The sequence below is a fragment of the Peromyscus leucopus genome, chromosome 5, assembly GCF_004664715.2.
Source record: "Peromyscus leucopus breed LL Stock chromosome 5, UCI_PerLeu_2.1, whole genome shotgun sequence".
NCBI lineage: Eukaryota > Metazoa > Chordata > Mammalia > Rodentia > Cricetidae > Peromyscus > Peromyscus leucopus.
Window position 1 is genome coordinate 35976105 of NC_051067.1, and position 70414 is coordinate 36046518.

Below are 70414 nucleotides of genomic sequence, written 5' to 3' on the forward strand. Positions count from 1 at the left end.
ACTCTTTGTCTTGTTATTTTTGCCCTTCCTGAAAATTATTTTGGAAAGAAAGCTACACAATTACTAGCACTCTAAAACATTAAAGGTTTTACATGTCTTGTTTATGAGGTTAGCTGAATAACATAGACTAGTATATTAGTTAGGGATTCTATTGCTGTGAAGAGACACGATGACCATGGCAACTCTCATAAGAGAAAAATATTTAATTGGTGTGGCTTACATTTCCCAAGGTTTAGTCCATTATCATCATAGTGGGGAGCATGGTGGCGGGGAGTATGGCGATGTGCAGGCAGGCATGATGTTGGCTATGTCTTGACTTGCAGGTAACAGGAAGTAATAAGTCTCAGTGGTGGTGGTTTGAGCAAATATGAGACCTCAAAGCCTACCTTCATAGTGACACACCATCTCCAATAAGGCCACGTCTCCTAATAGTACCACTTCCTTTCGGGGCTATGTTCTTTCAAACTGCCACTGTGGTGATATTTTATTTGTGCTGAAATGTGGTGATAATTTATTTTTATGTTAGTAAATAAAGTTTGCCTGGAGATGAGAGGACACAACCAGCCATAAACAAAAGTCAGGCAGTGGTAGCACATGCCCTTAATCTGATCACATGGCAAGCAAAGTCTCTGTGTGTTCAAGGGCACACTAGGGAACAGCCAAGTGTGGTGACACAGGCCTTTAATCCCAGTACCAACAATTGAGACCTGGAGATCTGTACAGACAAGCAGTGACAAGGAACTGAGGTAGCTTGGCTAAGAGCCAATGAGAAGGCAGAACAGTATGGCAATAATGGCGCAGGTTAGATAGGAAGAAGCTCACTTGGGCAGCTACAGTGGCATGGTGAGCTAAGGTTAGCTGGTGGCTCTCACTATTTCTCTGATCTCTACGGCTTTCACCCCTGTATTTGGCTCTGTGTTTCTTATTTAATAAGGCTGTTTAGAAATTTTTCTACACTGCCACAACTCTTGTATCTGTATTTATTAATCTATTATTTACTGTTGGTCTAAGATGGTATGTTTGTTCTAAGTATGTGCTGTGAAATTATACCTCTTTCTCAATTACCACTGAATCGTTATGTCTGGACAATACCAAGTTCATGATAAATTTACAAGGTAATTTTATTGATGGTGTCAAAATTAATTAAGAAAATTAGAGAACAACACAAATGGGTGACAGAAAGATTATAAGAGCCAGGAAAATGAGAAGTTTGCAGAGACTGTGTCTCTTAGAAAGGACAAGGAAGTTATACACATGCTACTAAAACAATATGGCTGCCTCACTAAAATCTGAGCAGTAATAACACCAATAGACATACTAGAACTGAAGGGGGAATCTCAGGGGCTCCCACCCCTAGACAAGGAACTCCTGGCAACTAAAGATGACTGATAGAAGGGTGGACTTCCCTAGGGATGAACCCCTGAACCCTCTACTTAGTTATATCACATCAAGTGGCTGAAATCATGTACATATAAGCAATGCAGCATTAAATGTACTCAGGAGACTATGCGTGTGTGTTATAATATATATCTATATATGTATATAAAATAAAACAATGACCATAGCTGTAGAAGCTGTTAATTTGAGAGGGATTAAAGGGAACAAACATGGGAAGGGTAAAAAGGAGGAAAATGAAACAATTTTAACTAAAATAAAACTATCTAGGCATGTTTTAAAGAAAACATATCAAAGAATGAGTGAAGATTAAAAGTATTATCTAATGTTTATATATGATCAATTGAAGATTTTGTTTAAGGTGTTTATTAAAGCAGAATATTTTCTACTAGCAATCATTGAATTTGTAAAATCAAAGATACAGGAAGTCATCTATCTCTCAAACTATATGTTGAGGAAATGTAATCATTACCTGCATTTTCACAGTGGAAAAGTCTTATTCCCCACTGAAGCTATACAGAACCAAATAATCTACCTGAAAAGTCAGGGGTTCCCAGACGGTTTAACGCTTGTGACCTCATTTGAAGGAATCCTATCTATGTGACTCGCTTTTTATAGGAGAGATATTGTGAAGTTAAAAGATTGTATATGAAGAATACATGATGAAAAAAACCCTAGCAAGTGAAAGGACAATGGGAATGCATATTCCTTATAAATCTATAGACATATTCTCCAAATTCCCAATTGTATATTGAAGTCATCTTTGTTTTCCCCACATTGATTGATTCTGAAAAGACCCTGTATCTCCAGTAGAAAGAGAATACATTTCTTTCCTAAACTAGTACTCCCTATGTCTTTAAAAATGTGTCCCTGGAAATCTATAGACACCATTCTCAGCACTTGAGGCTAACTAAACAGCTTTTTGTTGTTTCTTCTTTACATGGCTTCAGATTAGTTCATTTCTTTTCCCTCCACACAATTCTCTGCAATGCACTTCTCTTATGCTCCACATCTGTGAAGTGAAGAAAGACCATAGAGACTGGACCCTACATACAAGACCAGAAAAACAGAGTTCTTCTCTGACCTCACTTTTAGGACTCAATGTCATAAATTAGAGTTGAGAGACAGCCACTATTTGAAAAAAAAAAAAAAAAACTAAAGAAAATATCTATTTAATTAATTATTTAAAATCATTGTGATCTTTACAAGTCTCTGAGATTTCATCACATTTCCCATTCTTCCTGTACCATTTCTCAATATCTGATACATTTTTTTAATCCTATGAAGGCATATTATCTGAAATTTTGTTCATGTTTTTTTTTCTGGTTTAATCTGTAGAATTTTTGAAGAGTCCGTTAGAGAAGAAACCAGAGGAAATTAGGTACTTACAAACTCCTCAGACATTTAAATGGTGAGGTTAGAGGTGTATTGAGCAATGACAATTGCACGGTCAAAGAGTTCTTGAAGGAATAACTTCTTGTTTCCTTCCATGTCAAGGCACATGGGTCTGGAGACCACACATTCCCATAGGAGAAGGTTTGACACTAGCAGAAGCTGAATCATTCCTGCTACAAAGAGAGAAATTACACCCAGATGATTCTTTCAAATGCAGTTATGTGTTAAAATGTCTAGCAAGCTATGTTTGTTCTTGGGTTCCTAGGCTGCATGATTTGCTTCTGAATAACTGCAGTGGGGCATAAGCTTTTTTCACTGTGAGAACATAAGTAATATTTTCCCAATGCATAGTTTGAGAGTTGGATCACTTCCCACATCTTTGACTTCCTCTTGAAGTATTTTCCAACTTTGCAAACATTTGGAGCTTACATTGATACCGATCCACAATATTTAGTCCTCCAAATATTTTAATTGCTTGTGAGCTCATTTTAATTTATAACATCCTCCAGGAATTTTAAAACTGAATTTCTAATGCCAGCATTTTGTAAACTGATAATACAAGGAGCACAATTCTGTTTGCTTTATCTTCATGCCTGATGAGAATAGACACATGACCTATGAATTACTGACAATAAGGCTGAAGAGAGTCCTGTCATAAAAATGATGTCACAGCCTGGAATTTTCAGCTCACGATGATTATCTTGTGCATTTGCCATTTTACCAAACCATTTGATGTTTTTCCTTAGAACTTGATCTGTGAATATACTGGATATTTGTAATTTTCATCAAACTCTGTTGGCTTTATAAGGTCGGCATGGGCAAGTCCTATTATAACTGCTGAGAGAGTCAGTACAGCAGTACCACAGACTTGTCACTTTACCTTTTCACATAGTGGACACCTATGGCCTTTCACTATGCATCTGTGTGGCAGGGACTTCCATGAACCCGTCTCCCTGCCACTCAACATCACTCTCACTAATTACAAGGAAAAATATTTTGCCTTTGTCTTTGATTACATAATTACAGACAATCTAGAAGACTTCACATTATCTATTTTCCTATTCTATAAAACACTTACCTTTAAAATATTTGAAAATGATCAATGATGATTTCATCAATCTGTCAGTTCAGGTGTGGTCAGAGACAGAACTCCAAAATATTAATATTTAAAATCTCAAGAGGATGGAAACATATAAGTATCATGTTAAATTCTCCCCTCTTTCTTTTTTACTATATACTATATGTTATAATTAATATATACTCATTCAAATATTTATTAAGCTAAAAGAGTTATAATAGCTGTAATGCAGTCCATGTTAAAATGTACATTTCTTTAACACAACAAGTAATGTTTAGACAGTTCGCTCATAGTGCTTGTAAAATTTCAGCTACATTCCTGTTCATCTGAGCCCAAATAAAGGAGAAAAATCAGAAGCACACTTGTCCAAACAGGGCTTATTTAAATATGGCTGCAAAAACTAATGTTCCCAAAAAGAAAGAAACAGATCATATGATTCATCTGTATGAATTTTTTTAAATATTTCTTTTATTTTTTGCAATGATAATATAATTATATTATTTCTCTTTTCTGTTACCACTTGAAACTCTGTCATATATCCCTCCTTGGTCTCTCAAGTTTGTGGCCTCATTGTTCATTAAATGTAATTATATGCAAATGTATATACTTATGTACATATATATTCCAAAATGTAACCTGCTTAGTCTGCATAATTTTACTTGTATGTATGAATTCAAGGATTGGCATTTCGTATTGAATAACAAATTGGTTTGATCTTCCCTGGGGAATATCATTTCTTCTTTTTTGAATATTTGTGACATTCCTAAACAATTTCTAAATTAAAGTATATTTCTAAAACAAAGTATATTTGGTAGAAACTCAAGTTTCATACAACCTTTCACAAATGCAGCAAACATATATCTAACACATAGCTAGGCCAACATTGATGATTTGTGCCTAGAAAAAATAGCTTACTACCAATAGTCTAAATCCTGAAATATTCTAAAATTTGTGTAATAAACAACATATATAAATAATATTTTAGCTACAAAATAAAAGTAAGAGGTTATTTTCATTTCATTAATTAATTTCCCTAAAACATGATGCAAGTAAGAATTTACATTGTATCTATAAAAAGAACTACAGCAAACTAAAGAATATGAGATCAAGAGAAATAGCATATATCACCATGCTTGCCTTTTCCCCTGGGCTCAAAACTTGAACTTAGATTCTTCTGTACTTGACTCAACAGAGTTAGAATTGCCCCCCCACACTGTCCTTCTTATAATTATATTTGGATAAATTTTTGAGTATGTCTAATGAAGGATTTGCAAGCATGGAATTACAACATCCATTGAGTATTATGTGTTATAATATGGACAAAAGAAAAATCTGGGCTAACCAAAAGTTTGTGGTTTTAATGGTTCTCCTTATGACAGTATTGGTAATGTGTCCTCAGTTGCTGTTAACAGGTTAGGAATGAATACAGGTGGTATGGAGATCAAAAGGGGAATAAAGGAACAGGAAGGATTAAACTGGGCAGAGAAGCAGAAAACATGAGCAGGGAAAAAGAAACACTACAGGCCTTTGAAGAGCCATATGGAAAACTGCCACTTTAAAAGCTTCCTAAAATACACTCATACACAAACATTTGTAAAAGAGGATTATCCAGGTGTGGCAGGGCAAGTCTTTAATCCTAGACCTCAGGAGGAGTCAGAATCAAACAACTGTGACTGGGAGGGGTAGGGTTTGCCCAATTGTCCACTGCACCTTTTCTATAAGTGTTAAGAAGGCTTTTCTGTTTGTTTGCTTGTTTCTTACTTGCTTTTATGATCTCCAGCATTTTTTTTTAAACTCTGGCCTCCTGCAGAGAAGTCAGAATGTATTTTTTTCTTAGTTGAGAAATTCAATAGAGAAGGTTAGACATACTTTTAATACAAGTGACTTTTAGGAAAGAAACAGAAGGCAAACCAAGAATATTTATTAGATAAAATTTACTTTTAAGTTCTAAATATTTGGAATGGGGTAGATGGCTCAGTTACTAGGGAATTTGTGTTGCAGACATGAAGTCCCGATTTTGGAGGTTATCTAACACCCACATAACAAGCTGGGCAAGGAAGTTGTGACCTGTAAACACAGGGCTAGCAAAGCAGAGTCAGATGGGTCTCAAGACTAAAGTAAATTACCATAGAGAAAGACACCTGGCAACAATGTCCTCCACATGTATGTGATAACCAGTGTATGCTCATGTACAAGGACATGTGAATACAATATTGTAAATGCACACAAATTCTCTCTCTCTCTCTCTCTCTCTCTCTCTCTCTCTCTCTCTCTCTCACACACACACACACACACACACACACACACACACACAAACACAGAATTAAATATAAGTTTTCTTATCTTATCCTTCATAACCTGTCATTTACTCATCCCTTCTTTACTGTTCTTTGTAGACAGAAGTTTTCCTGTGTCCTGCAGCTGTTCAGACCCCCCAAAAAAACACACAGGCTTATATTAATTACAAGCTGTTTGGTCTATGGCCCAGGCTTATACTAACTAGTTCCTTCATCTTAAATGAACCCATTTCCATTAATCTATGGATCACCACGTGTCTTGTGACTTTACCTGAGAACCATTACATCTTGCTTCTCAGGAGGTGGCTTGCAGCATCTCCCCACCCTGCCTGCCTTCTTCCTGTATCTTTCTTTGATTTTCCAACTGGCTGTCTCTTGTCTTGCCACAGGTCAAAGCAGCTTCTTTATTAAGCAATGATAGCAACATATATTCACAGTACACAGAAAGACCATCCCACAGCAGTTCTTCCTTATATTCTATTTCTCTTTATTGTATGACTTTTGTTTCATATTATTGAGGATGGCTATTTGGTCATCCTTCATTGTTTATTGGCTATAAATACCTGAAAAACACATTATGAATGATATGAAAAAGCCTACAAATCCACTGTCTCAGAAGAAGCAGAAAGAAGCAGTAATATTAGTCCACACCTAGGATTGCTCAGTAGTAGTCAACAAACTGAGCTACCTTAAATCAACCATTCCCCTTCAGATTTAACAAATAGAATATTAGTTGATTTGTTCAGGGATAGTACTCAACTAGGTCCAGGTAAAGAATGTCTGTCACTTTCAGATTTTGACCAACATACAAATTTACTTTAGGATTAAAAAGAAGTGTTACACATTTCTCTGTTGAGTATCTACTGTTTTATGTGACTTTGTGATCCACTCTAAAGCTATAATATAGAAGAAAAAGAGAATTGTTAGAGACTCCAGGAAAAGGTCAACGCTGTTGCCACTCCACTACTGAAGGGCCCCACTGCATGAGATGCTTGTGTCAGTTGATGGAAAGCATCCTGTGACAACTTTGGGGGTGGCTTTGTGGGTTCAAGGCAAGGACATCAGCAGAACAGAAGCTGACAGTGATGTCACAAATGACAGGAGATGGTAGAAGAAAGGAGAATCTAGCCAGGGCATATCTCATAAACAAATGACCCTTGATATATGAACACTGGGCGTGTTGGGACTACACTAGAGTACGTACAATGGAAGTCTCTGTTTCTCAGAGAAAATTTAACTTGGCCACTTATGATTTTATAAACTGGGTTATACCTGTGTCTTAGCTACATTTTTATTGCTGTGGAAAAGTATCATGGCCAAGGCAATATATAGAAAAATAGGTTATTTAACACTTACAGATTCAAAGGATTAAATTCCATGACCATCATGGCAGGGAGCATGGCAGCAGGCATGCAGGCAAGGTGCTAGAGCAGTGGCTGAGAGTTTACAACCACAAGTATGAGGCAGATAACTAGGAAAGACCTAGGATTTTGAAACCTCAAAGACCACTCCTAGTGGCATGTCATTTCTAACAATGCCAAACCTCTTAATCCTTACCCCAAAAGTCTCACCAACTAGAGAATACACATTTAAATAAATGTGCCTACGGGGTACATCTTTATTCAAACTCCCACGGTCATCATTTGTCCTTATCTACTGAATTTGAAAAAAAAAATCACAGACACCAATAAGTAGAAGAGGAAAAAGGCAGAAACATTTTAAGAACAGATGAGAGCTGTATTACATCTAATTTTAAATTTTTAAGACTGAGAATGGATAGGGCAAATTGAAATTTGAATATGGGAGGAAGTATTGACAGACTTATGGTTCTATAGAGTCTTCAAATATATGGAATCAGTCTAAGATGTCAATATGAAGATAGTGTTTGAAAATAGTTATAAAAGAGATATGCAGGTAAATCTTGCTTGTAGCCTAATGGTTTCCTATTGTTATAGATGCTATATTTAAGGTATAGAACATTAAGAATGGAACTTGAATACAGCAGCCTGCCATTAGGCATGAAAATGTGAAGACAAACAGGTTTGTATTCATAACCTATCCCCAGACTTCCATCATCTCGGTAGAATCGATCTATTGATTACTAGGAAAATCTTGCTATCAACTGTTTTTCTTCAGTTATGGATATCAAGGAGGATATCAAAGGGAACATAATCCAGATTCTCTGTGTGGTTGCCATCTTTATGTGGCTTATTTTTTATATTACCTTGAGCCTATTGCTTTAATCTGCAGCCTTCTAAGCCTGAAATGGCACTGTGGCTGCTGTCTCCGCCCACTTCAGCTTCCCACCATGGCGGTGGAAGCCCTGGGAGCCACCAACTCTCAGAAATAGTGGGTCTATGCTTCTATCAAACCAGCGTGAAGCCCAGAAACCTCTTTTTGTTTTGTACTAGCAAAGGCTAAATCCACCACACAGCTTAATGTGCCACTTACAGAGGCCTCATTCCCGCCATACTGTAGGTCAAGCACACACACTAGGAACCCACCATAGTAGCTCAAACACACAGGCTGCTGCTAGCTTGAAAGAGACAACTAGGAACTGTTTTTATATGATTGCCATCTCTCATTTATATTACTTGGTGCCATGTCTGTTTCTTGGTAAAGAAATTGAAGTACTGAGGGAATCACATGTTCAATTTACAGGAAACATGGATAGATTGTGGAGAAAAATAATGCAGGGTAAGTGCAGATAGAAAAATCTGAATCTTTTCTGTCCAGGGATTAGGAAGGAAGGTTTGAGGTGACTAAATCTCAGATTCATATCCTACTTAGGATTCATGTGATACAATCTCTATATAAGCTCTATAAAGTACTGGAGCCTCAGTTCTTTATGGTCCTATTAAAACCATGTATTAGGGAACTTTTATGAGGATGAAATGAATTGGTGCCAATGGACTGGTTTTGAGGAGTCCAGATAAGTAGATCTGAGCCAATGCTGACCTCTTCCTCTACTTCTTCTTCCTTCATTGGCCATTATTGTACTCACACTTTAATTATGAGAATAGTATGTGTATTTGTTTCTGGTTCTAGTAATAGACACGAACAGGAAATAGATGATGTATGTGAGATATACACATAAGAAGTTTTGAGTAAATCATATTCAGGTTGTGACAGAGACAGGGAGATAAGAGATCATGAGAATTTTACATTATAGATGCTGAGGGTTGCAATCGTCATCATAGCACAAGTTACCATCAGAAGTAATATAAAGTGTAGAGAGGAGCCCTCCTTTCTCCTGTGTTTCACTTGAGGTAGAAGACAAGGGGAGTAGTCAAGGAAGACTGCACATGCAGTGACAAAATGCAGCCAGAGGAGCGATGTTTAGCATATAACATAAACACTACCCTATCTTCAGTTCTTCACATGCATATTAAAGTATATTCAACCAGGAATGTCCAATTCAGATTAAATAATTCCGGATAATATTAAGAATAGTGCCAATGAAATTATCCTGGTAAAAAGATGGTGCAATGCATTGGCAATTGATAAATCTGCTATCATGTGATTGGAAATCAGTCTACCTCAATAACTAGGGGTACCCTTGTACCCATATACCCAAGGAATGCACAATTGTACCACAAAGATACATGCTCAACTATGTTCATTGCAGCATTATTTGTAATAGCCAAAATCTGGAAACAACCTAGATGCCCCTCAACTGAAGAATAGATAAAGAAAATATGGCACATATACACAATGGAGTACTATTTAGTAGTGAAATACAAAGATATCATGAAATTTGCAGGCAAATGGATGGAACTAGAAAATATCATCCTGAGTGAGGCAACCCAGACTCAGAAGGACAAACATGGTATGCCCTCACTCATAAGTGGATGCTAGATGTAAAGCCAAGGATAACCAGATTGCAACCGACACATCTAGGGAGACAGGCTTGCAAGGAGGACCCTAAAATGGATACATGAATTGCCCAGCAAAAGAGGAACAGATGAGATCTACATGAGCAAACTGGGGGTGGGGTGGAATAGCACCTTTTGTCACATATCCTTAACTACTGAGTCCTGAGAACTTCACAATCATTGACAAGTAGAAGAGAGAAAACATTAGAAGACAAGATGAAATTTGCCTTCCCTGATTTGTGACATTAATAGTTGGAGCATGAGAATAGGATGTCAAAAAGGTTGAATATGAGATGAGGTGTTCTTAGATGCATACTAATACAGAACCATAAAATATACAGAACCTTGCCATGGGATAATGCTTTTGTACACTGGTTTAATGAAATGCTGATTGGCAAGTAGCCAGGCAGAAAGTATAGGTGGGATAAGCAGATAAGGAGAATTCCAGGAAGAGGAAGGCTGAGTCAGGAGACACCATCCTGCCATGTAAGGAGCAGCATGTAATGACACACAGGGAAAGCCCAGAACACGTGGCAGGCGACATATACATTAACAGAAATGGGCTGAGTTTAAATGCAAGAAGTAGTCAGTAGTAAGCCTGAGCTAATGGCTGAGCAGTTTTAATTAAAATAAGCCTATGTGTGTTTACTTGGGGTATGCTAGTGGGAAAGATTTGTCCCGACTGCAGACCAGGCGGGACAAAGAAAAGTGTTTAGCTACAGAATCTGTCTAAGATTGCATTATGGAGGAGCAAGATTATGTATGTATTATGCATGTATCCTAACAGTCTACAGAATGTTTAAAAAGGTATCAATGCTACAGATAATGCTGCAGGCAACTAAGGAATGCTGAATGTCAGCTAAATAGTCTTCCCTAAGGAAAGGCACAGTAACTGCCTGTCTAATATCAAATGTTCAATATTGAAAACATATGTATATGCATATATGATCATGTGATAAAAATTATTTAAAATAAGTGGCCATGAAGATGATACTACAATGCTTGAGAGAAGGAAAACAAAGAGAAATTTTGTAATTATGTGTGTGTGTGTGTGTGTGTGTGTGTGTATGTGATGTATTTAATGATAGTCTAATTGTATAACAATTGTATTGTCTGTGATGAGACTTTGAGAAAGTGGTCATTCCCTCTAGGTTGTTTTCATAAACTTCCATCTTCTTGGCAGAATGGATCTACCGATTACTGAGAAAATCTTGCTATAGTTGTAATATGTTAAGCTATCTTCACTCATTCTGACTAGTACAGTATTCTCTTGACTTTTGTAAACTAAACTTATTTGTGGAGAATATTCGATATGATCATCACAAAAACCATTACTAAATTCTTCATTAAATATCCATGAAACATTGACAAATCCTCATTTTGTATTTAATATTTCCAAACAATATTGTTTATTTTTTTATAGGATACCCATTAAACCTAGGAATGCACCAAAGAAGTAGAGCATTCAAAGTCAGGATTATCAAGGACCTTCTCATTGACAGAAGACACTTTTGTGAGCTCAACAGCTATTGTCATGCACATCTTGGCACTTTAAGACCTTGAGATAATTGTCAACCTTGTGTGTATCCCTGCACACACACTGGTACAGAGTACTAACAGCAAAATAGTGAGTGGTTTCATCAAATGACTACAGACCTGACCATCCATTGGTCAGATTTGTAATCTTTTTGTCCAGGAAAAAATTCCATGATTATGTCCCCTTAGGAAGTAGATAAATATTCCTTACTCTTTACACAGTCTATTTTTACATGCATTGTTTTACATTTTGGAACAATGTCCAGGGTTCAAATTATTTTGGCAATCACAAAAGTCATCTCAGTTCCATAATGACTCAGAATCAGGTCATGTAGGAAAATATATTTATTTCCTTATACCTTTTCTCTGGAGCAGAGTTCTGTATTCTTTTTTTTTTTTTTTAAAGATTTATTTATTTATTATACATACAGTGTTCTGCCTGCATGTGTCCCTGCAGGCCAGAAGAGGGCACCAGATCTCATTATAGATGGTTGTGAGCCACCATGTGGTTGCTGGGAATTGAACTCAAGACCTCTGGAAGAGCAGCCAGTGCTCTTAACCAGTGAGCCATCTCTCCAGCCCCCCGAGTTCTGTATTCTTTCTGCTATGTCATCTCTTACGTTCCCTTAGTGTTTCAGGTGGTGACAACAGCCCTCCACCAACTCTTTTTTAGCTTTGTGCTGGCATGTCACAGCAATAATCAATTATTAACATTTATCAAAACATGGACTTCTATCAGTAACCAGCAACTTTGTGAAAAGATACTTTTCAAAAAGTAGATACTGTTCTGGTACTAAGTAGGCAGAAGAACAACTGTTTAAAAGTAATTTTGAAAGCCATATAATACGCACTTTAAAAAAGCTATAATAATTACATAGATGATACCTATGGCCTGCTCAAAGACATATGTATATATATATATATATATATATATATATATATATATATATATATATATATATATATTACAGTGTCTTAGAATGTACTGCATGGATTGCTTCCTATATTGTTATATTGACATCATTTCGGGATATTATTTCTTGTGACCCTAACTCATTTCCACTGTAGTAGCAGTATACGTACATTATGAGCCAGCTGATCATTTTACCAGGTAGCTAAGTAAAAGAACTCTGTTGATAATAAACCTCTATAGACTGCATAGTTCTTATTGACACCAAGTAAAGCTATCCTTGCCTTGGATATTTGATGTATTTAGAAACCTGGATTCTTCAACCATTGAACCAAATTGAAATCTCAATTAACAACAGAGTCTACCATTTCAATCGTGTGTGCAACCAAAAGTTTGTTTGGAGTAGGACCCTTCCTTGAGCAGCTTTTCAAATACTAGTAGGAAATAAATTTAACCTCAACTGGGCTACTATTCAATTAACTTCTAAGAGTCAGAAATTATGACATTCAATAGTGGGTACCTTCTTCTAATCCATTAACTTTTGTTTTGCTTCTTATTCCTAAAACTTTTCCAACTAAATAAGTCATGTATGACAAACTTTGTATCACAGAACATTTGTGGACTACACAGCTTCAAAGAATAGAAATTGCCACTGAAGATGAGAACCTGTAGGAGAAATAACCAAAAATATATGAAGGTATAGTAGAATTAAAAAGAGGTCTCAAGACTTAACAAGTATTGAGTGCTCATCTAAAATAGATCAACCTGCATGAACGATTGGGTCCTATTTAGTTTTCTATACATTACCTTCATTATGCCTGAAATTGTTTCTTTATGTTGGCATCTTCCAGGGTGCTCACTGGATGGATTCAGTTGTGCTGCCCAGAACATTAATGGAGCAAGCAAACAATTCCCTATTCTGTTCAGCTACTCTCCTTACCTTTCTAGCTATCTTAAGGGTTCTAGATGTTTATGGGTTCTATCTTAGTTTATTAGATGGTTTGGCAAATATAGGCTCTTTATAGTCTAAACGTTTAGCTCAAAAGGATCGAGGATGAGTCAGCAATTTCAACTCATATATTCCTGTTTCTCGTAGGAATACAAGCCCCACTTACAGTTCACCTTCAAGCCAATAGCTCCAAATATGATGTGAATCATAGGTCTACGTGTCTTATTTCCTTTCAGTGTACTTATTTCAAAGGGGAAAAATGCACAGGACACTGTAATGCAGAAATAATTTTGAATCATTATGACCTGCTGAATTTCAATGCACGTTTTTTACCATTTGCTTCCAGTGACTCCCCTGATTAACCTTTCCCCCCTTTTCCTGTCCATCTTGACTGTGTGCATAGTCAGAGAAGCCAAGACCTTCTCCTTTAAACACTGTTCTGTGGTTTAGTTATAGTTGGGGGAAATAAATTATAAAAACAAATAGTAATCTCCACTCTCACCACCAGATTGTTACCTTTTCATTGAAATTTTTTAATTTTTCCCTGATCTGTAACATTTGGTATCCACAGCTGACCTACAAAATGAGATAAAAAATTTCTATTCCTTTCCTTATGTAAGGAAAGAACTTTGCGAACACAGGAATGTGAACTTCCTACAACCAATCACATGTCTATAGTAGCAAATAGAACAACCTGGGCCCCACATCTCTCAACCCACACTGAAGGGCAGGTTAGCCAATTCACAGTCCTGCCTGGATATGATCAATGCCTTGTAATATAGATATTTATAAATGTAGGATGACTGCAGGATATTGTAGGATAAAAGTTTACTTCTCTCTCATTTCCTCAAGACATTAGGTAAAGAAAACAATGCAATTCATTTTTCTTCTACCAGTAAATATTTTCCATGATTTTATGGAAATCATAACGGCTCATTTTATAGGTTTATGGATCCAACTGTTTGCCTATGGACTTTTTTGTTCAAAAGTACCCATCAGGAATTCTCATTGTGAATTGGCCCATGTAGTTGGAATACAGGAAGTTGTAGCTGTTGGTGGATTTTCCTTGGTGCTGTAAATTGAGTCAGAGGTTTTCAGATTTATATAAATGCATAATGGATGGACAGATTTAAAAGCATTGGGGATCCTTTAATTTTGATGTTATCCCAGTGTTTCTATGTCTTTTTGTGTGTTTTGTAAAAGTAGTATGTATGCATAAAGACAGAGTCCAGAGTACTAACTTCGTGAATTTTTTTAACTTCATTTTTAAAAGGTTGTTTGTATTGGCCTGACTCTCATAAATTAGGGTAAAGTATCTGGAGTGTGACCCAAGATCTTCTTGTGACCTCGCACGAGGGCTAGGATTCAGATATATGCCAGCATGCCAAGCATCTGTCTGTACTTCAGTTCTACATACCAAACTTATGTCTTCATGATGACAAGGAAGTAGTTTATCCTAAGATCTATCCTCTTGGCTTGCTGGTGGTCATATAAAGAATACTCTGATTGTTGAATTTCATGATTTTCACAGCTGTAAAATATGCTTTAGGTTTGTTTTTTTATTTATTTTGTTCTCTTTGTAACAAGTTGTAGAATATGTACATTCCATAGTTTATTGAGCCATCTGCTTAGGGAGAGGTTGGACATGGGACAAGAAAGCTCAGGTTATGTGATGGAGCAATTCTTCTTTGGATTCTCAATATCCTCTCTGACATTATTGTGATCAGATTTGGTTTTATCTTTGTCTCCTCATTTGTAGTATCAAAACCTTGTGGCCCCATCTAGGATAAGTTTACTGTCACAGATATTAGGAAGTGAAATCTTTGTCGTAACAGTTTTCTCAGAAGTTAAGCCTTCCCTCTTGGAGGGAAGCTTCTTACGAATGTCACTTGTTAGAAGGGGAAGTGATGAAACAACAGGGCTTTAAGGGAATGAAGCACTCCATTCTGAGTGAAGGCTCATTATGCTCCTAGGGGAAATACCTGAATAAATTCAGAAAGTACCATGCATAGGGCTAAATTAATTAGGTCTATTTAATCCCATACATGTATAAACTGTAAGAGTGCTAAGAGACACTCTCTGACGTGCTTTGCTGCATGGAGGAAGCAGAGATCATCTGATATCTGGAAGAGGCCACGAGCTTATCTGCTTGGAAAAAGAAAAAAAGAGAGACCATGTGAACTGCCCAGAGGTCTCAGAGACCAGTTGCTGCTGGGAACAGGCTAAGACCCATGAGGAGTCTAACTAGTTGAGCTTTGTCCAAGTTTTATGGTATGTTCCGAGTTACCAGGTTTTGTGACTATCTGTAGTATGGTGGGTTATTGGTTTTATAGCTGTGTTTTAAGATATGTTGGTATATAAATATGTCTTTGCTCTTATTCCTGTAAGTGCCCCCAACAATTGAATGGCTTACCAATTGGAATTTGTTGGTGTGATTTCTTTGCTCTGTCACAGAATCCAAACCTGGACTGAATAGTGCATTTGTTGTTGTTCTTGTATTTTTTTTTTCATGTATCCCCAGAAATAGAATCTCACAACAAAACCCTCAACTCTTTAAGATTTGGATTATGATTGGTGTATACTCTTCCTTGAATTGGGTAATAATAAAAGGTTCACATTTTGTTGTTTTTACATTTCTGATGTAGGTTTGTTTGTACTCATGTTTGTGTGTGTGTGTGTGTGTGTGTGTGTGTGTGTTTCTACCAGTTGTATTTTTTATATGTATCAGTCCCCCAAATTTTTCATGAGACATAGTGTCTCATCTAGTCTTGAGCTTGATGTTATCAGAAGGCTAGCTGGCACCATACTGTTGATACATAGAATATGAAGAAATAAATCCTGTATCAACATAGAATGGTGACCTTTACTGGATGGCTGTCATGTCATTGGAAGCTTCAATTCACACTACCTGAGACCAAAGACATCAATATTATTCCCCAAATACGAATCATTTCAATGGTTGCCATAGTGGTAGGCATGTTAGGTAGTAACTTTATTGTATGATTTTTGGCCTCTCCATAACATAGAACTCATACTTCCATTACCGAGACTAAAAACCTGATGCTAGTGATATTGTAGATTCTAGAAGAGTATATAATACTAATATACTGCTTACTTGAAATACTAAGGTTGTGTCAGTTATTGCAGTTATTGTGACAAATTAGAGCATGCCTCAACCCTCATTAGAGAATTTTTCCCAGTATATGCTGTTTCATACAGAGACCACAATTGAATAATGTGCAGAGTTTAAGAGACTGAGGATTATTTAGTTCTCAATTGATACCTATATCAAACACTCTACACACAAAGCTTAGGAATCATCAGGAAAGAGTGGCTAAGATGGTTGACAAGGCAGAGGTAGTGGACAACTGCAGAGTCAGCATTTCCTGGAGTTGATGGGGGTCATTGAACTGTGAATTCACAACAGTTTTGCCTGCATGTGTAAGACCTACACAGATTCAAGCAATATAAAATCCAGGTGGAAGGGGATAGAGCCATGAAACCCATAATGAATTGAAACAGTATTGGCAATTAATTAGTTTGAGGGACAGGCAATGAATTTTCTTCAGTGATGCAGCTCCTGATTTGCTATCCATGCTCTAGGAGATAATCCTCTTCATCTGCCATACCGGGAGTCTAATTAGTGAGAAAGAGGAGGGTTTATATGAGCGAGAATTGTAGAAACCAAGGTTGAATAAAGCACAGGAACAAATAGCCAAACGAATGGAAACACATGAACTATGAACCAAGGGCTGAGGGGCCCCCAAATGGATCAGGCCCTATGGGTGGGTGAGACAGTTGATTGGCTTGATCTATTTGGGAGGCATCTAGGCAGTAGTACTGGGTCCTGTGCTCATTGCATATGAGTTGGCTGTTTGAAACCTGGGACTTATACAGGGACACTTGGCTCAGTCTGGGAGGGGGGCACTGGACCTGCCTGGACTGAGTCTACCAGGTTGATCTCAGTCATCGGGGGAGGCTTTACCCTGGAGGAGGTGGGAATGGGGAGTGGGCTGGGGGGATGGGGAAGGGCACAGGAGAGGGGAGAACAGGGGAATCCGTGGCTGATATGTAGAACTGAATGGTATTATTAAATAAAATAAAAGGAAAAAAATAGCATTCAATGAACTCCTGAGACAATTAACATGGCACATGCCTATGGAACAAAGTAGTAGTTGGAATAGAAAAGACAATGGATGAAAGGTATTGGGCATTTTTGATGAAAATACATTAAAGTTATGACTGAAATTCTCAAAAAAATTATGGAAGCTCCGCCTATTGTTTCATACTTGCTATGAGGATATAAAACTGCTTCAGGGAATATGACTAAGAGTCTGAGCACTTGGATTGGACCAGACTCAGGAAAATTATGTTGTCCTTTATGAACAAAAGGAAGGCTTGGAAATACTTCTATATTCTTTCTGATGGTAGACAAAGTATCACTTTGAATTAAAATTTTACAAACAGTATAATAACTGGAATTGAAATTTACACACCTGGACCAGCTAATTTTCTTTTCTTATCTAAAATTTGGTACATTTTGACAGTGCAATTAAGTGGTATGAATAATTTTTAATCATGGTTATTTTATTTGTATTTACTTATATATGCAAATATATATAATTTTTGAGTTTGTTAAAGCCTTGGATGAAAAATTCTTAAGAAATGGGAAGTAAAGGTAAGTGAAAGAACTGAGTATTTAATATAGGACATATACAGACAGGTAAAACAACAGGATGTTTTATGGGGGAGATGAAACACTATATTATGCAAGAATGTTCTCTTAGGACAGGAATCAGAATTCTCAAATGAGCTTCAGAAATTCCTGAAACTGAAGAGATTAATTAGGCCTCCTCATTCTCAAAAGTATATATGCAGTAACAATTGCTAAGAATTACTCTAAGTAGAGTCAAACTGCAGAGAAGAGATAGAGACTTGGGAGCAGCCTGGAAGAAGCAAGAAAGAGCTAAAGAGCCTACAATTAGCAGAGACCATCTCAACAGCATAGCAGAAATACAAACCAGTTGAGCTTTCCAAAAGGATCAGACTGATTGAGTCACCTGGAAAGCATAGACTACATCCTGTTGAGTTGTGTGCTGTCTATGTGGTGTGCTCCTCGTTTCCAGCTTTTATTAGGTGTCACACACGTTGGGGTGTAATGTGGTGATGCATCTGTGTTTGGGGCATTTCTACTCTTGTGCCTTGTACCCGTATTCTTGAAAGTAACCACAATAAACTCCATTGGTTCACCAAGGTAATCTGTAATTTGATCTGTCAAGGAATCTCTATCTGCGAAGAATAGACAGGTACGTGTGTGGTGTTTCCTCAGGACTCCTCAATCTCACAATATATTGCCGCCTGAACAGGAATCTTTCAACCAAAAATGAGTTGGGGAACAGTGAATGTGGGGTTCTGTCTAAGATTAGTCATGTATACAACTGAGTGAGCAATAGCTCAATGAAGATTGTCCATGCTGTACCACGCAGTTGTCTTTCCTGTATGGTCTGTGTTAGTGAATTTTTTTGATGTTGCAGAATTTCCATGTTTTTTGCTATTGGTAGTGAGTCAAGTAACAGGATGTAGAGATTTTTAAATGTTTCAATATTACACAAAGGACTACAGGCAACTAAGTAATGCTAAGGGTCAGAAAAATGTTCAACACTGGAAACATGAACTCAAGTAACACTATACAGACTGAGTAAGTCATATTTAGGAATATATATATGCAACTGTAATAAAAATTAATGAAGGAACAAGGCCACAAATTTGAAAGAAAGAAAAAAAGAAAAAAGGGAATACACAGGGCTTGGAGAGAGGAAAAAGAAGGTAGAAATGTTGTAATATATTATAATCTCAATATATTTGTGTATAATATGTGGGTGTGTTTGTAAAATGTGTTTTGTGTTTAATGTTAGTATAAAAATTATAGTATCTGTGATGAGACTTTGAAGAAGTGGCCATTGCCTAGGTTGTTTTCATAAAGTTCCATCTTCTTTGCAGAATGGATCTATTTTTTATTGGGAAACTCTTGCTCTGGTTCTAGTGTGTTAAGTCATCTTCACTCATTCTAAGTAATATAAGTACTCTAATGACTTCTGTACACTAAACTTACTTGTGAAAAATATTGGATATGAATATAATATAATTACTAAATTCTGCATCAAATTCCCATAGTACAGACAAATTCTCATTTTGAATTCAACATTTTCAAAGAATCAATGTTTATTTTTGAATAACACACCCTTTAAACCTAGGAATGTACCAAGGATGTAGAGATTCAATGGAGCTTTGAAGGTCTGGATCATCAAGGACCTTCTCAGTGGCAAAGGACAGGATATGAGCTCAGCAGTTGTTGTCATGAACATCTCGGCACTTCAAGACCTTGAGATAATTGTCAACCTTGTGTGTATCCCTGCGCACACAGCGGCCCAGGGTATACAGAGCAATTTTACGAGTGTCTTCATCAGATGACTGCAAATCTGGTGATCCATACCAGAAAGTATAGTCATTTTCAACAGCTCCAGGCTGAACCTAAACACATAAAAGAAAGGGATTATTTACACTGTTAATATTACTTGGAAGTAATATCTTATTTTAAATGAGTGCCTATATATATGGAGTACACATTCATGGAATACATGCACCAGCATTTGTAAATAAGAAAGGGTGTTGTTTATACGTTCACAGTTGACTTCTGAATTTCTCTATTTATTTTTTGAGGCATCTTCTCTTATTTTAGCATATACTCACCAGGGATGTTCATGTTTCTTCCTGCCTAATGTTTGGATACTACAGAATATTCACTACATCTCTTTACTTTTATGTGAATTCTGGGATCAAATTTCTGGCTGCCAAAGAAGGCATTTATAGTCTGATTCTATCCTGACCTTATTCTATAAAACTAATAAAGATTAAGTTATACTAGAAGGAAATGTATTAGTTTTGTCATATATTGTTTTGAAGGCATTAGGCCTTTTAAAGTAAATATCATTTGGGAATGCATATTTTCTGATGTGTCATTGGTCCCAGAAGAGGTGTATCCATATAGAATTAGACTGAGTAATCAAGAAACTGAAAGGTATTTTTTCATTGTATACCTGTAATTGGCCAATATAAAGGCTGATGTTTTCTCAGCTTATTCTCTGAGGCACCATTCATACATGTGTGTTTGAGGAGAACATTCCTTTAATCTTCTGTCTTTAAACTCTTTCTATTCTTTATATAATGCATTATTCCGAAGTCAAGAACATATCAAACATTTCCAAAAATTGTGTTGAGGTTGAGTTCCAAGACTGTTATCAGATGTTCTGAGTTAGTCAGGAATATCCATACCACCTATAAAAGCTACTTTCTGAGTTAATGTAAGAAGCAGTTACTTTCTATCGAGAGCACTGATGTGTGTGGTTCTCAGCAAAGAACCTGAAGAAGATAAGATTTGCAATTGCCCACTCCTTATTGTCAAGGCAGTGAATTAATTGGATAGAAATCATATATAATTTCATATTTATTCATATATATATATATATATATATATATAAATCTGAGAAATGAATTATTGAAAAATTCATTTCCTAATTAACAAATAACCTCTTCCATACAGGAGATAAGCAAAAGAGTATGAAGAGTGAGTAGGCTTACCCTACTGAGTATGGTCTTCAGTCCCTCCAGGAGGCCTAGAATTCTTTCTTCCAAATCTTTTGTGTTTGACAGCATAACCTCAGATGCATCTGGAAGAGCAGCCACAGCAGCCACCATGTGCTTCAGAGGCTCTTCCCAGGCTTGTAAAACACTGATGGTCACTTTCAGAAGATCTTCTGACTAAACAATCATGAACAAGAACATCTCATTAAAATAACTGAAACACAACAGGGTTAATACATGTGGTGGCTGAACAAAGGTCATGAACTCCTGTATTGATTTATTATTAATAGAAGTATAGAAAACATTCTTAGCATGTGATCTGCAATATAGGAATAACAATATTCTATCACAGAATTACAGTTTTTCTCGAATAGAATTGATTTTCCTTCACAATGATTTCTCGTGCATGTCAAAAAAGTCATGTTTTGTTTTCGCTGTACGTTCTACCATCTGTAGTCCTGGTGAGCCTCAGTTCCTTATGGTCCTAATAATACCATGTACTAGAGAACTTTTGTAAGGATTAAAAGAATCAGTGACAAAGGGCTGCTTCTGGGGGTTTGTGTAAGTAGATCTGAGGAAATGCCGACCTCTTCCTATACCTTTTCACACTTCAATTGCCATTATTAACTCACATTTTATTATGAGAAGACTTTGTATGTAGGTTACTCATCCTAGTAATAAACATGAAGGGGAAATAGATTATATGTGTGAGATACATAAGGAATTTTGTGTACATCATATTCAGAATTTTTATGACAAAGGCTGAGATGGAAGATGTTAAGACAGTAATAAGTCATAGGTGCTGAGATATTCAGTGTTCATCATAGCATTGGTTATCATTGAGAATAAGATAGCATGTGCAGAGGAACCTCCTTTTGAGCCTATTTTTACTTGAAACATAAGGGAAGGCTGAGTAATTGTGGAAGAAGTCTTCATAAATTATAAAAAAAAAAAACGGAAGAAGGACCAAGAGAATATTTAAAAATAAAAAAATTAACTCATGCAACTCCTTGTTCTCCCTCACTTTTCTTGATCTGGAGGAGGTGGGAATGGGGGTGGGCTGGGGGGAAGGGGAGGGGGGCAGGAAGGGAGAGAACAAGGGAATCTGTGGCTATTATGTAGAACTGAATAGTATTGTAAAATAAAAAAAAAATAGCAAATATGTGAAAAAAATTAAAAATAAAAAAAAAAAACAAATGAATCATTGGTACTTAAGTAACATTCCTCCAGAGGAGAGTTTAGTATTATACCATAAACACTACTATATCTGTAACCCTTCAACACACATGTAAATGTAGAGTCAGCTGGGGATGTTCAACTAATATTAAAGCTTCCAAGATAATATTAAAGATAACCCCACAGACAATGTGCTGTTAAAACATGGTGCTCTGGATGATCAATTTAACTTATTATCACGTGAAGAGGCTTTTATCTTAGAGAGAAATTATCAACCATATGGTGTTATGTCTGCTTGCTTTGTCTTCTTCTTCCCTTCTCTTGACTCTGAGATTACCACATGTGCTATGGCCCCAGTACCACACACAGCAGAGCTACCCTGTGTATTACATCAGTTGTTTTTGTCAGAATCAGGAAGAAAACCTACTTTTGTTTGGTGGACTTGCTCACTGTTTTCGGGAGTAGGGATAGCAGCAGTGTGGCAGGTGCCCAACATCAGGCTCTGTTTCCAAATGTTCCTGCCAAACTTCATATTCTGGAAGAAAAAGAAAGGTCTAATTTCTTAGCAGTAAACACTGAAAAAATGTATTCATAACCACATCAGTAACAAATTTTATAGATGTATTACTTTTAGCAAATGATAAATATAGAGAAATTGAAACAGGAATGAAGTGAAAATGGTCTGCCTACATTTTCTGTCCATGGGAGAAGCAAACTAATTTTTTTACCCTCCAATATTCTTCCTCTATTTACTATTCTCTTGTCATTTTGCCCTTCCTAAATGGTATTGTTTAGAAAGAAAGCACTAACACACATACTGTAAAAACACCTAAAGTTTAAGCATCACTTTTTCTATTTATGGTGGTAAAGGTCATATAAAAGCATATGCATGTTCATTGTTATGGTCCCATTGATACTCAGTAGCCTATTTCCTTTACGCAGATTTTGTAAAATATGTATTTACTTAATTACACAGTCACATGATAAAGGTAGGATGTAATCCTATTCATGATGTCAAAATAAGTCATAAATTCTAGACATATTCTAAGAAAATATTCACCAGTGAGTAAATAAAGAATTAAAACACTATTTTATATATTACCTATACATATATAATATAAATAGAATACATATATAAACATAATAAGTAATATAAATATAAATAGAATCTTCAATTGCCCGACATATATACTTAAGGAACTTATTATCTAAGTGTATATTTTTAATACAGACAATTAGTAATTTGTAAAAGTTTAATGGATTTATAGGAATATTATACAGTTGAAAAACTATGGATATAGGTTTTTTTATGAAAGAAAGACTAATGAGTGAAAATTGCAAGGGAAAGGCATATTCACCACAACTCTGTAATGTATGCTCCATATTCTAATTTTGCACTGAATTCTTTCTTTTCTACAATTGACTCCCTGTAGTGGGTAGCTGCAACTCCCCCCAACAAAATCGAGTATATTTATTAGGAATTGAGACGATATTTCCTTTGAAAATAAGTCTGTACTTTTCAATGAGACACTCACCCCTGAAAATTTGAAAACAATAATTTTAAGCATGTTAGAATTATGAGTTGCAATTTCTTTCTGCTTAATAAGATTTTCTGTAGTTTAGTTTTAATCTACTCCCACAATTCATTAAAAGACATTTCTCCTCCACTAGATATCTACAGAATGCTAAGTGAAAAGCCACATAGACAGGACCCCTTCACAAAGGACAAAAGTTCACAGTGCCCTGATCCATGTATTTTGGACTTTATATATTGTTTTATAATTTTATAGTTTAATTTAATTTTCCATATCAGCCAAGGATTCCCTTGTTCTCCCCCCTTCTGCACCCCCCCCCCGCGTTCCTCCCAGCCCACCCCCCCATTCCCATCTCCTCCAGAGCAGACTCCCCTGAGGATTGAGTTCAACCTGGTAGATTCAGTCCAGGCACGACAATTAGGGTATTTGGTCATCCTATAGAATCAAAGTGCTAGAGAGGTCCACAGAAAACCACAAAGGTACCTCCACAGTACACTACTGGTATTTGCTGAGGTACAGCCCGAACTGGACTTTATATCTTAACAAGTTGTTTTAAAAAATCTCTGTTAAAAGTTGTACAGTTACTTTATCTTTTATAGATATAAGTTTTATAAAGCATCCCATTGTTCTTGGCCATGGTTCAGAGTCACCATTAAAATTATTGTGTTTGAAATTTGATTCATAATACGTTATTGTTGCATTAGTTGGTTTTTCTGATTGTCCATTCAGAGACTATCCAGTACTTACAAAGTCAGCGAAGACTTTTGAGGCAAGATTGTGGGTGTAGTGTGACAATCCAACCACACGTTGGTATAGGGTTCCAGTGGACAAACGGGGACTTGGTGAGGAGATCACATGCTCCCAAAGGAGCAGATTTGATATTGCCAGCAAAAGCAGTGTCCCAGCTACAAAGAGAAATGAAACTGAGATGACCCATTCAAATAAGTGTATATTAGTGACGCTATATAGCATGTACTGTTTGTTCTGAGGTTCCTGTGCTACAATAATTGGTTGTGAAAACATGGAACTGGAATAAATTGTCCAATGTGAAAACATACGTGAATAGTGATGTTTCTCAAAACCACAGCTTGTGAGGTAGGAGAGTTACCTTGGCTTTGGCTTGCCCTTGTAGAGTTTCTAAAATTTGCAAACATTTTGTGATAAAATTGGTTCTGAGACAGAGTCTTTAATCCATTCTCTTCAGATTTTAATGTTTGGTAATTTGTATTTGTTTTCCATCACATTAAGGTTAAATAGTTTACTAATTCATTTTCAAGCAAATATCACTTGAAAAATTAAGATGACTTTTTAAAATAAACTTGTTTTTCCATTCATCATTTACTTCCATGCAACAAATCAGTAAAGTCACAAATCTACTCTCCTTATTTAAATAAGGTTCCAAAAATCTAACTCTTCTTCAGGTGGATTTATTTGAGGAGAAAAGCATCCAAATCCTGGCAACCCATTATTTACTTCCTCCTTCTGTGACTGATACAATTATGCCATTGAGTCCTATCTTATCAAAAAAAAGTGCAACTTCTCAATTTCAGGTCATTTGGTCATTTTGTTGTACTATTTCTTTGTTTTAGAAACTGGCCTGTGCAATGGAAGATGGTTAGAAGCAGGTGCTCATTAGAAACCTGTAACGCTGTTCCCTGAAATCCTTATGTCAAAATAAAAAATAAAAATAAACAGAGTTAAAGTAATATATAATGTCCATGGACGTTATTTGGCATGTGTCTTCACAAAGAAGGTAGAATTCCCCTAGAGAGCCACTGATCTCCAGGTTAATTAAGCAACTGGTTTCAAGAAAGTGATTCTTGGCACACAGTTGACTTGACTTCAGGTGATAATATGCATCAGTTCCCTAAATATTACAGCACCAATAGCTCCAAATAATGTATTCTGTCCAAACCCATCTTCATGAAATAATACACTAATAACGTAGAGGAGAATGGATGAAGTGCTACTTACAGAAAGACAGTTGAGTCAATGACAGCTGCATCTCTGAGAAGATCTACTGCGAGATGGACTCCAACACAAGAAAGTTGTTGCATGTGAGTCTGCTTTCTCTCAGCTCATTACCTCCTATATATTCTAACAGAATACACTAACCCATTACCATTTAAGTCTAGGAGCAGAAGGAAGCAATGCCTTTTGGTCTAGGTAAAGGTTGCAAGATTCTATCCATTCAGGAAGTATTGAAATAATCCTCACACTTGCCACAGTTCTGTCTCTGTATGTATTATTTTTGCTTTTTTCAACAAGGTCCAGGGTTCAAATATTTTGGGAATCAAAAATGTCATCTAAGTTCCTTAATGACTCAGAATCATGTCATGGAGAAAAACGTATGTATTTCCTCATGATTTTTCTCTAGACCAGAGTTCTACATTTTTTTATGCCATGTCATCTGTAAAGTTCCATGAGTTTTTCAGGTCTTGACAAAGGCTCCCCATCAGTTATCTTTTGAGTTTTGGTCCAGTATGTCCTAACAACCATCAATTATTCTCAACATTTTATCAAAATATGAATTTATTGATGTATCCTGCAAACCCCTAAAAAAGCTTTCTTCTCACAGGGTAAATACTTTCTCAATATTAAGTTGGCAGAAAATCAAATGTTTAAAAGGTACTTTTAATACATTAAGTTAACTTGAAAGAATCTGATGTGATGCTTTTCAAATATGATCGGTACCTCCTAATCATCCTTTAATTTCTGTTTTGCTTTCTTTTCCTCATAGTTTTGCAAATTATAAGCCATGAAGAGGATAGCATTATATCATGAAAAGTTTGCACACAATGATCAGCTTCAAGAGAATATATAATGCTCTGGATGTGGAGAATCTCTGTGAGTACTAGGAAAAAAAAATGTATCAAAGTATCAGAGTAAAAAGAGGCCTCGTTTCCTAACAAGGATTGAGAGCTATAGATTATTAATTTAACTTGGGTGAGATACTGTACTCTATAGTTATCTACACTTTGGACTCAGTCTGCCTGAGACCCTTACCTTATACTGTCTGTCACCAGGCACAGTGCTGACTAAATAAAATCAGTTGAAGTGTCACACATAGATCATTAAGGTAGTTAATATATTAATGGCCCTTTCTGTTCTGCTATGCTTACTGCCCCACTAACTACCTTATGGGTTCTGAGAGATGTATTGTTTTGTAGGAATAGGCTGTTTATTGTCCGAAATTTCAGCTCAAACTGCCCAAGGATGAATCAGCAATTTCCACTGTACCTTCTTCCCATTTCTTCCAGTTATACAAGTCCCATTTACAGTTCACCCTTAAGGATATCTCTCAACATATGATGTTAACCATATGTCTGCATATCTCATTCACCTTTAGTGTACTTACGTCAAAGGGTAAAGTGCACAGAGATGCAGAATTAACCTTGAACCTTTTATAGCCTGCTTAGTCTCAACACAAATCTTTTACCATTTGTCTTCCAGTGACTCCCTTAATGAACTCTCTCCTTTTTTCCATGGCATCTTCTTTGCTTTTATATTCAGTAATCCAAAAACTTCTGCTACAGTAGCCATCATCCTCTGTGTGTTCTAGTGTTGGCAAATATATTCTGAGCACAGACATGCTTCACCTTTTGCCTAACAGTCAAGATTTTTACTGAAAATGTTTAATGTGTCTATCAGCTAGGAAGCAGTTAGGCTGTATAGCTGACATCCAAAAAGAGATATATTTCTATTATCTTCCTATTAAGGAATGGACTATACAAATCCAGGGTGGGTCAATTTGTTACTTCCCACAAAAATTTGTCAACAGTAGAAAACAGAAACAACCTTAATCTCACAGTGTTTAGCCAAGGAAAATGTTAGTTAATCTCATTCATAGTTCCATTTGTTATGATCTATAATGTGTGCTGTATATTTTATAATTTGTAAGATGTCTCCAAGTACAGGTAGAAGTAGAAAATTACACACTTCTCTATAAATTAAGTCAACTGGCCTCTGCGGGTTGGAATATAGGACATTTCAGGTTCTGGTATGCCTTCCAAGGTGCTATGGTGTAAGGCAGAGCCTGGAGGTCAAAATAAGTGAGAACTCCTTTGATTTTGATATAATCTCTGTTATTTTAAATGTCTTTTAATATGTATGTGTTTTATCTTTGTCTTCCCATGCATGATGTGAAAACCATGTGAGCTCATCTGAGATGAGATTTCTATTAAGGAAGAAAGGAAGTGAACCCTTTGTTGTAACAGTTTCCTCTGAGATTAAACCTCACACATTGGAGGGAAGCTTCTTATGATGTCAGATGTTAAAATGAGAGCAGGTAAAATGACATGGGTTCCATGGGGAGGGAAACATTCCATACAGCAGGAAAACTCGTTATAATTAGGAAGTAACAATACAAGGGCTTCAGTACATGAACCTGGCCAAATTAATTAGGAACCTCTTTTTGGAAAACACATATACACTGTAAGAACTTTTGAGAAATACTCTCCAACATGATGAGTTACCTAAATTATTGTCAGAACCACTACACTGCCTGGAAGAAACGAACCATGGGATATACCTGGAATAGGCACACATGAGCTTAAGTGCTTGGAAAAAGAAAAACAGAGGTTAGGTTAAGTCTCTGGAAGAAGCAAAGGCCAAGGAGGATGCCTAGAAGGATGACTCTCTGTCCAGTTGAGCTCCCTGTAAGTTTCACAGTGGGCTCCACAAGGTGACCAGGTTTCTTGAGCTGTGAGCCATGGTCAGGTGGGATTTAAGTGATGTTTATACATGAATGCATCAGAGTTTGTGTTCAATATGTATACTAGAGCATATCAGAAATTAATCTAGATAAATTGTTTGGTATGTTGTCCTCCCAGTTTGTCTATGAGCTTTCTATCCAACTCTTAGAACATTTTCTCAAGTGAATCAGAATCTTGAATCACTATTAAACTTATGGACATGTCATAACATTCCTTAATTGTTTATAAAATTGCAAGAGACACTGTGACAAGCTGTCAGTTTGAATTTGACATTTATTTATTTATTTTTATTTTATAATTAATTTAATTTTACATATCAGCCATGGATTCTCCTGTCCTCCCTCCTCCCATCCCCCAGCCCTCCCCACCCAATCCACCCCCCATTCTCACCTCCTCCAAGGCAAGTTCTCTCCTTGGGAGTCAGCCCAGCCTGGTAGATTCAGCTGAGGCAGATCCAGTTACCTCCTCTCTACACCAAGGCTGAGCAAAGTGTCTCAGCATAGGCCCTAGGTTCCAGAAAGCCAGCTCATGCATCAAAGACAGGTCCTGGTCCCATTTGCTGGGGGCCTCCTAAATAGTTCAAGCTCACCAACTGTCTCACTTATCCAGAAGGCCTGGTCCAGTTCCATGGGGGCTCCTGAGCTATTGGTTCATAGTTCAAGTGTTTCCGCTAGTTTGGCTCTTTGTCCCTGTGCTTTTTTCAATCATGGTCTCAATATCTCTTGCTCATATAATCCCTCCTCTCTCTCAATGATTGGACTCCTGGAGCTTCACCTGGGGCTTGGCTGTGGATGTCTGCATCTGCTTATATCAGTCACTGGATGACAGTTCTATCATTACAGTTAGAGTGTTTGGCCATCTGATCACCAGAGTAAGTCAGCTCAGACTTTCTCTCAACTGATGCCACAACTCCAGGGAAGCTCCCTAGTAAAGAAGACCCTAAGAAAGACACAGGAATTGCCCAACGACAGAGCAAACTGGATGTGAGGGGTGTTAGTGGAGAGCAAGGGTCAGGGGAAAGAGAACTTAGGGGAGTGGGATGTCCCAGCTGTGTCAGGAACAGAGTGGGAGAACAAGGAAGGAGATACTCTGATAGGTGAGGACCCCATGGGAATAAGAAGAAGCAGAGTGCTGGAGAGGTCCCCAGAAATCCACAAAGTTACCTCCAGGATAGACTACTGGCAATGGTCAAGAATTTGACATTTATAAAGAGTCATTTTTTTTTCATAAGAAGATGTACATTATAGCCATGCATGAACACAAAAGGTAAAAATTAGGAGCCTTGAAAGCCTGATTCCTTTAGGATCATCTCAGTAGCAAATGTAATGGCTGTGTGATTAGCAGGTTTGTCATGGACAATTTTGCACTTCAGGTCATTGAGATAAATGGTAACTTTATATGTATACCTGAGTAGACACTTGAATAGGTTGTAAAGGTCAATAGGGTGAACATCTTTGTTGGATAATTGCAAATATGCCAATCACCAAAAGTAGAGCAATAATTTTCTTCACTTTCCTGTTGAACCTAAACATCAAAAGACAGGTATTAGTCACATTATTAATACTTACTAGTCCTTATTATTATTTTTTTTATTTTTTGAGATAGTGTTTTTCTGGGTAGCTTTGTGTCTTTCCTGGATCTCACTCTGTAAACCAGGCTGGCCTTGAACTCACAAAGGTCTGCTTGGCTCTGCCTCCTGAGTGCTGGGATTAAACATGCACTTCCACCACCTGGCAAGAATTTTTACCCAAAACTTGAGAAAGCTTAAAAAAGGATTCTAAAAGGGAGCCAGGAGCAGCTTTCTATTTGTGTTTCTCAGGAAAGCTGTGATACAGAGAGAAGGCAGAAATGAGAAAAGGTACTAAGCTACATGGATAAACATAAATAAGAATTATGGGTTAATTTAAGCATAAGAACTATTCAGTAATAAGCCTAAGCAAATGGCCAAACAGTTATAATTAACATTAAGCCTCTGTGTGTTTATTTTATAAAAGGCTATTGGTCTGTGAGTGAGAGATTTGTCCTGACTGTGGTCCAGGTAAGATACAGAAAAACTTCCAACTACACATCTCTACCATTTTAGTTCTAATATATTTCAGTTCCTCTCCTACTGTAGCCATCTTCTTTTTGTGAAGTTCTGATTTGAAGAGGATATATTCTGAACACAGACCATATGCTCCACCCTTTGGCTACCAGACATTCACCTTTAGTTTTTTTACTTAAACATTTCAATGTCTTTTGAAGATATATAGCAGTTAGACTCTAAACCTGAGATCCAAAAAAGATAAGAAGCTCCTATTATCTATCTCTAAGTGGAAGAATTCTAAACATCAAAGATGCATAAAGGATTCTACATTTAATCCACGATGTGTTTGCAGTAGACTACAAAGACAATATGAAGCCAATGTCCCCTAACACTCAGGAAGGGGCCAGTTAGTCTAACTCACAGTCACACTTAGATATGATGTAGACTATGTCTTATTGACTTTTATAATTTGTAGTATGGCCCCACAAATAAAGGAAATGAATTGCACATTCTTCTCTTTCATATTTAAGTCAGATGTAAAAGAAAAGAAACCCATTTTCTTTAACAATTTATTTTTCCTAGGTTGAGTGAAAATCACAGAAACTCATGTTTTGGGTTAATGGGTCAACCTGCCCATGAATAGTTTTAGTCTACACCAGAGTTGAGGAAAACTTGTAATTGGCTGGCACGTTTGGTTGGAATGCAGGGATATTTTTCCTGGTCCTCTGAGGACAGGCAACTCTTTCATTTGCATATAAATGCACATTGATAAGTTGGTAAAATAAAATGGGGGAGGCTTTTGATTTTGACATGATTATTATTTACTTAGTATTAGCAGTACTATCAGTATTAGCATTAGTATTGGTATTAGTATTGTGTATGTGTGTGGGTCTTACACATATACCCATGCCTATGAAAACCAGAGGTGAATATTAAATGTCTTCTACTACCACTGTCCACATTCTTTAAGGAGGGTTTCTTATTGAGCCCAGAGGTTGCTGCTTTGATTATGTTGGCTGTCCAGCCCAGTCATCATGATCAGACTCACCTCACCCTAAGTAATGGGGTTAAAAACCTATATTGCCATACTTGCCTTTTCCCCCCGGGCTCAAAACTTGAACTCAGATCCTTCTGTACTTGACTCACTGTTCCATCTCTAGAGACTTCAACAGAGCTATAATTCACCCCAACTTTCCTTCTTATAGTAAAATTTTGATAAATGTTTGAGTATGTCTAATGAAAGATTTGCAAGCATGGAATTACAAAATCCATTGAGTATTATGTGTTATAATATTAGTTATGTGCGAAAAAGAGAACGCTGGGATAAACAAAAGTTTGTGGTTTTAATGGTCCTCCTTAGCAATAGTATTGCTAATGTGTCCTTCAGTTGCAGTTAACAAGTTAGGAAAGAACACAGATGGCATGGAGAGCAAAAGGGATAAAGGAAAAGGAAGGATTAAGCCAGGTCAGGGATAGAAAGGCAGAGTAGCAGAAAACATGAGCAGGGGAAAAGAAACACTAAAGGCCTTTGAAGAGCCATATGGGAAACTACCACTGTAAATGCTTCCTGAAATACACACCTACAAACATTGGTAAAGAGGATTATCCAGGTGTGGTGGGGCAAGTCTTTAATCCTAGCACTCAGGAGGAGTCAGAATCAAACAGCTGTGACTGGGAGGGGTAGGGTTTGCCCAGTGGTCCACTGTACTTGTTCTACAGATGTTAAGAAGGCCTTTCTGTTTCTTTCTTTGTTTGTTTGTTTGTATTTGCTTTTCCAATCTCGAGTATTTTTGTAATCTGACCTCCTGCAGAGAAGTCAGAATGTACTTTTTTCTTAGTTGAGAAATTCAATAGAGAAGGTCAGACGTACTTTTAATAGAAATGACTTTCAGGAAAGAAACAGAAGGGGAACCAAGAATATTTATTAGATAAAATTTACTTTAAGTTCTAAATATTTGGAATGGGGTAGATGGCTCAGTTATTAGGGAATTTGTGTTGCAGATATGAAGTCCCAATTTTGGAGGTTATCTAACAGCCAGCATAACAATCTGGGCAAGGAAGTTGTGACCTGTAACCACAGGGCTAGCAAAGCATAGAGAATCAGATTGTTTCATAATGGGTCTCAAGACTAAAGTAAATTACCACAGAGAAAGACACCTGGCAACAATGACCTCCACATGCATGTGCACACCAGTGTATGCTCATGTACAAGGACATGTGAATACAATACAAGATTGTAAATGCACACAAATTCTCTCTCTCTCTCTCTCTCTCTCTCTCTCTCTCTCTCTCTCTCTCTCTCTCTCTCTCACACACACACACACACACACACACACACACACACACACACAGACATACACACAAAGAATTAAATGTAAGTTTGCTGTGGGATGGTCTGTATGCCAAATTGCCCTGATTGGTCAATAAATAAAACACTGATTGGTCAGTGGCCAGGCAGAAAGTATAGGTGGGACTAACAGAGAGGAGAATGGAGAAAACAGGAAGGCAGAGGGAGACAAGGCCAGCCCCTGCCATGACAGGCAGCATGTGAAGATGCCAGTAAGCCATGAGACAAATATAGATTTATACAAATGGATTAATTTAAGATATAAGAACAGTTAGCAAGAAGCCTGCCATGGCCATACAGTTTGTAAGCAATATAAGTCTCTGTGTTTACTTGGTTGGGTCTGAGCGGCTGTGGGACTGGCAGGTGAAGAGATTTGTCCTGACTTTGGGCCAGGTAGGAAAACTCTAGCTACATAAGTTTTCTTATCTTCTCCTTCATAACCTGTCATTTATTCATCCCTTCTTTTCTGTTCTTTGTAGACAGAAGTTTTCCTGTGTCCTGAAGTCATTCATACCTAAATAAACACACAGAGACTTATATTAATTACAAGCTGTTTGGTCTATGGCCCAGGCTCATACCAATGAGCTCTTTCATCTTAAATGAACCCATTTCCACTAATCTATGTATTGCCATGTGTCTTGTGGCTTCACCTGAGTTTCTTTACATCTTGCTTCTTAGGAGGTGGCTCGCAGCTTCTCCCTACCCTGCCTTCCTTCTTCCTGTATCTTTCTTTGATTTTCCACCTGGCTGTCTCTTGTCTTGCAACAGATCAAAGCAGCTTCTTTATTAAGCAATGATAGCAACATATATTCACAGCACACAGAAAGACCATCCCACAGCAGTCCTTCCTTATATTCTATTTCTCTTTATTGTATGACTTTTGTTTCATATTATTGAGGATGGCTATTTGGTCATCCTTCATTGTCTATTGGCTATAAATACCTGAAAAACACATTATGAATGATATGAAAAAGCCTACAAATCCACTGTCTCAGAAGAAGCAGAAAGAAGCAGTAATATTAGTGCACATCTAGGATTGCTCAGTAGTAGTCAACAAACTGAGCTACCTTAAATCAACCATTTCCCTTCAGATTTAGCAAATAGAATATTAGTTGATTTGTTCGGGGATAGTACTCTCCTAGGTCCAGGTAAAGAATGTCTGTCACTTTCAGATTTTGACCAACATAAAAATTTACTATAGGATTAAAAAGAAGTGTTACACATTTCTCTGCTGAGTATCTTTTTTTTGTGACTTTGTGATCCATTCTAAAGCTATAATATCGAAGAAAAAGAGAACTGTTAGAGACTCCAGGAAAAGGTCAATACTGTTGCCACTCTACTACTGAATGGCGCCACTGCATGAGATGCTTGTTTCAGTTGATGGAAAGCATCCTGTAACAACTTTGGGGGCGGCTTTGTGGGTTCAAGGCAAGGACATCAGCAGAACAGAAGCTGACAGTGATGTCACAAATGACAGGAGATGGTAGAAGAAAGGAGAATCTAGCCAGGGCATAACTCTTAAACAAATAACCCTTTATATATGGACACGGGGTGTGTTGGTGCTACACTAGAATACATACAATGCAAGTATCTGGTTCTCAGAGGAAATTTAACTTGGCTACTAGTGATTTCATAACCTGCGCTATACCAGTGTCTTAGCTACATTTTTATTGCTGTGGAAAAGTATCATGGCCAAGGCAATGTATAGAAAAATAGGTTATTTGGCACTTACAGTTTCAAAGGGTTAAATTCCATGACAATCATGGCAAGGAGCATGGCAGCAGGCATGCAGGCAAGGTGCTAGAGCAGTGGCTGAGAGTTTACATCCACAAGTATGAGGCAGATAACTAGGAATGACCTAGGATTTTGAAACCTCAAAGGCCACTTCTAGTGGCATGTCATTTCTAACAATGCCAAACCTCTTAATCCTTACCCCAAAAGTCTTACCAACTAGAGAATACACATTTAAATAAATGTGCCTACGGGGTACATCTTTATTCAAACTCCCACAGTTATAACTTGTCATTTGTCCTTATCTACTGAATTTGAACAAAAAATCACAGACACCAATAAGTAGAAGAGGAAAATGGCAGAAACACTTTAAGAACAGATGAGAGCAGTTTTATATCTAAATTAAAAATTTTTAAGACTGAGAATGGATAGAGCAAACTCAAATTTGAATGTGGAAGGAGGTATTGACAGACTTATGGTTCTATAAAATCTTCAAATATATGGAATCAGTCTAGGATGTCAATATGAAGGCTGTGGTTGAACATAGTTATAAAAGAAATATGGAGGTAAATCATACTTATAGCCTAATGGTTTCTTACTGTTTAAAGATGCTATATTTAAGGTATAGAACACCAGAATAGAACTTGAATACAACTGCCTGGCATTAGGCATGAAAATGTGAAGACAAACAGAGGTTTGTATTCATAACCTATCCCCAGACTTCCATCATCTCTGTAGAATTGATCTACTGATTACTAGGAAAATCTTGCTTTCCTTTTAATAAGTCCAGTCATCTTCAATCAAGTACGACATTTCTAAAGAAGCTGGAGTTTATTTTGTAAAAAAGAATTCCATCAGGCCTAGTAATGTACTAAAAATTAAAGATTAAATGGAGGTTTGAAACTCTGGATCAGTAAGGAAGATATGGATGTGTGCTTAGCAGTTTTGTTATGGACATCTGGGCACTTCAACCTTGAGATAATTGTCAGCCTTATGTATATTCCTGATTATGCTCATAATGCAGTGGCACCGTGTAAAAGAGTAAAATAGCAAGGATATCCATTAGATGACTACAAGTCTGACCATCCAGGTCAGAGTATAGAGTCATTTTCTACAGCTCCAGGCTGAACCTAAATGTGAAAAGGACAGGGATTATTACATTATTAGTATTATTTTGTCCTTCTTCCCTTCTTGAGTATGTGTATAAGAGAATGCATATGCATGGTTTTGCTCATGTATGGGAAGACATGTGCCTGCATTGCAAAATCAGAAGTCTCTGTTGTTTAAGTCTAAACAGGTAATTTCTTACTCTATTTTATAATTTTGTGACATCTCTTATTTTGCCAAAGACTCCTGGGGGATCTTCATGTTCCTCCCTTCTTAATGTTTGGTGACCCAGGAGTAGTCACCACATCATTGTTTTTTTGTAGGTTCTGGGATCAAATTTGGATACTCTGTGTTGGCATAGAAGGCATTTATGTACAGAGGTATTTTCTTAGGCTCATTCTGTAAAACATAAATTTTAGAAAGAAAATTTGTGAGTGTAGAGCTTGATTGGAAATCATGGATTTTTTGTGTATCTTAACCAAGATATCATGAAGACACTAGAACTCAAATATTAGCATGAGAAGGGGAATACATACTTTTTATTGTACCTTGGACACAACAATTTGTATTCATAAGGAGATGACTGAAGAATCAAGAGTCTGGAATACATACTGAATTGTAGTCATGGATTTGACTCAAGGACAACAAAGGGGTTAGTGTATTCTCAGCCTAGTCCCTGTCATGTCATTCATACTTAAGGGTTATGGGAGAAAAAATTTAATTCTTCTATCTTGAAACTCAATGCTTACCATATTATGTGTTTCTCTCAAATCTTAGACATAACGAACATTTCCATAATTGTGTTAAGGTATAGGAGTTCTGGGCAGTACTGAGTTAGGTGTGAATATACATTTTGTCTAAAAAGAATACTTTCTGAGTTACTATGAGGACCTGATACTTCCTATTAAAATTATAGGTGTGTGGTATTCTTGTTAAAGATCCTTGAAAAGGATAGGATTTACAAGCAGCAGTTCCTTAATGGCAAAGCTATGAATGAATTGTATATTTAAACTGAAACCTTGGAAATGATCAAGAAAATTTGTTTCACATCATAGAAATTACTTTTTTGGGCAGGAGATAAGCAAATGAATGTGAAGAGTGAGTGAGCTTACCCTGCTGAGCATGGTCTTCAGTCCCTCCCAAAGTCCTAGAATTTGTTCCTCAACTCTTTTGTTCTTGCCAGTGTAGTACCAGATGTTTCTGGAAGAGAAGAGAGTGCAGGCATCATGTCCTTCAGAGGCTCTTCCCATGTGTGTAAAACACTGATGACCATGTTTAGGTATTCCAACAAAACAATCATTAAAGAAAGTCTCATTAAAATGAATAAAACACAGCAGGGTAGATACCTGTGGTGGCTACACAAAGGTCATGAACTCCAGTATCCCTTTGTTATTAATAAGCATACAGAAATCTATTTGATACATGATGTGCACTGTAGAAATGTTAATTTTCTCTCAAAGAACTGCAATTTTCTCCAAGAAAAATAAATAGACCTTAACAATTATTTTGTGATGAATGTCAAACGGATCTTGTTTTGTTTTCTGTATCTGCTAACATCTGAACTCCAGGTGAGATTGTTCTATTTGATTGCTTCTATTGTCCATGAGAAACCAAGTACTGCTTAGAAACAGTGAGTGCCCACAGAACTTTTTTGAGACAAAAACAGATGTCAAAGAAGTCAATGATCATTGGCCCAAATCATTTTCACACTAATGAGCCACCTGCTCACTCATATGTACTTGTGTTTTATATGCAACTATTGAATACTAAAATAGAGGTACAATGAAGAAAGGGATACATTCTAAATCATAGTGTCTTCAGTATAGACGACTTCTTGTCCTTAGCAACCAACTTTTGGCAGGTACTGGAGAAGGACTATATGACTCAGTGTTGTTTTAATGCCAGTATCAGTGACAAAAACAGTGGAATTTTGATCTGATCAGTCTATAACCAATAAGCGGAAAAATATATGAGTGTCATCTCAGATTTGTATTACTTCCTGCCATGTCTGTTTCTTGCTAAAGAAATTGAAGTACTGAGGGAATCCCATGCACATTTTACAGGAAACATGGATAGATTGTGGAGGAAAAAAATGCAGGCTAAGTGCAGATAGAAAAATCTGAATCTTTTCTGCCAAGGGATTAGGAAAGAAGGTTTGAGGTGACTAAATCTCAGATTCATATTCTACTTAGGATTCACATGATACAATCTCTATATAAGCTCTATAAAGTACTGGAGCCTCAGTTCTTTATGGTCCTATTAAAACCATGTATTAGGGAACTTTTATGAGGATGAAATGAATCGGTGCCAATGGACTGCTTTTGAGGAGTCCAGATAAGTAGATCTGAGCCAATGCTGACCTCTTCCTCTACTTCTTCTTCCTTCATTGGCCATTATTGTACTCACACTTTAATTATGAGAACAGTATGTGTATTTGTTTCTGGTTCTAGTAATATACACGAATGGGAAATAGATGATGTATGTGAGATATACACATAAGAAGTTTTGAGGAAATCATATTCAGGTTGTAGCAAAGGCAGGGAGATAAGAGATCATGAGGATTTTACATTATAGATGCTGAGGGTTTCAATCCTCATCATAGCACAAGTTACCATCAGGAGTAATATGAAGTGTAGAGAGGAGCCCTCCTTTCTCCTGTGTTTCACTTGAGGTAGAAGACAAGGGGAGTAGTCAAGGAAGACTGCACATGCAGTGACAAAATGCAGCCAGAGGAGCGATGTTTAGCATATAACATAAACACTACCCTATCTTCAGTTCTTCACATGCATATTAAAGTATATTCAACCAGGAATGTCCAATTCAGATTAAAGCATTCCAGATAATATTAAGAAGAATGTCAATGAAATTATCCTGGTAAGAGATGGTGTTCTGCATTGGCAATTGATAAATCTGCTATCGTGTGATGAAGCTGCTGTCTTAGAGTGTAAATCAGCAGCTGTATGAAGTGATTGACTCTCTTGTTTCTTCTTCCCTTCTCATGTATCTGAGATTACCATACCTGATATGGTCCCAGCACAACTAGCTTGTGCATTACTTCCATTGTTTTGTGAAAAGAAGGGAAAAAACCTACTTTGGTCTGATGGACTTGTTCATGGTTTCCTGGAGGGATGGAGGCAGAGTGACAGAAGAGTATTATCAAGTTTTGACTCAAAGTTCTCCTACCACACTTTGAGGGCTAAAAGGATTGGAAAAGATTTGATTTCTTAGGGTGGAATTGAATGGATAGAGATATGACCCCATTAGTAATACATTTTGCAGATGTAATTTTTAAGCAGAGGATAACTTTACAAAATTCAAACAGAGAAATGAAACAAACACTGCCTACTTTTCCTTTCCATTGGAGAAGCAATCTAAGTTTCCATACTCCAACACTCTTCCCTTTTTTCCTGTTCTCTTGATTTTCCCTTCCTAAACAGAATAAAACACTAAAAAACACATACTCTAAAAATACTGAGAGAACCAAAAATCATCACTTTTTTCTATATTTAAGGTGAGTGCTATACAATAATACATGAATTTCATAGTTATAAATATTCAGTCTCACTAGCATACAGTAATTTATTTTCTTTGACTAGTCAAAATAAAATATTTACTCTGTGGTGCAATGGTTTTCAAACTTCCTAGTGTGGTGATTCTTTAATACAGTTCCTCATGTTGTGGTGACCCCCAACTATAAAATTATTTTCATTGCTAATTAATAAATGTAAATTTGTTATTGTTATGACTTGTAATGTAAATATATGATATGCAGGATATCTGATATGCAACCCCTGGGAAAGAGTTGTTTAATCCACACAGGGGTCGTGACCTATAGGTTGAGAATCACTGCCCTAGAAATTCCTGAAACAATAAAGATTCTTGCCATCATGGTTGGTTGTCTTCCAGAACTGTATGATAAGACCCTATTGCTTAAGATGCTCTATATACTCTTTGCAGTACTTGGGGAAATAAGTCTAAGAGTGAGCTGGAAGTGTTCCCTCTTTGCTCTAGCTCTTGTATTGCTGGAAGGTGCTTCTAAGTCTGCTGGGGAGAACTATCACTGAGTGTCCTACTTAATTGCTGATTGTTCATGCTTCATGATGGAAATACTAAACAAGAATGTGGTACAAGCAGTTAAGAATTAAATCAGATTAAAAAATAGTTATATTTTTATTGAAAATAGATTTTTCATTATGTATTCTGATCACTGTTTCCCCTCCCCCAAGCCTTTCATATCCTCCTCATCTCCCCACTCACAAAAATGCACCGCATTTTTGTATTTGTAACATTAGAAAACAAAGAACTAAAAAAGAAAAGCCCAAACAAAAACAAAGCATTATGAGATTAAAATTCCTCCCCCTCCCCAAATACCACTGAGTTCATTTTGTGTTTTCTATCTACTGCTGGGCATGTGACCTATCTTGAATGTGGTTTGTAAGCCCAGTGAGACTCCATTGGAGAAAACTAATTTTCCTTTGCAAACAGTTATAAATGAAAAATAATTTCTGGGTTAGGAATGGGGGCTTGTGTCCACTTCCCCTCTTAGTTGTGAGAGCCCATGGGCTTAGAACTGTGCATGCTGCCACAGTCTCTGTGAGTTAATGTGTGCATCTGTCCTATTGTCTTGAAGACCTTCTTTCCTTGTGGTTTTGATTAACACTGGTTCTTACAGGCTTTCTACTTCCTTTTTTGCAAAGTTCCCAGATCCCCAAATGGAGGGTTTTGTTGAGAAATGGCTCAGTGGGAAGGTCCACTTGTTCTTGCAGAATGACTAGCTTCTTTTTCCAGGTAACAAATGGTGCCTTAGACCCATCCATAACTACAGTCACAGGGGATCCAATACCATCTTCTGACCTCCACAGGCGTTAAGTACACTTGTGGCAAAAGCTCATACATATAAAATCAAATAAAATAAAACTCAAAATCGTATTTCTTAATAGACTTATGCCAGCTCCACAGGTAGAAATTCACTGCTGTTTTGGGGAGCTTAGACAAAACCTGTAAGCAGGATATTCATTTACAGACCCAAGTAAATATCCAGTTGCTCTTCATTGGTAAATGAGTAAGATGTGGAATCTAAGATGCTTATCAACATTTGTATTTATGAGACTAGGCTATTACTGCAGCCAAGTAACCAACTCAAGAAGTAGTCAATATACCTTTGAATGATTTATTGTAGTATTGTTTGTGGTCCCTTAGTTTTTGTTTGAGAGGTTGAGAGTGATCCAATACTACAGCTCTATTGCTGTGGTGCACTGGTGCATGATATTCCTGCATCTGTTTGAAGGAAGCATTTTGTGAACTAATGTTTTCTGTGGTAGTGGGCTTTCAGGGTGAGGGGATCAGAGCAGATGCTTAAAATACATATCCAGTGGGGGAATTGGGGAGAAGAGAACAACCAGGGCATATCTCATGATTGAGAACTGTCTCTTTATGCATGGACCCTGGGTGTGCTGGAACAACTCTGGTGTGCCTACAGCAGAAGGCCCTGGTTCTCAGAGGAATTTAACTTGAGCTTTAGTCACTTTATTTATCACTTGTAATCTCAAGTGGCAGAAAGACATTTAAGGAATTGCTCAACATCCTTAGTTAACAGGGAAATGCAAATCAAAACGACTCTAAGATACCCTCTTACACCTGTCAGATTGGCTATGATCAAAAACACTGATGACAGTTTATGTCGGAGAGGAAGCAGAGCAAGGGGAACGCTCCTCCACTGTTGGTGGGAGTGCAAGCTTGTATAGCCACTTTGGAAATCAGTATGACGGTTTCTCAGAAAATTGGAAATCAATCTACCTCAAGACCTAGGTGTACCATTCTTGGGCATATACCCAAGGAATGCTCAATTGTACCACAAAGACACATGCTAAAATATGTTCATTGCAGCATTATTTGTAATAGCCAGAATCTGGAAACAACCTAGATGCCCCTCAACTGAAGAATAGATAAAGAAAATGTGGCACAGATACACAATGGAGTACTACTTAATAGTGAAATACAATGATATCATGAAATTTGCCAGCAAATGGATGGAACTAGAAAATATCATCCTGAGTGAGGTAACCCAGACTCAGAGGGACAAGCATGGTATGGCCTCACTCATAAGTGGATGCTAGATGTAAAGCCAAGGATAACCAGATTGTAACCCATACCTCTAGGGAGACTAGCTAGCAATGAGGACCCTAGGAGGGATACACAAATTGCCCAGCAAAAGAGAAATATATGAGATCTACATGAGCAAACGGGGTGGAGGCTAATAGCACCTTTTGTCACATATCCTTAACTACTGAGTCCTGAGAACTTCACAATCATTGACAAGTAGAAGAGAGAAAACTTTAGAAGACAAGATGAAATTTGCCTTCCCTGATTTGTGACATTAATAGTTGGAGCACAAGAGTAGGAAGTTAAAAAGCTTGAATATGAGATGAGGTGTTCTTAGATGCATACTAATACAGAACCATAAAATATACAGAATCTTGCCATGGGATAATGCTTTTGTACACTGGTTTAATAAAATGCTGATTGGCCAGTAGCCAGGGAGGAAGTATTGGTGGGATGAGCAGATAAGGAGAATTCCAGGAAGAGGAAGACTGAGTCAAGAGACACCAGTCTGTCATGTAGGGAGCAGCATGTAATGACACACAGGCAAAGCACAGAACATGTGACAACATATAGATTAACAGAAATGGGCTCAGTTTAAATGCAAGATCTAGTCACTAGTAAGCCTGAGGTAATGGCTGAGCAATTTTAATTAAAATAAGCCTGTATGTGTTTACTTGGGGTATGCTAGTGGGAAAGATTTGTCCCGACTGCGGACCAGGCAGGATACAGAAAAAATTGTAGCTACAGAATCTGTCTAAGATTGCATTATGGAGGAGCATGATTAAAAAGTTAATAGAGAAATGCATAGCTGCTTCATGCATTTATCCTAACAGTCTATAGAATGTTTAAAAAGGCATCAATGCTACAATTAGAGCTGCAGGCAACTAAGGAATGCTGAATGTCAGATAAATAGTCTTCCCTAAGGAAAGGCACACTAACTGACTGTCTAATATCAAATGTTCAATATTGAAAATATATGTGTCAGCAACAAGTGACTATATATATATGTGTATATATATATATATATATATATATATATATATATATATATATATTTATATGAGCATGTGATTAAAAATTAATTAAAATAAGTGGCCATGAAGATAATACTACAATGATTGGAAGAAGGACAACAAAGTGAAATTTTGTAATTGTGTGTGTGTGTGTGTGTGTGTGTATGTGTAATGTATTTAATGATAGTCCAATTGTATAACAATTATATTGTCTGTGATGAGACTTTGAGAAAGTGGTCATTCCCTCTAGGTTTTTTTCATAAACTTCCAGCTTCTTGGCAGAATGGATCTACTGATTACTGGGAAAATCTTGCTATAGTTGTAATATGTTAAGCTATCTTCACTCATTCTAACTAGTACAAGTATTCTCTTGACTTTTGTAAACTAAACTTATTTGTGGAGAATATTTGATATGATCATCACAATAACCATTACTAAATTCTGCATTAAATGTCCATGAAACATTGACAAATCCTCATTTGAATTTAATATTTTCAAACAACCAATGTTTATTTTGTATAGGATACCCATTAAACCTAGGAATGAACCAAAGAGGTAGAGATTCAATAGAGCTTTCAAAGTCAGAATGATCAAGGACCTTCTCAGTGACAGAAGACACGTTTGTGAGCTCAACAGCTATTGTCATGCACATCTTGGCACTTTAAGACCTTGAGATAATTGTCAACCTTGTGTGTATCCCTGCAAACACACTGGTACAGAGTACTAACAGCAAAATAGTGAGTGGCTTCATCAAATGACTACAGAACCAACCATCCATTGGTCAGATTTGTAATCATTTTGTCCAGGAAAAAATTCCATGATTATGTCACCTTAGGAAGTAGATAAATATTCCTTACTCTTTACACAGTCTATTTTTACATGCATTGCTTTGCATTTTGGAACAATGTCCAGGGTTCAAATTATTTTGGAAATCACAAAAGTCATCTCAGTTCCATAATGACTCAGAATCAGGCCATGTAGGAAAATACATGTAATTTCTTATAACTTTTCTCTATATCAGAGTTCTATATTCTTTCTGCTATGTCATCTCTTACATTCCCTTAGTGTTTCAGGTGGTGAAAAAGGCCCTCCACCAATTCTTTTTAGCTTTGTGCTTGTGTGTCACAGCAACAGTCAATTATTAACATTTATCAAAACATGGATTTCTGTTTGTAATCAGCAAACATTATGAAAAATTACTTTTCAAAAAGTAGATACTGTTCTGGTACTAAGTAGGCAGAAGAACAATTGTTTAAAAGTAATTTTGAAAGCCATTTGATATGCACTTTAAAAAGATATAATAATTACGTAGATGATGCAGGTGGCCTCCTCAAAGATATGTATTTTACAATGTCTTCGAATGCACTGCATGGATTGCCTCCTGTATTGTTAGATTGACATCATTTCAGGATATTATTTCTTGTGACCCTAACTCATTTCCACTGTAGTAACAGTGTAGGTACATAATGAGCCAGCTGATCATTTTACCAGGTAGCTGAGTAAAAGCACTTTGTTGATAATAAACCTCTATAGACTGCAAAGTTCTTATTGACACCCAAGTAAAGCTGCCCTTGCCTTGGATATTTGATTTATTTAGAAACCTGGATTCTTCAACCATTGAACCAAATTGAAGTCTCAATTAACAACAGAGTCTACCCATTTCAATCTTGTGAGCAACCAAAAGTTTGTCTGGAGCAGGATCCTTCCTGGAACAGTTTTTCAAATACTTAGTAGGAAATGAATTTAACCTCTACACTGGGCTACTATTCAATTAATTTCTAAGAGTCAGAAATTGTGACATTCAATGGTGGGTACCTTCTTCTAATCCATTAACTTCTGTTTTGCTTCTTTTTTCCTAAAGCTTTTCCAACTAAATAAGCCATGTATGAAAAACTTTATATCACAGAACATTTGTGGACTACACAGCTTCAAAGAATAGAAATTTCCACTGAAGATGAGAATCTGTAAAAGAAATAAACAAAAATATATGAAGGTATAGTAGAATTAAAAAGAGGTCTCAAGACTTAACAAGGATTGAGTGCTCACCTAAAATAGATCAGCCTGCATGAGAGATTGGGTCCTATTTACTTTTATATACACTACCTTCATTATGTCTGAAATTGTTTCTTTATGTTGGCATCTTCCATAATGCTCACTGGATGGATTCAGTTGTGCTGCCCAGAACATTAATGGAGCAAGCAAACAATTCCCTATTCCGTTCAGCTGCTCTCATTGCCTTTCTAGCTATCTTAAGGTTTCTAGAAGTTTATGGGTTCTATCTTAGTTTATTAGATGGTTTGGCAAATATAGGCTCTTTATAGTCTAAACATTTAGCTCAAAAGGATCAAGGATAAGTCAGCAATTTCAACTCTGATATATTCCTGTTTTTCATAGTAATACAAGCCCCACTTAGAGTTCACCCTCAAGCAAATAGCCCCAAATATGATGTGAATCATAGGTCTACATGTCTCATTTCCTTTCAGTGTACATATTTCAAAGGGGAAAAGTGCACAGGGCACTGTAATGCAGAGATAATTTTGAATCATTATGACCTGCTGAATTTCAATGCACGTTTTTTACCATTTGCTTCCAGTGACTCCCCTGATTAACCTTTCCCCCCTTTTCCTGTCCATCTTGACTGTGTGCATAGTCAGAGAAGCCAAGACCTTCTCCTTTAAACATTGTTCTGTGGTTTAGTTATAGTTGGGGGAAATAAATTATAAAAACAAATAGTAATTCCCACTCTGACCACCAGATTGTTACCTTTTCATTGAAATTTTAATTTTTCTCTGCTCTGTAATATTTGGTATCCAGAGCTGACCTACAAAATGAGAAAAGAAATTTCTATTCCTTTCCTTATGTAAGGAAAGAACTTTGCGAACACAGGAATGTGAACTTCCTACAACCAATCACATGTCTATAGTAGCAAATAGAACAACCTGGGCCCCACATCTCTTAAACAACAGGGAAGGGCAGGTTAGCCAATTCACAGTCCTGCCTGGATACGATCAACCTTGTAATATAGACATTTATAAATGTAAGATGCCTGCAGGAAATTGTAGGAAAAAGTTTACTTCTCTCTCATCTTCTCAATTCATTAGGTAAATAAAACAATGAAATTCATTTTTTCTTCTACCAGTAAATATTTTCCATGATTTTATGGAAATCATAAAGACTCATTTTATATGAGTTTGTTTGCCCATGTACTTTTTTGTTCAAAAGTACCCATCAAGAAATCTTAGGGATAATTGTTCCATGCAGTTAGAATACAAGAATTTGTAGTTCTTGGAGGATTTTTTCTGGTGCTATAATTTGAGTTAGAGCTTTTCACATTTATATAAATTCATAATGGATGGACAGATTTAAAAGCATTGGGGCCACCACCACCGGGCAGTGGTGGCGCACGCCTTTAATCCCAGCACTCGGGAGGCAGAGGCAGGCGGATCTCTGTGAGTTCGAGGCCAGCCTGGGAAAGGCGCAAAGCTACACAGAGAAACCCTGTCTCAAAAACCAAAAAAAAAAAAAAAAAAAAAAAAAAAAAAAAAGCATTGGGGATCCTTCCTTTGATTTTGATTTTGACATCCCAGTGTTTCTATGTCTGTGTGTGTGTGTGTGTGTTTAAAGTTGTATGTATGCATAAAGACACATTCCAGAGTACAACTTCGTGTCATTTTTAAGAAAATTTTTTACTTCATTTTTAAAAGGTTGTTTGTATTGGCCTGACTCTCATAAATTAGGGTAAAGTATCTGGAGTGTGACCCAAGATCTTCTTGTGACCTTGCACTAGGGCTAGGATTCAGATACATGCCAACATGCCAAGTATCTGTCTGTAATTCAGTTCTACATATCAAACATATGCCTTCATGATGACAGGGAAGTAGTTTATCCTAAGATCTATCCTCTTGGCTTGCTGGTGGTCATATAAAGAATACTCTGATTGTTGAATTTCATGATTTTCACAGTTGTAAGATATGCTTTAGTTTTGTTTTTTAATTTATTTTGTTCTTTTTGTAACAAGTTGTAGAATAGTACATTCCATAGTTTATTGAGCCATCTGCTTAGGGAGAGGTTGGCCACGGGACAAGAAAGCTCAGGTTTTGTGATAGAGCACTTTCTCTTTGGATTCTTCATATCCTCTCTGACCTTATTGTGATTGGATTTAGTTTTATCTTTGTCTCCTTATTTGTGGTATCAAAACCCTGTGGCCTCATCTAGGATAAGTTTACTGTCACAGAAGTTAGGAAGTGAACTCTTTGTTGCAACAGTTTTCTCAGAATATAAGCCTTCCATCTTGGAGGGAAGCTCCTTACGAATGTCACTTGTTAGATGTGATGAAACAAAAGGGCTTTAAGGGAATGAAACATTCCTTCCTACAGGAAACCTCATTATCCTCCTGGGAAAATACCTAAATAAATTCAGAAAGTACCTGCATAGGACTAAATTAATTAGGTCTATTTAATCCCACACATGCATAAACTGTAAGAGTGCTAAGAGACACTCTCTGACGTGCTTTGCTGCATGGAGGAAGCAGAGATCATCTGATATCTGGAAGAGGCCACGAGCTTATCTGCTTGGAAAAAGAAAAAAAGAGAGACAATGTGAACTGCCCAGAGGCCTCAGAGACCAGTCGCTGCTTCGAACAGGCTGAGACCCATGAGGAGTCTAACTAGTTGAGCTTTGTCCAAGTTTTATGGTGTGCTCTCTGTTTCCAGGTTTTGTGAACTGCTATCTGTACTTTGGTGGGCTATTGGTTTTATAGCTCTCTTTTAAGATATGTTTGGTATATAAATATGTCTTTGCTCTTATTCCTGTAAGTGCCCCCAACAATTGAATGGCTTACCAATTGGAATTTGTTGGTGTGGTTTCTTTGCTCTGTCACAGAATCCAAACCTGGACTGAATAGTGCATTTGTTGTTGTTCTTGTATTTTTTTTATGTATCCCCAGAAATAGAATCTCACAACAAAACCCTCAACTCTTTAAGATTTTGATTATAATTGGTGTATAGTCTTCATTGAATTGGCTAATAATAAAAGGCTCACATTTTGTTGTTTTTACATTTCTGATGTAGGTTTGTTTGTACTCATGTTTGTATGTGTGTGTTTCTACCAGTTGTAATATTTATATGTATCGGTTCCCCAAATTTTTCATGAAACTGGATCTCTCATCTAGTCTTGAGCTTGATGGTATCAGAAGCCTAGCTGGCACCATACTGTTGATGCATAGAATATGGAGAAATAAATCCTGTATCGACATAGATCTTTACTAGATGGCTTTCTTGTCATTGGAAGCTCCAATTCACACTGCTAGAGACAAAAGACATCAACATAATTCTCCAAATATGAATCATATCAATGTTTGCAATAGTGGTAGACATGTTATGTAGTAACCTTATTGTGTGATTTTTGGCCTCTCCAAAACATGGAACTCATGCTTCCATTAGCTAGAACAAAAACCTGATGATGGTGATGTTGTAGATTCTAGAGGAGAATATAATATTAATATACTGCTTACTTGAAATACTAAGGCAGTGTCAGTTATTACAGTTATTGTGACAAATTAGAGCATGTCTCAACCCTCATCAGAGAATTTTTTCCCAGTTTATGCTGATTCATACAGAGACTACAATTGAATTATGTGCAGAGTGTAAGAGACTGAGGATTATTTAGTTCTAAATTGATACCTATATCAAACACTCTACACACAAAGCTAAGGAATCATCAGGAAAGAGCGGTTAAGATGATTGACAAGGAAGAGGCAGTGGACAACTGCAGATTGTCAGCATTTCCTGGACTTGATGGGGTCATTGCACTATGAATTCACAATAGTTTTGCTTGCATGTGTAAGACCTATACAGATTCAAGCAATATAAAATCCAGGTGGAAGGCCCATGAAACACATACTGAATTGAAGCAGTATTGACAATTATTTAGTTTGAGAGAGAGGCAATAAATTTTCTTCAATGATGTAGCCCCTGAGATGCTATCCATGCTCTAGGAGATAATCCTCTTCACCTGCCATATATAAATACTATTCACTGAACTCCTGAGACAACTAACATGGCACATGCCTATGGAACAAAGTAGTAGTTGGAATAGAAAAGACAATGGATGAAAGGGTTGGGTATTATTTGATGAAAAGACATTAAAATTGTGACTGAAAGTCTCAAAAAAAATTATGGAAGAGTTGAGTTTGTTTCATGCTTGCTATGAGGTTATAAAACTTCTTTGGGGAGTAAGACTAAGAGTCTGAGCACTTGGATTTGACCAGACTCATGAAAATTATGTTGTCCTCTTTGAACAAAAGGAAGGCTAGGAAATACTTCTATATTCTCTCTGAGGGTAGACAAAGTATCACTTTGAATTAAAATTTTACAAACAGTATAATAACTGGAATGGAAATTTACACAACAGGACCAGCTAAATTTATTTCCTTATCTGAAATTTGGTACATTTTCACAGTTCAATGAAGTGGTATGAGTAATTTTTTAATTATAGATATTTTATTTGTATCTACTTATATTTGCAAATATATGTAATTGTTGAATTTGTTAAAGCCTTCCATCTTGGAGGAAACAGTCTTAAGAAATGGGAAGTAAAGGTAAGTGAAAGAACTGAGTATTTAATATAGGACATATACAGACAGGTAAAGCAATAGGATGTTCTATGGGGGAGATGAAACACTATATTATGCAAGAATGTTCTCTTAAGACAGGAAGCAGACTCCTCAAAAAGCTTCAGAAGTCCCTGAAACTGAAGAGATTAATTAGGCCTCCCCATTCTCAAAAGTATGTATGCAGTAACAATTGCTAAGAATTACTCTAAGTAGAGTCAAGCTGCAGAGAAGAGATAGAGACTTGGGAGCAGCCTGGAAGAAGCAAGAAAGAGTCAAAGAGCCTTAGCAGAGACCATCTCAACAGCATAGCAGAAATACAAACCAGCTGAGCTTTCCAAAAGGATCAGACTGATTGAGTCACCTGGAAAGCACAGGCTATATACATCCTGTTGAGTTGTGTGCTGTCTATGTGGTGTGTTCCTCATTTCCAGCTTTTATTAGGTGTCACACATGTTGGGATGCAATGTGGTGATGCATCTGTGTTTGGGGCATTTCTACTCTTGTGCCTTGTACCCGTATTCTTGAAAGTAACCACAATAAACTCGATTGGTTCAACAAAGTGATCTGTAATTTGATCTGTCAAGGAATCACTATCTGGGAAGAGTGGATAGTATGTGTGTAGTGTCTCCTCAGGACTCCTCAGTCTCACAACTTATTGCCACCTGAACAGGAATCTTCCAACCAAAAATGAATTGGGGAACAGTGAATGTGGGGTTGTGTCTAAGATCAGTCATGTATGCAACTGAGTGATCAATAGCTCAATGATTACCATCCATGCTGTTATCTTTTCTGTATGGTCTGTGTTAGTGAAATTTTTTGATGTTGCAGAAGCTCCATGTTTTTTTGCTAACAGTAGTGAGTTATGTAAGATGCATGTTCCCTAAGAGGATGTAGCACTTTTAAAAAGGCCTCAATCTTACAATAAGAACTATAGGCAACTAAGTAATGCTAAGGAAAATGTGCAACACTGGAAACATGAACTCATGTAATACTATACAGATGGAGTAGGTCATATTTAGGAATGTATCTGTGTGTGTGTGTAGTGTGTGTGTATGTGTGTGTGTGTGTGTGTGTGTATACAACTGTAATGACAATTAATGAAGTAATGAGGCCACAAATTTGCAAGAAAGAATGAAGGGAATAAACATGGTTTTGAGAGAGGAAAAAGAAGGGAGAAATATTAAAATACATTCTAATCTCAATATATTTGTGTATATTATATCTATATATATATATGTGTGTGTGTGTGTGTGTGTGTCTATGTATAATTTGTTTTGTGTTTAATGTTAGTATAAAAATTATATTTTCTGTGATGAGACTTTGAAAAAGTGGCCATTCCCTCTAGGTTGTTTTCATAAACTTCCATTTTCTTGGCAGAATGGATCTACTTATTACTGGGAAACTCTTGCTGTGGTTCTAATATGTTAAGTCATATTCACTTATTCTGGCTAATAAGTACTTTCTTGACGTCTATAAACTAAACTTGTGAAAAATATTGTATATGAATGTCATAATATCATAATATCTGCATCAAATTCCCATAGAACATCAAATCCTCATTTTGAATTCAACATTTCCAAAGAATCAATGTTTATTTTTGAATGACACACTCATTAAGCCTAGAAATATACCAAAGATGTAGACTCAATGGAGCTTTGAAGGTCTGGATTATCAAGGACCTTCTCAGTGGCAAAGGACAGGATATGAGCTCAGCAGTTGTTGTCATGAACATCTCGGCACTTCAAGACCTTGAGATAATTGTCAACCTTGTGTGTATCCCTGCGCACACAGCGGCCCAGGGTATACAAAGCAATATTACGAGTGTCTTCATCAGATGACTGCAAATCTGACCATCCAGACCAGAAAGTATAATCATTTTCAACAGCTCCAGGCTGAACCTAAACATGGAAAGAGAAGGAATTATTATTATTATTATTATTATTATTATTATTATTATTATTATTATTGGTTTTTCAAGACAGGGTTTCTCTGTGTAGCTTTGTGCCTTTCCTAGATCTTGCTCTGTAGACCAGGATGACCTTGAACTCACAAAGATATGCCTGCCTTGGCCTGCCAAGTGCTAGGATTAAAGGCGTGTGCCACCACCGCCCGACAGAAAGGGATTATTTACACAGTTAGTATTACTTGGTAGTAATATCTTCTTGTAAATGAGTGGATATATATATGCATGTATATATATGGTACATATTCATGCACCAGAATTCATGCGCCAGCATTTGTATATCAGAAAGGGTGTTGTTTAAACTTCCACAGTTGACTTCTGAATTTCTCTATTTATTTTTTTTTTTGAGGCAACTTCTCTTATTTTAGCAGTCACTCACCAGGAATGTCTATGTTTCTGCCTTCCTAATGTTTGGATTCTACAGAATATTCACTATATCTCTTTACTTTTATGTGAATTCTAGGATCAAATTCCTGGCTGCCAAAGAAGGCATTTATAGCCTGGTTTTATCCTGAGCCTTATTCTATAAAACTAATAAAGATTAAGTTATACTAGAAGGAAATATATTAGTTTTGTCATATATTATATTGAAGGCAAGAGGCTTTTTAAAGTAAACATCATTTGGGAATGCATATTTTCTGATGTGTCATTGGTCCCAGAAGAGGTGTATCCATATAGAAGCAGACTGAGTAATAAACTGAAAGATATTTTTTCATTGTATGCATGCAATTGACCAACATAAAGGCTGATGTTTTCTCAGCTTATTCTCTGAGGCACCATTCATACATGTGGGTTTGAGGAGAATATTCCTTTAATCTTCTATCTTTAAACTCATTCTATTCTTTATATCATGTATTCTTCCAAATTCAAGAATATATCAAACATTTCCAACAATGTGTTAACGTTGAGTTCCAAGACTGTTATCAGATTTTCTGAATTAGTCAGGAATATCCATACCACCTATAAAAGCTACTTTCTGAGTTAATGTAAGAAGCAGTTACTTTCTATCGAGAGCGCTGATGTGTGTGGTTCTCAGAAAAGAACCTGAAGAAGATAAGATTTGCAATTGCCCTCTCCTTATTGTCAAGGCAGTGAATTAATTGGATAGAAATCATATATAATTTCATATATATATATATATATATATATCTCAGAAATGAATTATTGAAAAATTCATTTCCTAATTAACAAATAACCTCTTCCATACAGGAGATAAGCAAAAGAGTATGAAGAGTGAGTGGGCTTACCCTACTGAGTATGGTCTTCAGTCCCTCCAGGAGGCCTAGAATTCTTTCTTCCAAATCTTTTGTGTTTGACAGCATAACCTCAGATGCATCTGGAAGAGCAGCCACAGCAGCCACCATGTGCTTCAGAGGCTCTTCCCAGGCTTGTAAAACGCTGATGGTCACTTTCAGAAGATCTTCTGACTAAACAATCATGAACAAGAACATCTCATTAAAATAACTGAAACACAACAGGGTTAATACATGTGGTGGCTGAACGAAGGTCATGAACTCCTGTATTGATTTATTATTAATAGAAGTATAGAAAACATTCTTAGCACATGATCGGCAATATAGGAATAACAATATTCTATCACAGAATTACAATTTTTTTCTCAAATAGAATTGATTTCCCTTCACAGTGATTTCTGGTGCATGTCAAACAAATCATGTTTTGTTTTTGCTATATGTTCTACCATCTATAGTTCTGGCGAGCCTCAGTTCCTTATGGTCCTAATAATACAATGTACAAGAGATTTTGTAAGGATTAAAGGAATCAGTGACAAAGGATTGCTTTGGGGGGTTTCAATGTAAGTAGATCAGAGGAAATGCTGACCTCTTCCTATACCTTCTCACTATTAACTCACATTTTATTTATGAGAAGAGTTTGTGTGTAGGTTACTCATCCTACACATGAAGGGGAAAAGATTATATGTGTGAGATGTGTATACATAAGGAATTTTGTGTAAATCATATTCAGAATTTTTATGACAAAGACTGAGATGGAAGATGTTAAGACAGTAATAAATCATAGGTACTGAGATATTCTGTGTTCCTCACAGCATAGGTTGTCATTGAGAATAAGGTAACATGTTCAGAGGAACCTCCTTTTAACCTTTACTTTTGAAACATAAAAGAAGCCTGTGTAATTTAGAGGGATTCTTTATTAATTATAAAAAAATGGAAGTAGGAACAAGAGAATCTTTAAAAGTAAGTCAATTGAATCATGCTCCTTAAGTAACATTCCTCCAGAGAAGAGTTTAGTATTATACTATAAACACTGCTGTATCTGTAACTCTTCAACACACATGTAAATTTAGAGTCAACTGGGGATGTTCAACTAATATTAAAGCTTCCCAAATAATATTAAAGATAACCCCACAGACAATGTGCTGTTAAAACAGGGTGCTCTGGATGATCAATTTATTAACTTATTATCATGTGGAGGCTTTTATCTTAGAGAGAAATTATCAACCATATAGTGTCATTGTCTGCTTGCTCCATCTTCTTCTTCTTCTTCCCTTCTCTTGACTCTGAGATTACCACATGTGCTATGGCCCCAGTAACGACACACAGCAGAGCTACCCTGTGTTTATTACATCAGTTGTTTTTGTCAGAATCAGGGAGGAAACCTACTTTTGTTTGGTGGACTTGCTCACTGTTTTCTGGAGTAGGGATAGCAGCAGTGTGGCAGGTTCCCAACATCAGACTCTGTTTCCAAATGTTTCTGCCAAACTTCATATTCTGAAAGAAATGGAAAGGTCTGATTTCTTAGCAGTAAACATAGAACAAACATATTCATTACCACATCAGTAACACATTTTATAGATGTATTACTTTTAGCAAATGATAAAGAGAAATTGAAACAGGAATGAAGTGAAAACGGTCTGCCTACATTTTCCTGTCCATGGGAGAAGCAATCTAATATTTTTACCCTCCAATATTCTTCCTCTATGTACTATTCTCTTGTCATTTTGCCCTTCCTAAATGGTATTGTTTAGAAAGAAAGCACTGAGTAACACACATACTGTAAAACACCTAAGGTTTAAGCATCACTTTTTCTATTTATGGAGGTAAAGGTCATACAATAACACATGCATGTTCATTGTTATGGTCCCATTGATACTCAGTAGCCTATTTCCTTTAGGCAGATTTTATAAAATAAGTATTTACTTTACATACACAGTCACATGATAAATGTAGGATGTAATCCTATTCATGATGTCAAAATAAGTCATAAATTCTAGACATATTCTAAGAAAATATTCACCAGTGAGTAAATAAAGAATTAAAACATTAATTTATATTACTTATACATATATAATATAAATAGAATACATAATATAAATAATATAAATATAAATAGAATTTTCAATTGCCTGACATACATACTTAGGGAATTTATTAGCTAAAGTGTATATTTTTAATACAGACAATTAGTAAATTTGTAAAAGTTTAATGGATTTATAGGAATATTATGCACTTGAAAAACTATGGATATAGGTTTTTTATGAAAGACTAATGAGTGAAAATCGCAAGGGAAAGGTATATTCACCACAATTTTGTAATGTATGCTCCATATTCTAAATTTGCACTGAATTCTTTCTTTTCTACAATTGACTGCCTATAGTGGGTAGCTACAACTCCCCCTGGCAAAATTGAGTATATTTATTAGGACCTGGAATGACATTTCCTTTGAAAGCAAGACTGTACTTATCAATGCAACACTCATCCCTGAAAATTTCCAAACAATAATTTTAAGCACGTTAGAATTATGAGTTGTTATTTCTTTCAGCTTAGTAAGGTTTTTTTGTAGTTTAGTTTTAATCTAATTCCACAATTCATTACAAGTCATTTCTCCTCCACTAGATATCTACAGAGTGCTAAGTGAAAATGCCACAGAGACAGGACCTTTTCACAAAGGACAAGAGTTCACAGTGCGCTGATGCATGTATTTTGGACTTTAATATCTTAACAAGTTGCTTAAAAAATCACTCTCTTTTTTTCATTTTTCCTTTTTTTAATTTTATAATTTAATTTAATTTTACATATCAGCCTGTTCTCCCCCCCCCACTCCTCTTACCCTTCCACCCCCCATTCCCATCTCCTCCAGGGCAAGGACTCCCCTGGGGATTCAGCTCAGCCTGGTAGACTCAATTGAGGCAGGTCCAGTCCCCTCTTCCCTTCAAAGAGCCAGCTCATGCACTAAGGACAGGTCCAAACACCCTAAATGTCATGCTAGAGCTCCCATCCAATGACTGATGGAAGCAGATGCGGAGATACATGGCCAGGCCCCAGGTGGAGCTCCGGGAGTCCAATCGGTGAGAAAGAGGAGGGATTGTATGAGCGAGATTTTGAGACCGTGAATGGAAAAAGCATAGGGACAAATAGCCAAACTAGTGGAAACACATGAACTATGAACTAATAGATGAGGAGACCCCAACTGAATCAGACCCTCTGAATAAGTGAGACAATTGATTAGCTTGAAATATTTAGGAGGCCCCCAGGCAGTGGGACCTGGGCCTGTCTTTAGTGCATGAAAAAAATCTCTGTTAAAAGTTGTACAGTTGCCGGGCGGTGGTGGCGCACGCCTTTAATCCCAGCACTCGGGAGGCAGAGCCAGGCGGATCTCTGTGAGTTCAAGGCCAGCCTGGGCTACCAAGTGAGTTCCAGGAAAGGCACAAAGCTACACAGAGAAACCCTGTCTCGAAAAACCAAAAAAAAAAAAAAAAAAAAAAAAAGTTGTACAGTTACTATATTTTTACAGGTTTAAGTTTTCATGAAGCATCCCATTGTTCCTTGCCCATAATTCTGTGTCTATATCTCACCATTAAAAGTATTGTGTTTGAAATTTGATTCATAATAGGTTATTGTTTCATTAGTTTGGTTTTCTGATTGTCCATTCAGAGACTATCCAGTACTTACAAAGTCAGCGAAGACTTTTGAGGCAAGATCGTGAGTGTAGTGTGACAATCCAACCACACGTTGGTATAGGGTTCCAGTGGACAAACGGGGACTTGGTGAGGAGATCACATGCTCCCAAAGGAGCAGATTTGATACTGCCAGCAAAAGCAGTGTCCCAGCTACAAAGAGAAATGAAACTGAGATGACCCATTCAAATGAGTATACATTGGTGACGCTATATAGCATGTACATTTTGTTCTGAGGTTCCTGTGCTACAATAATTGGTTGTGAAAACATGAAACTGGAATAAATTGTCCAATGTGAAAACATACGTGAATAGTGATGTTTCTCAAAACCATAGCTTGTGAGGTAGGAGAGTTACCTTGGCTTTGGCTTGCCCTTGTAGAGTTTCTAAAATTTGCAAACATTTTGAGATAAAATTGGTTCTAAGAGAGAGTCTTTAATCCATTCTCTTCAGATTTTAATGTTTGGTAATTTGTATTCATTTTCCATCTCATTAAGTTAAGTATTTTACTAATTAATTTTCATGCAAATATCACTTGAAAATTAAGATGGCTTTTTAAAATAAACTTGCTTTTCCATTCACTATTTACTTGCATGCAATAAATCAGTAAAGTCACAAACCTACTCTCCTTGTTTATATAAGGTTCCAAAACCTAACTCTTCTTCAGGTGGATTTATTTGAGGAGAAAAGCATCCAAATCCTGGCAACCCATTATTTACTTACTCCTTCTGTGACTGATACAATTATGCCTTTGAGTCCTATGTTCTCAAAAAAATTTCAGGTTCTCAATTTCAGATATTTGGTCATTTTTGTTGTACTATTTTTTGTTTTAAAAATTGTCCTGTGCAATGAACGATTTTTAGAAGCAGCTGCTCATTAAAAACCTGTAACAGTGTTCCCCGATATCCTTATGTCAAAATCAAAAATAAAAATAAACAGAGTTAAAGTAATATATAATGTCCATGGTCATTACTTGGCATGTGTCTTCACAGAAGATGGTAGAAGAATTCCCCTAGAGAGTCACTGAACTCCAGGTTAAAATAGCAACTGGTTTCAGGAAAGTAATTCTCAGCACACTGTTGACTTGACTTCAGGTGGGTCATAAAATGCATCAGTTCCCTAAATATTACAACACCAATAGCTCCAAAGAATGTATTCTGTCCAAACCCATCTTGATGAAATAATACACTAATAACATAGAGGAGAATGGATGAAGTGCTACTTACAGAAGGACAGTTGAGTCAATGACAGCTGCATCTCTGAGAAGATCTACTGCGAGATGGACTCCAACACAAGAAGACTGTGCACCTGAGTCTACCTTTTCTCAACTCATTACCTCCTATATATACTAACAGAATATACTAACCCATGACCATTTAAGTCTAGGAGCAGAAGGAAGCAATGCCTTTTGGTCTAGGTAAAAGTTGCAAGATTTTATCCATCCAGGAAGTATTGAAATAATCCTCACTCTTGCCACAGTTCTGTCTCTGTATGTAAAATTTTTGCTTTTTTCAACAAGGTCCAGGGTTCAAATATTTTGGAAATCAAAAATGTCATCTAAGTTTCTTAATGACTCACCATCATGTCATGGAGAAAGACGTATGTATTTCCTCATGACTTTTCTCTAGACCAGAGTTCTATATTTTTTATACCATGTCTATAAAGTTCCATGAGTTTTTCAGGTCTTGACTAAGGCTCTCCATCAGTTATCTTTTGAGTTTTGGGCCAGTATGTCCTAACAACCATCAATTATTCTCAACATTTTATCAAAATATGAATTTATTGATGTATCCTGCAAACTCCCAAAAAAGTTTTCTTCTCACAGGGTAAATACTTTCTCAGTATTAAGTTGGCAGAAAATCAAATGTTTAAAAGGTACTTTTAATACATTCAGTTAACTTGAAAGAATCTGATGTGATGCTTTTCAAACATGATCGGTACCTTCTAATCATCCTTTAATTTCTATTTTGCTTCCTTTTCTTCATAGTTTTGCAAATAACAAGCCATGAAGAGGATAGCATTATATCATGAAAAGTTTGCACACAGTGACCAGCTTCAAGAGAATATATAATGCTCTATATAATTATCTGGATGTGGAGAATCTCTATGAGTACCAGGAAAAATTGTATCAAGATATCAGAGTATAAAGAGGCCTCATTTCTTAACAAGGATTGAGAGCTAAGAATATTAACTTAACTTGGGTGAGATACTGTACTCTTATATATCTGTACTTTGGAATCAGTCTGTCTGAGATCCTTACCTTATACTGTTGTCATCAGGCACAGTGCTGACTAAATAAAATCAGTTGAAGTATCCCACATAGATCATTAAGGTAGTTAATATATTAATGGCCCTTTCTGTTCTGCTATGCTTACTGCCCCACTAACTACCTTATGGGTTCTGAGAGATGTATTGTTTTGTAGGAATAGGCTGTTTATTGTCTGAAATTTCAGCTCAAACTACCCAAGGATGAATCAGCAATTTCCACTTCACCGTGTTCCCATTCCTCCCAGTAATACAAGTCCCATTTACAGTTCACCCTTAAGGATATCTCTCATCATATGATGTTAACCATATGTCTGTATATCTCATTCACCTTTGGTGTACTTACATCAAAGGGTAAAGTGCACAGAGATGCAGAGTTAACCTTGAACCTTTTATAGCCTGCTTAGTCTCAACACAAATCTTTTAACATTTGCCTTCCAGTGACTCCCTTAATGAACTCTCTCCTTTTTTCCATGGCATCTTCTTTGCTTTTATACTCAAAAATCCAAAAACTTCTGCTACAGTAGCCACCATCCTCTGTGTGTTCTAGTGTTGGCAAATATATTCTGAGCACAGACTTGGTCCACCTTTTGCCTAACTGACTGTCAAGTATTTACGGAAAAATTTTAATGTGTCTATCAACTAGGAAGCAGTTAGGCTGTATAGCTGACATCCAAAAAGAAATAAATTTCTGTTATCTTCCTATTAAGGAATAAGCTATACAAATCCAGGATGGGTCAATTTGTTAGGTCCCACAATAATTTTTCTATAGTAGAAAACAGAAATAACCTTAATTGCACAGTGTTTGGCCCCAGAAAATGTTAATCTCATTCATAGTTCCATTTGTTATGATCTATAATGTGTGCTGTATATTTTATAGTATATAGGATGTCTGCAGGTAAGGGTGGAAGTAGAAAATTATATACTTCTCTATAAATTTAGTCAGCTGGCCTCTGTGGTTGTAATATAGGACATTCCAGGTTCTGGTAAGCTTTCCTAGGTGCTATGATGTAAGGCAGAGACTGGATGAAGAGGTCAAAATAAGTGAGGACTCCTTTGATTTTGATATAACCTCTCTTATTTTAAATGTCTTTTAATATGTATGGGTTTTATCTTTGTCTTCTCGTGTATGATGTGAAAGCCATGTAAGCTCATCTGAGATGAGATTTCTATTAAGGAAGAAAGGAAGTGAACCCTTTGTTGTAACAGTTTCCTCTGAGATTAAACCTCCCACTTTGGAAGGAAGCTTCTTATGATGTCAGATGTTAAAATGGGAGCAGGTGAAAAGACATGGGTTCTATGGGGAGAGAAACATTCTGTACAGCAGGAAAACTCATTATAATTAGGAATTAACAATACAAGGACTTCAGTACATGAACCTGGTCAAATTAATTAGGAACCTCTTTCCTAACTCATATACACTGTAAGAGTTGTTGAGAAATACTTTCCAACATGATGAGCTACCTAAATTATTGTCAGAACCACTGAACTGCCTGTAAGAAACAGACCATGGGATTTACCTGGAATAGGCACACATGAGCTGAAGTGCTTGGAAAAAGAAAAACAGAGGTTAGATGAGGTCTCTGGAAGAAGCAAAGGCCAAGGAGGCTGCCTAGAAGGATGATTCCCTATCCAGTTGAGCTCCTTGTAAGTTTCACAGTGGGTTTCACCAGGTGACCAGATTTCTTGAGTTGTGAGCCATGGTCAGGTGGGATTTAAGTGATGTTTATACATGAATGTGTCAGAGTTTGTGTTCAATGTGTAAACTAGAGCATATCAGAAAATAATCTAGATAAATTGTTAGGTATGTTTTGTTGTCCTCCAAGTTTGTCTATGGGCTTTCTATCCAGCCCTTAGAACACTTTCTCAAGTGAATCAGAATCTTGAATCACTATTAAACTTATAGACATGTCATAAAATTGCTAAATTGTTTATAAAATCCCAAAAGAATCTGTGACAAGCTGTCAGTGTGAATTTGACAATTACTTATTTTTTTTATTTTATAATTAATTTAATTTTACATATCAGCTTCAGATTCTCCTGTCCTCCCTCCTCCCTTCCCCAGTCTCCCCTGCCCAATTCACCCTTCCCCATTCCCTTCTCCTCCAAGGCAAGTTCTCCCCTGGGGAGTCAGCCCAGCCTGGTAGATTCAGCTGAGGCAGATCCAGTCCCCTCTTCTCTACACCAAGGCTGAGCTAAGTGTCTCAGCATAGGCCCTAGGTTCCAAAAAGCCAGCCCATGCATCAAAGACAGGTCCTGGTCCCACTGCCTGGGGGCCTCCTAAATAGTTCAAGCTAATCAACTCTCTCACTGATCCAGAAGGCCTGATCCAGTTCCATGGGTGCTCCTCAGCTATTGGTTCACAGTTCATGTGTTTCTGCTAGTTTGGCTATTTGTCCCTGTGCCTTTTCCAATCATGGTGTCAATATCTCTTGCTCATATAATCCCTCCTCTCTCTTACCGATTGGACTCCTGGAGCTCCACCTAGGGATTGGCTGTGGATGTCTGCATCTGCTTCCATCAGTCATTGGATGATAGTTCTGTCATGACAGTTAGGGTGTTTGGCCATCTGATCACCAGAGTAGGTCAGCTGGGGCTTTCTCTCAACTGTTGCCACAACTCCAGGGAGGCTACCTAGTAAAGAGGACCCTAAGAAAGACACAGGGATCGCCCAATGACAGAGAAATGGATGAGATTTACATGAGGAAACTGGATGTGAGAGTGGGTAATGGAGGGCAAGGGTCAGGGGAAAGAGACCTTAGGGGATCGGAAGGTCCCAGCTAGATCTGGAACAGAGTGGGAGAACAAGGAAGGAGATACCATGATAGGTGAGCACCCCATGGAAATAGGAAGAAGCAGAGTGCTAGAGAGGTTCCCAGAATTCCGCAAAGATACCAACATGATAGACTACTGGCAATGGTCGAGAATTTGACATTTATAAAGAGTCATTTTTTTTAAATAAGAAGATGTACATTATAGCCATGCATGAACACAAAAGGTAAAAATTAGAAGCCTTGAAAGTCTGATTCATCTAGGGTCATCTCAGTAACAAATGCAATGGCTGTGTGATTATCAGGTTTGTCATGGACAATTTTGCACTTCAGGTCATTGAGATAAATGGTAACCTTATGTGTATACCTGAGTAGACACTGGAATAGGTTGTAAAGATCAATAGGGTGAATGTCTTTGTTGGATGATAGCAAATTTGCCAATAACCAAGTAGAGCAATAATTTTCTTCACTTTCATGTTGAACCTAATCACCAAAAGACAGGTATCAGTCATTATTAATACTTATTAGTCCTTATTTATTTCTTGTGGTTGTTTTGTGTTTGTGTATGTTTACATTTGTATGTACATAAATGAACGTGAATCTGTGTAGTTTTGTATGTCTAGGCATCTAGAGATCAATAGTCAACCTTAGGAAAATTCTTCTAGTGACCACTTTCCATGTTTTTTTAAATTAAAAAATTACATATAGCATGTTTTAATTATTTGTTATGTTTGAGATTATAATATAATTGCATAATTTCATCTTTCTTTTTCTTCCGTTAAAACGCTACTCTAGTCTCCTCCTGGCTCTCTTTCAAATAAATTCTCTTTTCTAATTAATTGTTGTTATGTACATACATGTGACATAAAATACTTTATAAGATTATATTTTTCCCTTTCCTCCAACTGCACCCAGATCCTCCCACATTCCTGTCCATCCAATTTCATGTTCATGTTCTCTCTCATTCTCTTAAAGTATATCAGGAAACAAAACTAATCCCACCAAATGTGGAAACAAACAAAGACAAATTCAAAGAAACAAAAAAAGCAAAACCACACACACACACACACACACACACACACACACAGAGAGAGAGAGAGAGAGAGAGAGAGAGAGAGAGAGAGAGAGAGAGAGAGAGAGAGTCTGTTTTGTATGGGCTTACTACTCCTTGGTAAGAGGCCTGCCCTGGAGTGTGGTTAAGACACTCTTACTTTCCCTTCTTATGTTTTACATAAACTCATCACAGATCTTCTTACCTCTACCTCTCCTTTCCTGGAATTGGAAAAGAAGCCAGCACATATTTTTTATATATATTTTTGGGAATCACTCAGCTACTCATAATTAAAAAGAAAGCATGTACAGCTGAAATTCCTCCACAGCACCAGTGAATATTCTTTCTAAATTTTAAATGGAGTTTGGGAGAAATTGAGAAATAGAAATCAAGGATTTTCATGTATCAAAACATATTATGAATACAATAGCCAAGTAAAGGATTTAAAGGATAAGGTCTTTATCTCTTATCTTTGTGGTTCTAGTAGAGTTTCTTGATCCTTTCATATTTCAAGTAAATCTGTTTTCCTATATATATATTTCCTATATATAATTTCCACTACATATATATATTTCCACTATATATATTATATATATATAATATATATATATATATTCCAAAGCACTGGACATGATGAACATTTCATGTAATGTGTTAAGATGCATAGAGTCTAAACATGACTGTCCACCCCATCCAGAAAGCTATTATCTAAATTCCTCTGAGGTAAAGTTATTTTCTATTGAGATCACTGGTATTAGGTTTCTCACTAACAAACCTTAGAGGGGTTTGGCTTTGCAAGCAGATCCTTAAGAACACCACTATATATAAATTGGATGCCTAAATTTTATTCTTTCAAATAAAAATTGCAAAATTCCTTTCTTATTATAAATCACCTTTTTCAGGCAGGAGATAAGCAAAGAAATGTGAAGAGCCAGCTTATCCTGCTAAGTAAGGTCTTAATTCCTTCTAGCATTTCTTGATTTTTATCCTGCACATATTTGGCATTTGACAGCATATTATCAGAGTCTCCTGGAAGAGCAGTCACTGCAGATACCAGGGGCATCAGCAGGTATCCCAGGAATGTGAAATATTGATAACTGCTCTCAGAAGGTCTTCTGCTTAAGCAATCATGGTATAAGATTGCTTTAAAATAAGTAACTTGCAGCATGGCAGATACATACAGTGTTTGCGCCAAATTGTATCCTGTAATATCTATTTGTAATTAATAAATGTACAGAGGAGGTTTTCCATATATAATGCACATTTTAGAAATGGAAAATTAATGTTATGGGAGGAGAGTTTGCTAAAATAAAGGTAATTAGTCTTAACTATTTATTCTACTATGAAGCTAAACTGATTTTGTATGTTTTCCCTCTGTGTTCTATCATCTTCCCTTGTGATATCTGATTTTTTTCATTGCCATTTGATGGGACTTTGTAGAAGTCCACAGGCCCTGACACAGGTAAAAGAGATGCTAATACTGTCAGTCTTGAGTGGCCCCAATGATTTTTCACACTGATGAATCAAATTGAACCCTTATGTATTTACTTGTGATTCATACAGTATTACAGATTATTAAAACAAAAATACCCTGAAAAACATTGCATTTAAAATTGTACATTTCTCGGTCTAAATAACTTCTTTCTCCTTGCCTCTAGCAGAGCAGCCCATTTTGGCATGTACAGGTGAATAATAATGATATAGTGTTGTCTTTAATATCAACACAAGCAGGAATCATGACAGACTATAGATACCCATAACATGGACTCACTGCCAGACTCATACATGAAAGCTGTCTCTGAAATGAAGAAAGGAGAGGGATATCATGGGAATTGTGAGAAAAATGTATAATGCATATGACGGAAAGGAGCAGACAAATTAGATGGCAAAATTGGCTGCTGGTATCTTTGTAGCATAATGATTAAGAGTGAGGGCTTGAGTTGCGTGAATCCCAGATTCACACTCTTACTTGACATGTATGTAATACAACTTCAGTTTGACCTGTTGAAGCCTTGGTTCATTGTCAGCCTAACAAATTTTGTGTTAGAGAATTTTTTGAGGGTTAAATGCATCAGTGTTAATAGAGTACTTTGGGGGATTCTAGAAAACATATATGAGTAAATGTTCTACTTTTCTTCCCTTTTCAATTTTTATAACCACATTTTAGTAATGAGAAGGGTTTTGTATTCATTACTGAAGCAATCAACAACAGCAAGAAAGGAGAACAGACTATTTGCATGATATGGATACACATGCGAATTTTAGTGTAACTCAAATTCTATTTTTTTTCTTTATTTACATGAGGATAAAAGGGAGCAGTGCTACAGGCTTCTTTGAGCATCTACTCCAAAGCATCTTCTGTTTCATGGGATATTTTCCAGAAAATATATAACAGCTCAAATGACTAGCTGTTGAAATTGGGAATTTGGACTTACTGAGATCAGGAGATCAAATGGTCCAACTTGATTGTTTTCACTCAATAAGAAGTTATAATTATTTATGTTACCATGGCTTGGATGTGTGTCTGCTCACTTACATCAACCTAATAAATGACTCTAGGCATTGCCATGAGTCTCAAAAAAAATAATAATCCCCTTACAAAATCACAGATCTCTATATTGATCAAGTAATTACATTCTAGAAATTTATTCTCAAGTCTTCCCTTGAATCCATTTGAGGCACATTCAAGCATCAGTTAGTTCTGCATAGAGTCAGCTCAGTGGCACCAAAGAAACTACTATTTCCAGACTTATTATGGCTTAATAATGTGTTGATAATGATTAATTAGTAGAACACGGATGAAGGCTAACTTAAGAAACATGATTGAGTCAAAGATGTCTTCATCTCTCAGAAGTTCCACCGTAGTGTATGCTCAAATTCAAGACAATGCTTACCTGAATACTACTATCTTCAGTCAATTTTCCACCTCAGATATAATAGGTGTGTCTTTATAATGTATATATATACATTATATATATATACCAATGAACACATCTCCCAACTATATATATATATATATATATATATATATATATATACACACACACACACACACACACACACACACACACACACACACACACACACATGTATCGTACATACATGAATAACTGTACTCAGTCCCAAGAAGAACCGGGACAGATTGAAGGACTCCTTTGTCCTATTAAGGGAATTATGTTTCTATTACCTCAGGGAGCATTAACGTCCCCTTGACTTTTACCACATTCTTATCTCTTTGTGTGTTATTCTGCATTTCGCAATAATATATCCAGGGCTGAGGCTACTTTGAAAATTACTAAAGTAATCTCCATTCCATGTTGACTCACAGTCACGGACAGAAGGAAAAATATGAGTACTTCCTAATACCTTGTCTCTAGTTCATGATGTCATATATGTTCTGTCATGGCTTCTACAATGTTCCCTCAGTGTTTCAGGTGGTAATACATGCAGTCAATTCTCATCTGACTTTTGGATCATCATATCACAGGAACAGTCATTCATTCTTTGCAGTTTAACCAAATGTGATTTTCTGTCAGTAACTATTAAACATTGTAAAACAATGCATCACAAAGTATGTGAAAGTTCAAGGAATCTATAGGCTTAAACCGAAATGTTTACAAGGTGTTGTTTCATCTACTTAATAGCAATCAGATTGTAGCTTCCTTAATGGAGCCTATGACCATCTCAGGCATTGATTTTGCCTGGTATTACAATATCACACGTGGATTTGTGCCTGAATTTTCCAGTGCCTATGTCGGAGGAGCATCAAGTCGTACTTGACTTCAGGGGATGGGTCCACCCTAATGCAAGTTACTGATGGGTGAATCTCAGATAGGCAAGGCCCCAAGGACTTCAGCTCCAGAATGTCTCCTACTACTTTTGTGTCTTTGCATGTTTGCCGCTGCTATTTTTATCTGGCATCTGGTATGGTGTGAATGGGTGTGAGGTGATCCACATTGCCTTTAATATAATGCAATTATTTCATGAAAATATCTCGTTCTACTGGACGTTTTTGTCTGTGGATTATTACACAGACGATTTCCTCTTAAGCTGTAGTGTTTAACTGAAGCAATTATTTTATGCAATAATAGTGGTAGCTTAAAAATAATTTTGATGATTGAGGTTTTTGTAATAAATATAGTAAAGGACTATGATATTGGTTAGTGTAATTGGAAAATTAATATAGATAAAGGCAGGATATGATGTTGCTTTCACCCCTGATAAAGCAGAAGCTGCAGAGGATAGAAAATAAGAACAAGGAAGTGTCACACAGCTCGAACTTTTGAGTTTCCCTTGAGGAGCTATGTAGACTGAGACTTGGGTTAATTATTAAGAAAATACAGTTGAGTCCCAGAAGCTAAGATAGCTCAATTTCTTTTAATCTTTAAGTTGGGAGATGTGTTCATTGGTTTTGGTGTGCATGATAGCTAAAACAAAGCCTTTAAAAATGACTTAAGGTTAAGCATGGAACTGGGATGTTCAGGTGTAATGCTAGCGTGTTCTGAGGGCTGGGCAAAGCCTAATAGGGCAAAGCCTAATAGGGCATTGGGCAGGTGGGGTAGAAAAGTAGATCTTCTATTCTTCTGAGTAACGTTCTTTAGGAGTCACAGCATCCCGGTAAGTCCAGTCATGCCAATGGGAATTGAAGCCTTCAAGCAGAGTGATGCAGCCAGCTCTTGTAGGCACACAGTCAGGGGCCTTTCTGGGTAGCAAATTTGGTACTTCAATCCCTGGCAGCAATATTACTCCTCAGATAGCAAACCAGCCCCCAAATTGGGGGTGTATGCACACACCTGCTATGTGCTGGGTCCCCCATAGGTCAGCATCCACATCTTGTCGTTGGTAGTAGTAAGCAGCACCTGCCACATGGGCTGCGGCTCCAGGCTTACCAAGCCCCAGAATTCCAGCAGAGCAAGAAGCTGGCTTAGCCCCAGTGTCTCACCACCTGTATCCCTGGGCCCTTGACATTTCCCCTGTGAGATACCATTTATGTTAGATTTATTTTGGGTAAAATTTGGGTTTTGAAAAAGCACTTTTGTTTCATTTTTCTTTTTTTTTTTTTTTTTTTTTTTTTTTTTTTGGTTTTTGGTTTTCAAGCCAGGGTTTCTCTGTGTAGTTTTGGTGACTGTCCTGGAATTCACTCTGTAGACCAGGCTGGCCTCCAACTCACAGAGGTCTGCCTGCCTCTGCTTCCCAAGTGCTGGGATTAAAGACATATGCTGCCACCACCCAGTAAAAAAAAAAATCACATTTTATTTTAGTATTACTTCCTGATAATAGCTATTCAAAGAGAGTCAAGATTCACTTTACATTGGTCAAGACAAATCACATGCCAAGGACGACTCAAAATCAGCAGCTGCCTTCAAATATTGGACTCATACCTGTTACTATTTTTGTTTTGTACTCTAAGATACTATTTAGAGTTGTGGTTTTCAATCTTCCTAGTGCAACCCTTTAATACAGTTAGTTATGTTGTGGTAACCCCAACCATAAAATTATTTTCATTGTTATAACTATAATTTTGATAGTTATAAATCATGATGTAAATATGTTTTCAGATGGTCTTAAGTGACCCCTGTGAAAGCACCCTTCAACTCCCAAAGGGGTCTTGACCCACAGGCTGAGAACCACTGATTTGGAGGATCCTAGGGGTATATACCCTTTAAGTGGTACCTCCACGTAGGACTATGCCAAGTTATTATTTGAATAAACTACTTTGAAACTGTCTGAAAAAAATGACTTAAGGTTAAGATGTTTTTGTTAATGGTTTTGAGGTAGAAAATCTTGGGGAAAAATTTAAAGTTTGTAAAGACATACTTTTAATAGTTGAACAAGGCACTCATTGAGGTCAGGGAGCAGGAATAATGGCAACCTGGCTATTGCTGGCCAATGCACCTTTCTTGCTAGGATGGGTTGGTGAAAAAGGGTGATGATTAATTCCTTGTACCCATTTCTTGCCTCAGCTTTCCAACCTTAAAAAAAAAAAAAAAAAAAAAAAACTGTTGATGAGTGGGTATGTACTCTAAGGATCTAAAGACGAGCTATTTTTCATATATAAAAGTTTATATTTGTGCTATTCTTTTAATTCTATTAAGATTTCTTATAAGATTACCTTTTGAGATAAATAATAAAGTAACTGATCCTTTCTTTTTATTTTTTTAAATTTTACAATTAATTTAATTTTGCATATCAGCCACAAATTCCCCTGTCCTCCCTCCTCCCACCCCACCCCTACCCTCCCCCCAGTCCACCCCCTATTCCCACCTCCTTCAAGGCAAGGGCTGCCCTGGAGATTCAGTACAGGCTGGTAAATTAAGTTGAGGCAGATCCAGTCCCCTCCTCCCTTCACCTAAGCTGATCAAAGTGTCCCAGGATAGGCCCTAGGTTCCAAAATCCAGCTCATACACTAACAACAGGTCCTGGTCCCACTGCCTGGGGGCCTCCTAAATAGTTCAAGATAATCAACTGTTTCACTGATCCAGAGGGCCTGATCCAGTTCCATGGGGGCTCCTCAGCTATTGGTTTATAGTTCATGTGTTTCCACTAGTTTGGCTATTTGTCCCTGTGCTTTTTTCAATCATGATCATTTTTTTGTAACCACAAAATGCAGCCTGCCAGCAAAAGAACTGGTTGAGAAAAATGGCTTGCTTGTTTACACTTTGTTAGTCTATGCCAAGTTGCTTGGGCCTGAATGTATGTGGGTTCTTGGGACAACTTGTTTTTCACCTGTAATACATAAAATGCTTAATCATGTAAGGGATATGGAAAACATGCTATTTTTTTTACTTACATTCATAGTAATTATTCAATTAAAAATAGAATGTAACCACATTGTCATTTTTATACTGCTTGAGAGATTTTGCTGAGGTGTATCACCTGTAAGGAAAAAAATTAAGAATAGACAGAGGGAAACATGAGGGTAAAAGAACAGAACAGAAAAAGCACAGAGTAGAACAAGCAGCAAAAAGAATAATAAATCAAAGAACTAAGCTGTGGCCATCAGAAAAGTCCCCATGTGTCTGTCTGTCTGTCTAGTAGTTCACCTGGTCTTCATCTCCTCTTCAGTTTCTCTGACCTGTGGAAGGCTTGCCATTCATCAGTACCCCAGGTGAGATCCTGAAATGTTGGAGGTGTGTGTGTGTGTGTGTGTGTGTGTGTGTGTGTGTGTGTGTGTGTGTTTCCCCTCTTCACTGGCCCCAGAGAGTTAAGTTTTGCCACCCTCACCTGCCCCAGAGAATTAAGTTTTATTCCCTCAGATAAAAAATTCAAGTTGAGTGATTAGTTCATTGACTCTGTGGATTCCCCTTAATCCCTAAGATGCTGAAGGCTGGACCTTATGGCAGCAATATACATTGTCAGCTTTAAATATAAATCAGGACATTGTTTGTTACTACCATAAGTATTTACTTAATTTTTTCTAGTGGACACATTGCCAGAGTTGCTGATTGTTTTACCATGTGATTGAGTACTAACAATCATGGACATTTCTCCTGAAACAACCTGCCATCCTTTGGCAGGCTGAAATATTTTCCATATGTGGGAGCTTCAGGATCACAATGTAGCCAGGACTGTTTTAATGTTGTTGAACTAAAGCGTGCAATTTCTTCAACAATCAGATTCAACCATTTGGTTCTGGTATGAAACTAAAAGTGTGTACATATTACAAATGTCATATGCCTCACTTTTCCAACACTCATTAGGGAAGACTGACCCTAGACACATGGATTTTCCTGAAGAAACCTGTAACTACCATGCTTGGGGTTTCTCATGTATGCTGCACACCCTTGTACAAACCCCTCAACTACTTCACTATTAATGAATATTATCTCTTGTTCTTCAAGATGGTTTACTAAATCAATATGTCTTGTAAAAGATGGTATTATATCTTGAAAAGTTTACAGATGCTGACCATCTTCCTTAGTGAGAAAGCTGTCATTATGATTAAGAAACTGTGAGTATGCAAAGAAAATGTAAACATAGGTTAATACAGG

At 36.9% G+C, this 70414-nt stretch overlaps 3 protein-coding genes across 3 annotated transcripts in view; all 3 read right to left on the bottom strand.

The window, feature by feature from the left end:
• The window catches only part of LOC114701802 (prolactin-like), a 6334-nt gene extending 3376 nt beyond the window's left edge, over positions 1-2958 (bottom strand). Inside the window, 1 exon segment of the mRNA XM_028881996.2 lies at positions 2785-2958. Coding sequence (XP_028737829.1) covers positions 2785-2958 — 174 coding nt within the window.
• Positions 2959-19639: 16681 nt separating this feature from the next.
• LOC114701796 (prolactin-3B1-like) lies at positions 19640-25870 on the bottom strand. Its single transcript, XM_028881982.2, has 5 exons — positions 25762-25870; positions 24535-24692; positions 22680-22787; positions 21074-21253; positions 19640-19966 (listed from the first exon to the last, which is right to left on the bottom strand). The coding sequence occupies exons 1-5, from the start codon at positions 25790-25792 to the stop codon at positions 19778-19780; spliced, it is 666 nt and encodes a 221-aa protein (XP_028737815.1). The 5' UTR covers positions 25793-25870; the 3' UTR covers positions 19640-19777.
• A 25130-nt stretch (positions 25871-51000) lies between these two features.
• LOC114701792 (prolactin-3B1-like) lies at positions 51001-57670 on the bottom strand. Its single transcript, XM_037205859.1, has 5 exons — positions 57563-57670; positions 56333-56490; positions 54044-54151; positions 52652-52831; positions 51001-51339 (listed from the first exon to the last, which is right to left on the bottom strand). Exons 1-5 carry the CDS (start codon positions 57591-57593, stop codon positions 51151-51153), a joined length of 666 nt encoding a protein of 221 aa, XP_037061754.1. The 5' UTR covers positions 57594-57670; the 3' UTR covers positions 51001-51150.
• Positions 57671-70414: the final 12744 nt, after the last annotated feature.

Coding starts and splice junctions, on each gene's coding strand:
- LOC114701796 (XM_028881982.2), bottom strand. CDS start 25,792: ATGCAGCTGTCATTGACTCAACTGTCTTTCT. Junction 21,254..22,679: donor AGCAAGTCCACCAAACAAAA/GTAGGTTTTCTT, acceptor ATGATTGTTTAG/TCAGAAGATCTTCTGAAAGT. Junction 19,967..21,073: donor TGAAGACCATACTCAGTAGG/GTAAGCCTACTC, acceptor TTATGTGTTTAG/GTTCAGCCTGGAGCTGTTGA.
- LOC114701792 (XM_037205859.1), bottom strand. CDS start 57,593: ATGCAGCTGTCATTGACTCAACTGTCCTTCT. Junction 56,491..57,562: donor ATTGACTCAACTGTCCTTCT/GTAAGTAGCACT, acceptor TTCTCTTTGTAG/CTGGGACACTGCTTTTGCTG. Junction 51,340..52,651: donor TGAAGACCATACTCAGTAGG/GTAAGCCCACTC, acceptor TTCCATGTTTAG/GTTCAGCCTGGAGCTGTTGA.